The sequence below is a fragment of the Peromyscus leucopus genome, chromosome 1, assembly GCF_004664715.2.
Source record: "Peromyscus leucopus breed LL Stock chromosome 1, UCI_PerLeu_2.1, whole genome shotgun sequence".
Lineage (NCBI taxonomy): Eukaryota > Metazoa > Chordata > Mammalia > Rodentia > Cricetidae > Peromyscus > Peromyscus leucopus.
In genome coordinates, this window is record NC_051063.1 from 182,355,420 (window position 1) to 182,417,134 (window position 61,715).

The following is a 61,715-nucleotide window of genomic DNA, read 5'->3' on the forward strand; positions in this document are numbered from 1 at the left end:
AAGGTGAGGTCACTTGTTAGACCTACAACATTCAGTGCTCTTAGAATAACAAATTTATTCTATCATTCCCACATGATTTGACATGATGCCCAAGACTGTTGAAGGGAACCTTTCCACTCAGTTTCATAGAACCAAGTCCATGACTCCAAATGTCATTTATCACTTAAGAAATTAGGTGAGCCAAATAGGAACAATAACTGATCTATCACCATGGGCTTTGATTAGTTGAGAGGTGGGGTTTTATGTGAGAACAAAGACAGAGACCATAGGTGTTGTATTCTGGAAAGTAATTCGCCGTATCTTGTGTCCTGAAATTTTAACTGAGTCTGAATTCAGGCTGTTACATAATTATTTCTGGTTGCTTATAGCAGGATTGACTATGAGAAACATCAACAAAAAAAACAGAGCATGAAGATTCAAAAGCGTACAGTTTTGCCAGGACCAGAATGTGTTGGAGTTGCAGATAGAGCAGCCATAGTTGCTAATGGAAACTATAAAAGAAGCCAAGTGGGCTGGAGAGATGTCTCAGTGGTTAAGAACACTGGTTGCTCTTCCAGAGGTCCTGAGTTCAATTCCCAACACCCGCATGGTGGCTCACAACCATCTGTAATGAGATCTGGCTCCCTCTTCTGGCCTGCGGGGATACATGAAAACAACATTGTATACATAATAAATAAATTAATCTTTAAAAGAAGAAGCCAAGCACTTCATTGCTAGAGTATAGGAAAAAATATATATCTTGAAGGCTCCAGGCTGTTAAACTACAAACTCATGGAAAAGACTTTCCCTTTTAAAGGGTGCTGCTAAGATTTTGTAAAGAATTCCTTAGGCAGATGCTGCACTGGGTCCAACTCCCCTGTGCAGGCCACCGAAGGTGTGGACCAAGGAGACTGTGGTTCTGCTTGAGCTGGCAGTATTAATACCGTTGCCATGGTGCTGCTTTCACAGGCGGGCAGAACGGAAGTCATGATGTCATAGAAGCTTCCGCCAATGCCAGAGAATAGCCTGTGACGGCAACTAGGGTGTGACAGGGTCAGTTTCCTCAGACGCCTCTGATGGAGATTCATGAAGCTCGAGAAATTAATACTGAAGTGCATGTTGTATGTCAGGAACATGGGATGTCAGCCAAGGAAAACTGCCAGCACCAAGTAGAACCAGTCCCATAGAGACTGTATGGGCTACAAATAACAAGGCCTTAGGGGTAGGCACACTCAAACCTGTTGGATCTCAGGTGATGGCAGCATGTGACCCTGATCCCAGAGATGGGGCTACAGAATTCAGTTTTCCATTCAGTTTTTTGTTCGTTTTTTGCTCTCCTTCATTCCTATTCCTCCCTTCTATGGTCCAAATACTTTGCTTTTGAAACAGGAATGTGTACTCTGTGCCATTGTAATTTGGACTTACGTAACATTCTTTTGGGTTTTATTTGGCTCAGTTAAGAATTTGTTTACCTTTGATCTCAGAAGAAACTTTGAGCTTCTGAATGTCATTGGAACTGTTAAGAGTGAAGACTCTTGAAGTGGAGCTAAATGCATTTTGCATCCTGAGGTGGCTATGAGCCTTTGGGAGCCAGGAATGGAATTTTATGGTTTGGCTCTGAAAGGCCTCTCATGTTTTAAAAGCTTGCTTTCCAGACAGAAGTGCTGTTTTGACAGATGGTGGAATCCGTAGGAGATGAGGAACAGACGGCAGGAGCCGGTCACTAGGAGCAGGTCTTTTGACGGTTACACCCAGCCCTAGTTAGTTGCTTCTCAACCCCTTTGGGTTGCATATCGGATATTTACATTATGATTTATAACTATCAAAATTACAGGTATGAAGTAGCAACAAAACAATCTTATGGTTGGGGGTCCCCACAGAATGAGGAACTGTATTCAAAGGCATCGGCATTAGGAAGGTTGAGAAGCATGGTCCTAGTTGTTTTGGCTGCCTCTCTGCTTATTACAGTGTGTGAGCAGCCTTTGCCCCACGCTTCTGTTGCCCTCAACTGAGCTGTACACCACCCCACCCCTAGCTTCCTCAGTCGGACAGGCTGAAACCTTTTGAAACTGAACCAGCGTAAATCATTACTTCAGTTATGCAAAATTAACACACTGATGTATAACGTGTGTTTATGTGTACGTTTTACGGTATATGCATTGACCAGGTTATAAATCCATAAGGCTGTCATGCTCTCAATGTTTCCATGCAGAATTTCTCTTCTCTTGTATAATCTGTTTTCCACTGAGTTTTAGGTATCTGGTGACTTGCTTACACTCATAATGGTTTAATTTTACTTGTAGCTTTTAGGATTTTATTTGAAAGGAATCAAAGTATTTACTCTTTTTCTAATTATTTCCATATTGAGTAATTGGTTTTAAATCATTGTTGTTGCCTATATGAACACATCATTGTTTTTATTGTTAAGCAGAATTCTATTCTGTGGACAAGTCACTATTTGGTATCTGTTAGTGATCAAATGGCTTGTTGCCAATTGAAGACAATTAATAAAGCTAAAAGAACATAGGTGTACTTTTCTTTTTTGGAAAGTGTATTTTACCTATACTAATGATTTCAGTTAAGATACCTTTTACATTAAAAAAAAAAAAAACTTAAAAACATGTTTAACCTGATTGAGTACATGGTGACTGACATTAAGAAACGCTCTCAGAATGTTCAGGCAGTCTGTCTACCACATCTGTAACCCCTCTGATCGCCAGGGTTGATTTGATTGATGTGGCTGGCTAGGCAAGCGTTCTCTTCCTCCCTCGCTGCTCCATACATGTCCCTGCTGAAGCTGTGATCTTGGTCCAAGAGGAAAATGTTCCCTGGTAGAGAAGAAGTCTTTGATCAAGAATATATGAGCCGCAGCTCTCTCCTGCCACAACCTCCAAAGAAAATCTTACAGACTGAAGAGACGGCTCAGTAGTTAAGAGCTTATGCTGACTTTCCAGTGGAGCCGGTTCAATTCCCAGCATCTTTGTCAGATTGGTAGTGGCTGACGTTGACAGCTCCGGGGTGGGAGTGGGGGTGGGGGTGGTATCTGACACCCTCTTCTGGCCTCCGTGGGCACAGAGGGAGAGGGAGAAATAAAAATAAATATTAAAAAGAAAGACTTTGATGGTTGAGTGTTCAGCCCGAAATAAGACATTTATGCTATCCCCTCCAATGCTCAGGAAACGCATTGAAGAGGACCCAGAAAGAATGCGAGGGTTCGAAGATGAGAGGAGGCTTTAAAATGCCATATTCTGGGTAATACGCAGCCATATTAATCACAAACTGAACAACTACACATGACTCCAAATCCAGCTTCTCCCTTTAGAGACCCAGTCCTCATCCAGCTCTACTTTGCCAGTCTACTTTTGTCCATAGGAAGAGACTGTAAAAGACTCCAAAACTTCAGATTTTTGTTGCCGTTTGATTTGGTTGGTCTCATTAATGCCGTGTGCATCAAATAGTTCTAGGTCACTATATTTTGCTACTCTCAGCACTTTCTACGGCTGTTCCTCAACCAAAGAGATTCTAAAAGCGCGGGGCCGACCCCAGGTTCAGGAATTTAAGGACTATTTGAGTTGACGCCTCGGGTCTCTTTATCACAAAGGACCCGAACTCGATCCGCAAAGTTGGTTATTGCGACCCCGCGCTGCTGCGTGGAGGGACTGTTAGGCTTAAACTTCTAGCAGCTTCAAGAACTGGCGTTTAAATCCTTGAACCTGCCACTGAAACCAAAGGAGGAGGCTGCATAGCCAAGGAAACTACATTGCCCACAATTCTTTGAGCCGAGTAGCAAAAGACTGGACCAATAGATCCTGAGAAAGGCCTTTTCAGTGCTTGGACCGCAAGCTTTGGGCAAGACTTCCTACATCTCTGCCAAGCGGTCCTTGTAGCTGCTTTGGGGTTATTTCTGGCTATCATTAATATAAGAATGTGCAGTGGGGACCAAGGCAGGCGGAGAGGACAGACAGGGCTGCAGATCTGCGTCGCTACCACTGGCGGCCGTGAGGGATGCTCGAATGTTTGCAGAGTACCATGGCTGCTGCCGCCTCAGTGGCACAACCTGCTCAAGTAAGTGTCGCGTTCCCCTGGCCTCACCACAGTCCTACTAGACCCCCAGTACAGTTCTGTTCTCGTCCCTATGGTAGAAATCCCTGTGTCCCCAACAGGACTGGGCTTGTGAGTGGAACCCCTGTTACTGATTTCGGATGTGACTGGATGAGAGTGGGATCCACAAAGGACAAATTGACAGATGTGTGTCCTGTCTTGTTCTCGAGATTAAACAGAACCATTTACGCCTTACAATGGGAAGGTGAGGAATTTTACTTGTGTCCTTACGGACCTGGGGCTTAGTGAGGCTCGGAATGAAAGAACACGGTTTAAAAACACCTTTCAAAGTAGCCTTGGAGGGGTTAACACTGAGACCCAGGAAGGCTGAGTCTGCTAGGAGTCAGCTATGAGTGCTGAAGCCTAGAGATAAATAATTCAGATCTAATAAGGTCTCATAGCTCTAGGATTGGACACGGAGGCCTGAGCTGGTGAAACCCCTACCATGATCTTGGCAACTTTCTTCCCACAGATTCTCATGACTACTAAAGCACTTACGGATTGTTCACAGGTGAGTAAAGAGTGTATTCCAGGAGATTCACTGATGACCTCACTCCTTGTCTCTAGAATAGTGTGCTAAACTGACTGTTTCGCCAGAGTTCCACTGCATGGACCTGGAGAACTCCCAAACCAGGAGTGGAAACCCAGGCTGGGGGTTATATAGAAAGGTTTCTCACGAAACTCTTAGCAACCAGGGGGGGGGGGGGGGGGGGGGCGAGAAAAGAAAGGCTGCCCCAGGCATGGGTTCCAAAATATGGAACTGAAATATGGGGCTGAGCTTGCTTAGTGACACAGGTTGCCTGTCCTTCTGCTGACAAAGCAGCAGGGCAGAAGCCTGGGATGTCCCATGTCTATTCTGGAGATGATGGGAGCAGAGATGATTTGGTGAGATTTTTACCAGGTTCCCCATGGCCACAGCAAGAACACACGGTAAGCGTTACAGCTCAGACGAGAAGGTATCCTGGCAGTTGGGAACCAAGGAATACCGCAAAGTCATACCGCACAACAAACTTCACACAAGAGAGATATTGGGAGGGAAAAAAAAAAACCAAGAAGGTGAAAACCGGCCTCTGCTCAGGGGAGAAACATCCGAGAACTGAACAGGATACAGGGCTTATATAGTTCCTTGGGGGTGTGTGGGAGGGGGGACTTTTGAGGGTGAAGCTTTCCAGGGTGGAGATTGGTGGGATTTCAAATCCGGAGATTGGACTTTTTACTGTGTAGAGCAAGGGGTAAGGTCCAGCATTAGGGCAGTCAGAATGCTCTGTGGGTGGAACCTGGGAGTTCGAGCTTCTCAGGGGAGGGACCTGGGAACTAGTGTGGCTTGAGGGACTTACACACTATGGGGCTAACAGGAGGTGACAGACACCCCAGAGTCACAGCTACTGCCCTAGTCCAGGGAATGGTTGGGATGGCTTCATCAGTGTGGTGACCGGAGGGCCCAAAGCTGTGGTTGGGCTCTGGATTGCTTTTTCATTTAAGAAATCCGGGTTTTTCTTGGGGGGGAATGAGAGAAGGGTAAAATAACTCAAGGGACTTCAGATTTTTAGATTTTTATTGGATGGAAGCTTAACTAACTGCATTTTAATGTTGACTGTAGAATTCGATTTGGGGATATACTAGGATATCTGAAATCTTGTTTTGGCCATCCTAAAAACGAGGTGCAAATCCTATGTGAATATAAACCCAAGTAATCCCAGCACTTGGGGGGTTGAGAAGGGCAATCAGGAGTTCAATATAAGAATGAACTATATTTTTATTTTTGTAAAAATATTTTAACCTCTTTTGTCTATTATTGTATATATATCCATGCATGCCACAGCATATGTATACAGGTCAGAGGAAAATTCTGTGCAGTTATCTCCTTTTACAAGTGTGTACAAAAGAGAGGAATGAGAGCTGCAAACCTGTGGGTGCTGGCATTCAAGACATAACAGTGACGAGTCAGCTCACCTTTAGATGTGTGTGAAGGACTCATCTAGGGAATCCCTGGAAAAATGGTCTAATACAGTGAGTTACAGCCCTGTGTTTGCCAAGCTCAGAATGACATGGCTTCCTCCAGCAGGCCTGTGGGTACTGTAGGAGAACACAGTGATACTGAGCCTGCAGTGAAAGGTATGTGTCAATGGCCTTGGAGTCTAGTATCTCCCTAAGAGGTACAAAATACAAAGCATAGTGTATGAAGGAAGGGTGTACAGGTGGGTGAGCTTGGAATCTTAGGAGAGAAGTAGATCGTTTTGTGATCTTAGGAGAGAAGTAGATCATTTTGTGGTTTGTCTCCATCCTGACAGGGCTGTGTGACCTTTGAAGACATGGCTGTGTACTTCTGCCAGGGAGAGTGGGAGCTCCTGGATGAAGCTCAGAGGCTACTGTATCTCACTGTGATGCTGGAGAACTTTGCACTTCTAACCTCACGGGGTAAGGCCTGTATATCTCCCCGTGGTCTCATTGCCTTCTGTTCTCTGTATCTCTGTATTTTCCTCTGCTATCAGACTACAGGCCCTGCTGATATCCCACTTCCTTGATAGGTGCATTGTGGGTGCCCATATCTGAGCTGTGTGCATTACCCTCAGCAACCCAAAGACTCGATCCTTCCAAAAGATTCACTGAAAGTTCTGAGTGGCAAGAGTCCTGGAATCTAATCTATAGTTCCCACTTGGCTTGCTCTCTTTTTAGCTGGGTGACTCTTCACATCCATAGTACCATTGCTCTATTTTCTTCATCCTCCTACCTGACACCTCTTTATAGCCACCTTCTTCAGGAACTGGCAAGCATTGTCATGATTGGTACTTGTGTTGGGCTATGAATTCCTATCAGACCTTCTACTAGGCTTTTTTGTTGTTTGTTTTTTGAGACAGGATTTCTCTGCGTAGTTTTGGTGTGTGTGTCCTGGATCTTACTCTGTAGACCAGGCTGGCCTTGAACTCACAGAGATCCATTTGGCTCTGCCTCCAGAGTGCTGGGATTAAACGTGTGTGCCACTGCTGCCTGGCATCTAGGCTTTTTTTTTTTTAAATACTTACCTTTCTTTCTAATGGTCTTCTGTGTACTGGATTGTTCTAAACCACTGCTGATCACTTACTTGTCCTTCTCTTCCTTAAGACTTACATCACAGGGAGCTGGAGAGATGACTCAGAGGTTGAGAGCACTGGCTGCTCTTCCAGAGGTCCTGAGTTCAATTCCCAGCACCCACAAGGTGGCTCACAACCACCTGTAGTGAGATCTCGTGCCTTCTTCTGGCCTGAAGTCATACATGCTGTATACATAATAAATAAATAAATCTTTAAAAAAAAAAAAAAAGGCTTGCATCATGGAGTTCACACGTTCTTAGACAAGTAGGACTGTGGGGGAAATTCCTGGTTTCTCAAAGGATAAAAAGCAAAAGGAGTCTCATGGGGAAGCTTGGCCCTCATGAGTGGCAAGTGAGGCAGGAAATGACATCAGAGTTGTGTCCAAATCACACCAGAAACCTGTTACACAGCAGTGTTTTGATGTGCCATTAGCCATATCCCATTTCTGTGTTTTCTTCGTCACATTCAGTAGTTGCTCATCTCCTGCTCCAGCTGTCCCAACCTTTCTTCCTGCCCCTCAAGCATCACTTACCCCTCATCAGTGTCTTCCAACACTGACCCATACTTACTATGCCCTGTGAACATTGATCTTTAAACAGCACTGCAGACTTGTACAGTTAGAATTCTCTGAACCTAGACATGTCAAGTGTGTTCCACATCTACCCTTGTCAAAGGAGCATGTCAAACAGTTATATTGTTGGATTGTATGATGAGATAGGCTTTTAAAATATTTGTAAAAATGTGTTGTGTTGTGTCTGACCAACAAGGAAGGATATTCAAGGGGTCTGTGTGTTTTTACAATACTAACAACCAATTCTACAGTGTGGCAGGCACTGCCGGTCTGCACTTTGACTCAGATTTGATTCTATCAGGAGTATGAAGTATGTCTCATATATTAAAATCTCCTCAAACTCCAGTTGCAAATGAGATGTCCAGAGCAGTCCATTTTTGTCTGTGCAACTACAAATTTGAGGGTTCTCTCAACATGTCCCTGGTTTAGTAATGTTCTAGAAAAATGCTGTTATGGAGGTTGCAGTTCAGGAATATCAAATGGAAGAGCTGCATAAGCAAAGCTCTGGTCAGATGGCCAGCAAGATGGTTCAGCAGATGAAGGCATCTGTGACCAAGTAGGTGGCCCCAAGTTTGATCCCCAGGCCTCACACTGTGGAGCTATGTAGTTTTCTTCTGGTTTCCATGCAAGAAAGAAGAGTAGAGGGAGAGAGAAGAGGAGGGAGGGAGGTGAGAAGAAGGAGGGAGAGAAGAAAGAAGAAAGGAAAGATTATTTGGGCAGAAGGTTTGGCAGCCTTCTGTCCTCTCTGGGCACTCCACTCTCCCAACTCTTCTCTGTAGTGATCAACCCAGATGTTTCCTAAACCATGTCATGTGGTGGTTCTGATGAAGGTCTCATTGATTTAATCATTGCACACAACTGATTAACTGATTGTACCCCTCTCCCCTCCCAGTGATCAGTATGGGGCTGAAATTAAAATCTTTGCATCAGATCTTGGTCTCTTCTAGAACTTGTCCACAATGGGACTTATGATTGCCTCCAGGAACTAGTTAGCACACTAGTATGCAGAGGCATTTTAGGATTAAAAAGGACACAATTGGGCTATCCAATAGAAAAACAATGGAGATAATTCACCCTTTATAAGACATATTTCATATGTTTTATCTCTTGAAAGCCCTGTTTTAACTTACTATAGGCTATCATTTTAGGAATAGTAGTAATAGAGGTAGCTGTTTTTTGTTTTGTTTTGTTTTGTTTGTTTGTTTTTTGTTTTTGTGCTGAATGTTGAACCCAGGACTTTGAACTTGCTTAAGAACCACTCTATACCTGAACTACATACCTAACTCAATGTGAACTTTTAAACAGGGGCTCCACTGGGTTCATTTGGTTGAATCATGTCTTGTGTCTAAGACAATCTAAATTTGTTATTTCTTAAATGAGAGTTTGACTATCTCATGGATAGAATAACTTTGATGGACTTTATAAAGGAATATGACCTTGTGGTTCAGTATCTGGCCCTAAGACAGACAGAGCAGAGGAGTATGTTCTTGGCTATACATGAAAACATGATTTTTTTTTTAATGTCATTTCTGGATTGCTTTTTTTTTTCCATATTAACTCCATGCTACTCATTGACCCCTTTGTCACCTGTTAACAATTGCTCACCCTTCTGCTGGGCAGGGTGGCACATGCCTTTAATCCCAGTACTTGATAGGTAGAAGCAGATGGATCTTTGTGAGTTCAAAGCCAGTCTGATCTACAGAGTGAGTTCTAGGACAGCCAGGGCTATGTAAAGAGATCTTGTCTCAAAACAATCAAACAATTGGCTTGACTTAAAGATTGAATGAGAAGAAGCATTCCTTAAGAAGTTAAAACATGGGCAGGAGAGATGGCTCAGCGGTTAAGAGCACTGGCTGTTCTTCCAGAGGTCCTGAGTTCAATTCCCAGCAACCACATGGTGGCTCACAACCATCTGTAGTGAGATCTGGTGCCCTCTTCTGGTATGCAGGGATATGTGCAGACAGAACACTGTGTATATAATAAATAAATAAATCTTTTTAAAAAAAGAAGTTAAAACATCAAATATAGAGAAAAACAATAATAAAGCATCATTGATATACTCCATCCACAGTTAACATGACTTTCAACAGCATTTTTCTTCTTTCAGATTGTTGGTATGCATCAGAGTATGAAAAAATCCTTCTGTACTGAGTGTTTGTGTAGAAATGCCACAAGCCAGGACTTCAGAGGAAACTCTACTCACTGGGAAGACTCACCCCTGTGACATCTGTGTTCCTGTCTTGACAGACATTTTGCATCTGGATGACCTACCTGGACAAAAACTGTTCTTTGTAGAGGCATGTTCAATCCTCTAGGGTCAAAAGAACCATAGTGCCAAGAATCCATTAAAGGGAGATGTAGACAGTGACTCTCTTATGAAAAACTGCATGCTCCATGTGTCAGGGAATCCCTTCATCTACTGGAAAATTAGAAAGGACTTCTCAGCTAAATGGGACCTTCTCCAGTCCCTGAACAGTCCCAAAGGTGGGAAGCTAAGTGAAATCACCAAGTCTGTGGAGGCTAATAGTAGAAAAAGTCACTTTAAGTCACAAGAATTCAGAAAACCTTCCAGCTACAAACTCAAGTTTGTTCAGCACCCAAGGGGATGCACTGGAAAAATAGATTTTGAGCCTAGCAAATACAGACAAGCCTTACAAGATAAATACTCACTTGTGCCATCCCAGAGAGTTCCCACTGAAGAAAGGCCTTATGAGTGTAGGGAATGTGGAAAATCTTTTAGCCAAAAAGCTACACTTACTATATACCAGAGACTTCATACTGGAGAAAAACCATATAAATGTGGTGAATGTGGGAAGTCGTTCAGTCAGAGCTCCAACCTCATTGAACACTGTAGAATTCACAGTGGAAAAGGCCATATGAGTGTGGAGAGTGTAGGAAGAAAGCCTTTGGATGCAAATCCAATCTTGTCCGACATCAGAGAACTCACACAGGGGAGAAGCCATATGAATGTGACAAATGTGGGAAATGGTTTAGGCAAAGCTTCGGCCTCGTTGAACACCAGCGAATTCACACCACAGTGAGGCCATATGAGTGCAACCAGTGTAAGAAGTCCTTTAGTCAGCAAGCCACTCTCATTATACATCAGAGAGTTCACACTGGAGAAAGGCCATACAAGTGTGGAGAATGTGGAAAATCCTTCAGCCGGGGTTCGAACCTTATCGAACACTGCCAAATTCATACTGGAGAAAAGCCTTCTGAGTGTGGGGAGTGTGGGAAATCCTTTAGCCAAAGAGCTACCCTCATTAGACACCAGAGAATTCACACTGGAGAAAGGCCTTATGAGTGTAGGGAATGTGGTAAGTTCTTTAGGCAAAACTTCATGCTACAACATGAAGAATTCATGCTACAACAAAAACTTATGAGTGTGGCCAGTGTGGGAAATCTTTTAGCCAAAGAACTACCCTTATCAGACATCAGCGAGTTCACACTGGAGAAAGGCCTTATGACTGTGAGGAATGTGGGAAAACCTTTGGGTACAAAGCCAAACTTGATCGACATCAGAGAACTCACACTGGGGAAAGGCCCTATAAGTGTGCTGAATGTGGGAAATTCTTCAGGCAAAGCTACAGTCTTGTTGAACACCAGAGAATACATACCAGAGCTAGGCCTTATGAGTGTGGCCAGTGTGGAAAGTCCTTTAGCTGCAGGGCTGCCTTTATTAAACATCAGAGAGTTCACACTGGGGAAAGGCCTTATACATGTGGTGAATGTGGGAAATCCTTCAGTCGAAGCACCAGCCTTATTCGACATTGCAGAATTCACACTGGGGAAAAGCCCTATGAGTGTGACCAGTGTGGAAAATCATTTAGGCAAGTCTGTCCTCATTCAACACCAAATAGTCCACACTGGAGAAAGGCCTTATGAATGCACCAAGTGTGGTAAATCTTTTAGCCAGTGCTCAAGTTTCTTCCAACACCAAAAAGGTCATGGCATGGGGAATACTCAGGAAGGCAGCAAATATAGCAAACTCCTTAACCCTGTGTCTAAAATAGCTCCTAAAAGTCCACATTTTAGAAAGACCTTGGAGCAACAGGTAATGTAATCTTTTGCTCTTAACAGATGAGCTGAATATTTTGGGGTTTTGTTGTTTGTTTGCTTGTTTGAGACAGGATCTCCCTAAGTAGCTCTGGCTGTCTTAGAAATTACTATGTAGAGCAGGTTGGCCTCAGACTCACAATGACCCATCTGCCTCTGCCTCCCAAGTGCTGGGTTAGAGGCATGTGCCACCACACCCAGCTAAGATGGTTTGAACTTTTTTGAGCATGCCATCTGCCAACATGTAAACCCCACCATAAACATGTGGGTCTAAAGGGTCCCATGCCTTCCAGGTAGTGTGATGCATATGGAAGCTGCCCTTCAGCAGTCCTTGATAGTTCTCCTTGCCCAAATTAAATCACTGCCACATTGTTTCATTGAAAGAGCGCCCCCTCTTAGCACCTTTACTATATGTGTACATGTACCTCCAACATGCCTGGGCTTCCCTAGAGGAAATTATCAGTGCCCTGCACCTTAGGGGTGACATATTTCCTTTTCTGACTGACTGACTGTATGTTAGCCTGTAATTTGGTTACTAAGAAGACTTCTGGGCAAAGGCTTGCCTTCCTTTAAATTCTTTGCCTAACGTTACCCTTTGCAGTTGAGATGGATTTTATTCCTCATTCTGACTGAATATGCATGTCTAACTGATACTTACACACTTCAACTCACTAAGTAGTCACATCCTCGTTGGTATTGCTCTGCTTTGTGCAATAGAACAGGCCATGTTCTCTTGTGTACTTTTAATCAAGGGGTATGGTTTGTCTCCCTTGATGAGCAGAATTCTAACATAGGCCCAGTCTGTGCGAAAAGCAGGACAGTTCTTTATGAAGCCCCCACTGTGTGTGCCACAGTAGACACACTGAGAGCAGTTCTCTCTCTGGTGTTTAGTTTGCATTGCTAGCCCAGTAACTACTAGCATTGCTCCCACTGTAGGGAAGCAAGGCTTCCTGGACCTTGGCTTTTGTGGCCTAGGTGTCTTTAATGCTGCTTTTTCCCCCCGGAGCTGAGGATCAAACCCAGGGCCTTGTGCTTACCAAGCAAGTGCTCTACCACTGAGCTAAATCCCTAACCCCGTGCTTTTTTCTTTTTAAGATTAATGATCGTGGGGCTGGAGAGATGGCTCAAGGGTTAAGAGGCACTGACTGCTCTTCCAGAGGACCCAAGTTCAATTCCCAGCACCCACATAGCAGCTCACACCTATCTGTAACTCCAGTTTCAGGGGACCCGATACCCAAGGCAAAAGCACCAAAGAACTTGAAAGTAAAATAAAATATATCTAAAAAGAATAAAAGTAAGGCATTAAAAAAAAGGTTAGTGATCACTCCCATGGAAAGATTAGTTGTTTTAACTACCTTTGGTGCTCCTTGATACAGCTTGGACTGATTACAATATTCCCACATAAATTTACATTTAGTGTGCAGTGCTGTTGAACAGATGCATTTCATATGGGTGCTGTGAAGACATGTGTAATCTTATGGTTCCACAAGTTTTTGTCACTGGGATCCAGGAAAGAACAATAATTAGTACCAAAACATAGGGTGTGGTCCATGTATTGTGGAAGAGCCGGCAGAAAGCCGTATGCATTGTGCTGCTTATGAAAACTGTCCTAAATTCTAGTGACTGTGTATTGGGCAAATCACACAACCAAATCTGTATGTCTTATACTTGAAGTCATTGAGAAGATAATCTTAAACGTTTACAATTCTCCACCACATTTCTTGAAATTCCCCACAAGTTTGAATGTTATGGAGGCAAAAATACAAGGAAATTTAATTGAGATTCCCATAAAGGAACAACTGATGATGTTTTGGGTTTTGGTTGGTGGTCTGGCTTTGGTTTTGTCTAGCAAGGATTGTTCTTGTCTCAATTTGAATCGGCCTCCATTGTTCACCTCCCCCTCTCCAGCTGCTGTAAAACTACCTTCACCTAGTATCAGTGAAGAATGGAAAACCAGTGGGGTTGTGCTCGCTTCGGCAGCACATATACTAAAATTGGAACGATACAGAGAAGATTAGCATGGCCCCTGCGCAAGGATGACACGCAAATTCGTGAAGTGTTCCATATTTAAAAAAAAAAAAAAAAAAAACAGTGGGGTTGCCAAACATAGTTTCTAGAAAAAATGGAGATTTATCTTTTTCACTTTTAGCCATTTTTTTAAGAATTTACTTATGTAAAATTGAAATACCACTACGTCTAAATATTTAAAGTGTATACATTTTAAAAGTTTATCATCCATGTATGCCCATGAAGACACTGTGATCTCTGTAGTCGACATATTCAAAAGTTGTTATGTTTCTATATAATTCCCCTGTGGTCCCAGGCTTTGAGGTATCCAAAGATTTCCTTGCTTTTTTATTTTATTATTTTATGAGAGTAAGTATTTTGACTGTGCACCACATGCGTGCCTGAAAGAGGGCATCAGATCCCCTGGGATTGGAGTTATGAATGGTTGTGAGCCACCATGTGGGTGCTAGGAATTGAACTTGAATCCTCTACAAGAGCACCAAGTGCTCTTAACCCCTGAGCCAGCTCTCCAGCCCAATTTGCATTGTTAAATTGAATTAATTTGCAGTTTTTATAATTATTATGGATAGGATCATAATGTGCTAACTTTTTAAAAATCAGTTTTTAAATTTTATTTTTATATGTATAAGCATTTTGCTTGCATCGATGTGTGTGAACCAAATGCATGCCTGGTACCTGAAGAGGTCAGAAGAGGGCTTTGGATCCCCTGGAACTATTGTTAAATATGTATGTGATGCTGAGCACCAAACCTATGCACTCCAAGATCAGCAAGTATCGTTAACTGCTGAGATATCTCTTCAGCCGCCATAATGTACTAACATTTTCCTGCGTTTTTCACAATAAGCAATCACTTTTAGATTCCTTAATGTTACTGATACAAACATTTTTCTCTGAGAAGTATCCTCTTATAGTTGTGTCACTCCTCATTCATATTAATAAGCAGGTGAGTCATTTCCAGTTTAGTACTGATGACAACAAAAAGGCCACAAAGATTATGTACGTACAATTTTTAAATGTACAAGCTTTATCCTCTCTTTGCTGTGACTTAAACTAATTGTATCCTTATAATCTCAATGTCAGTATGTATACACTCATACTACTTCATAAAAGTCTGGCCATTCTTTTTTCTCCAAGACATGGTTTCTCTGTGTAGTCCTGGCTGTCCTGGAACTCACAAAGATCCATCTGCCTCTGCCTCCCAAATATTGGGATTAAAGGTGTGGGCCACCACCATCCAGCAAGTTTGCCCGTTCTTGAGAAAGGCAATCTCTTTGGAATGGTGAGCTGTATGTAATGTCAGCTCATTGTGGTTTTAATGGCATTTCTATGATGTTGATAGTTCTACCTGCTGTTCCATCGGTAGACCTTTCCTCATAAAATGTTAATACCATTTGTCTATGTAATGGCTGACAATCCCATTTTTTTCTCGAAAGTACAAAACATTTATAACTAAGAAATGTAGTGGAACTTTACTTAGTTTTGGGTCAAATAACTTTGATAAATGAAATAATTGTTTTTGAATACGAAAAATATTTTCTCAACATTTTGTAATATTCATAGTATTAATAGTATGGACATAGTAATTTTTATCTTGAAATGCATTCTTAACATTTTCAGCACATTCTTGAATCTAGAAATTCAGAAAAAAAAAAAAAAAAACAAATAAACCTGTTGCACGGCTTATCAGTTTTCCTGATACAAATCATCGTAGTCAGACTGGCATGTGATGTCACTACATGTGAACTTAGAGATGTGACATCATATTCTGTCTCTGTCATACTGATAGGCATGTCAAGAATATATGATCAAATAAGGGCATTCCTACCTTTCTCTTTATGAGGTAGCTTTATTTCCAAACATGGTGACACACAACTGTACTCCCAGCACTCAGAAGACTAAGGCAAGATAAGTATTTAAGCCCAGGAGTTTAAGGCCAGCTCAAGAAACTTAGTGAGACCATCTCTAAAAAAGTAAAATAGATCAACTGAAGTTTGTTTTACAACAAATTCTACCTATGTAGTGTATAATATTGGTGTCTTGATACAAGCTTAATTTTTTTGTCATTACTGTGATAACATACTTGACAGAACCTATAGGAAGAAAGATTTATTTTTGATCTACAAGATTCAGGAGGTTTTGGTTCATTATGATAAGGCATGGCTGAGTGGTTCTGCCACCATAGGAGCATGTTGGGGACCACTGGGAAGAACAGTGTCATATGGACATGACAGGACCACTTACTCATGAGCCCACAGCAGCTGTGACTGCCTGCTTGAGGTCAGTAAGCCTCGAAGTGGGATGCTTATTAGCCCCCTACTGAGGAGTTATTGACTGTTGATGACTGTTAAGAAGAGAGAGTCAATTTTCTTTAGAATTTCTTTGGCCTCTGGTAAGTCAACCATGCTTCCATGGATGGCCCCACACCCAAAGTATATGAAGAGGACAAATTGGACTCTGTGGGAAAACTCGAAAGTGGTTTGCTAACTCACATGCATGCTATGCGTGTGCGTGTGCGTGCGTGTGTGCGCGCACGCACACACGCACACACACACACACACACACACACACACACACCAATAAATAAAAATTTACAATACAGTACTGCCTACAGGGTCCCAGGAGGTCTGCAAGTGGTCAGTGACTCTGCTTCCTCCAACCTTGGGGCTGGGGACCACTCTTGGGCCTCGACCTGCTTCTGGGCCACTCACTGTCTTACACTCATTTCCATCACCTAGTGGGATGTGCTGTGGAAAGGTGCAATGTGTTGATTGACCCAACACCTTGTGCATAGAATGACTCTCACCTCAACCCTGACTGCTCAGCGTGGATTCCTGCTATTCCTCCTCATGGGACATAACCTTAAACAGGTCCCTATGCTGCCTTGACCAGAAGATGTATTCACGTTTTCCTCTATGGGTTGACAGGAGGAGTATTGTGTGCCTCTCAAGTGCCCAGCTTGGTCCTCGGGTGCCCAGTTTGGAGCTCAAATCTGACACTTGGATCTCACATCCTGTCTGTACAAAGCTCAGTGACAGAGATGAAGTACAGGTTGTTGCTATGCTATGCTGGAAAGGTACCACAGCAAGCTCAGAATAGAGAGGTGCCAGGTGGCAACTGACTACAGGGAATTTGTCTGTCTGCCTTTCAGGCCTGTGAGATGGTTCTATGGGGGTAGACATCCACCTCCAAGCCTAACAACCTGAGTTCAATCCCTGGAACCCACAGAATGGAAGGTGAACCAACTCCCCCAAGTTGTGCTGTGGGCTACCACATGTGTGTCATGGCGCACTTGTGCACACACACACATATATATACACACATGCCAAATAGACATTGGGCCTAGAGAGATGACTCAGCAGGTGAGAGCACTCTCTGCCTTTGCAGAGGACCTGTGCTTAGTTCCATCACTCTTTAGGGTGGACATACAAGACTCACAACTATCAGTCATTCAGGCTCCAAGAAATCAGGCACCTCTAGCCTCTGTGGGCACCTACATTCACATCCACAAACCTACACACACAACACACAAATGAACAAAGAAACAAAAACAATTGTTTTTTAAAGACGTAGTGATGGGTAGGAAGTGAGCTTATGAACATTCAGTAGTGAGCATTCAGGACTACAGTGTCACCTTGGCCTAGAACACAGGAAGCCCTGGGTAATTTACTGACAGTCGCTCAGATTATTCATGATGGATCCCAGCTCACTCATTGTCAGGACCTGTCTTGTTTATTAATTGATCATCCCTCATATTTGTCCCTCTTCAGTGTCTCTCTTCAAATCCTATATACTGGACCAGCAGTTCTGCCTAGGTATACAATGGGTTTACACTGGGATTCTGAGGGAAAGGACTGGGATGAGAAAGGAAAGAGTCAAAAGCTAAGGTCAGGAGGGCTGCTGGGGCTGATGACCAAAACTAGAAAGTTCATCAGTATCCCAGATCCTTGTATATATACTTCTCAAGTGGGGAGTATCACCACTCCTTGTATACCTCAAGTGAGGATCATCACACTCCTTATATCACACACCTCTCAAGTGAGGGAGCAGAAAACAAGTCAGTAAAGTAAAGCAGAAAACAGTTGGCAGAATTATGGGGAACACAGAGCACCCCCTACTTCCTGTTTTGCAAGATACATACTTGTACAGTAAGCAAGGCATTTCATTTCTCCATGTCTGGAACATTTGATCACAGTTTTACAGGCTCCAGGCCCCTTGGAGCCCTGGCACAGTCCATTCCTGGCCTTGCCAAGTGTGACCCTGACAGAGAACAAATGCCCAGGGCTTCTTGTTCCATCCCCAGGATGCCAAAAGGCATAGCAAATTCCAGGCTACCCATGGCTACACAGTGAGAGCCCTTCAAAAATAAAGTTGAAGAAACTGCCCCGAGAAACATCTTGGTCCACCAGAGGGTTCATCTACTCAGACTTGGGGGGATTGGACCCCAGTTTTTCACAAAGTAGGAATGATGTGTTCTCCACTGGATATAAGACAACCTTAGGTTTGTTCTCTCAACTACCAGCTCTTTATGTACTCTTGTCTATGTGTCCAATGAAGACCTGCAACAGACTTGTGGTAACCCACAAGAAGCTAATGAGATCCCCCCCCAATTTTTCATTTCTGTGAGCACTTACTCTGCTGTGCTCATATTAGTGAGCAGAACCCATGAGTGACTGAGATGAAGCATACGTCCTGTCCTTGAGTAGGACAACTTACTGTCTAGTGTAAAAACAACACATGAAAACACTTATAAAATTAAACTTGTCTCATGCCCCTTTTAAATTTCTTCTAGGAATTTCATACTTCAATATATGCATTTTGCTGGGCTGCAGTCTCTGGCATGTCGCTGCTGTGGGATATCATTCTGTATGCTGTGAATATGTGTTTCTCTGATTGGATGATAAATAAAATGCTGATTGGCCAGTAGCCAGGTAGGAAGGATAGGCGGATAGCAGATAAGGAGAATTCTGGAAAGAGGAAGGATGAGTCAGGAGTCACCAGCCAGACACAGAGAAGGCAAGATGTAAAGGCAGAACTGAGAAAAGTTACCAAGCCATGTGGCTAAACATAAATAAGAATTATGGATTAATTTAAGTATAAGAGCTAGTCAGTAATAAGTCTGAGCTAATGGCTTATTTAATTAATATAAGCCTCTGTGTGTTTACTTGGGGGATGCAAGTGGGAGAGTTTGTTCTGACTGCTGGCCGGCCAGGACACAGGAAAACTTCCAACTACATTCTGGTACCCAATGTGGGGCCAAATAAAGTTTGCCTGGACATCAGAGGAAACAGCAAGCCATTTTAACTAAACACAAAAATCAGGCAGTGGTAGCACATGCCCTTAATCTGATCACTTGGCATTCAGGGTCTGTGTGTGTTCAAGACCATATTAGGGAACAGAGCCAAGCTTGGTGTCACATACCTTTAATCCCAGTACTAACCATAGAGACCTGAAGGTCCATACAGACAGGCAGTGACAGGGAAGTGAGGTAACTGGGCTAAGAGCCAATGGCAGCCAGAACAGCAAGGCAATAAAAATGTGGGTAGACAGGAAGTAGCTCACTTTGGAAGCTGTGATGAGGTAAGGTAAGTTTAGCTGATGGCTATTCCTAATTCCCTGATCTCTAAGGCTTTTACCCCTATATTTGCCTCCGTGTTTTTTACTTAGTAAGACTGCTAAGAAATTCCACTACATGTCCTGTTGCTGTCTTAGGCCTTTCCACCTGCCAGGGCTACACCATGTACCACAGCAACAGCCAGAAGCAGCACTGGACCTTTGTGGGCGAGGAGCAACTGGTGCGCCTGTGGGCTAACACCAATCGCAAAGTCAAGTACAAAGGGGTAGCTAACAGTAAGGTTCTTCCAAACGATCCAGTGTTTGTTGAGCCTTATGAAGAAATGACACTTTGCAAATACTATGAGAAAAGATTATTGGAATTCTGTTTGGTATTTAAGGCAGCATTGCCACTCTCTGTTGTGGTTACAGCTTGTGTGTATTTTAAGCGTTTTTATCTTAATAATTCAGTAATAGAATATCACCCCCAGATAAAAATGCTCACTTGTGCATTTCTGGCCTGCAAAGTAGATTAATTCAACATGTCTAGTCCCCAGTTTGTTGGCAATCTTCAAGAGAGTCCCCTTGGACAGGAGAAAGCACTGGAACAGATTTTGGAATATGAATTACTACTTATACAGCAGCTTAATTTTTACCTTATTGTCCACAATCCTTATCGACCATTTGATACCCCATGTTAGAGAATCCAGAGGTTTTGAGGAAAACAGCTGATGATTTTCTTAGAAGAATTGCGTTGGCAGATGCTTATCTTTTATACACACCTTCACAAATTGCCCTGACTGCTATTTTATCAAGTGCCTCTAGAGCTGCAATTACTATGGAAAGTTATCAGAGAGTCTAATGCTGAGAGAAAACAGAACTTGCCTGTCACAGTTACTGGATATAAGGAATTGCATGAGAAACCTAGTAAAAAAGTATGAGCCACCCAGGTCTGAAAAAGTTGCTGTTCTGAAACAGAAACTGGAGTGATGTCATTCTGCTGACCTTGCCCTTAATGTGGTTATGAAGAAGAGGAAAGTCTATGAAGGTCATGACTATGTATCACAGAAACCCAAACAAGAAGGGGAGGAATGGACTGATGATGACCTGGTAGATCAATCTCTCTAACCATTTGAAATGGCAGTGCTAACTAAGCAACAGAATTAGGAAACATGTCTGACATTTAACTTTCTTTTAAGTAGTGCAATGTGAAACATCAAAATATACTAAACTTTTCTAATTATACAAATACATGCATTTTTATTACACCTGCTCTTCCCTCCGCATCACCCATTTTTAATTCAGTAAAAATTGCAAGATCTAGTTCTGTATACTTTCCGGGATATTTAATTGGACATTACCGAGCAAAAATTAAACTTTTTCATACCTACTTCCATTTTAATTGTGTTATACTTAATGAATAAAAATTTTAAAACATGCTGTTGGGACTTTATCTGCAGGAACCAAATTGTGGAAGTGAGACCAACAATGACTATCCATATTTGACAAGCTTCAACCAGAGATTCCACAGAAAGATGATAGCAAAAAAGGATTAACTCAACAAATTAGATACTAAGGACCTTAGAGCTTATAAACAAAGAGAAACTGGAAGGACCTTGAGAGTTCATCAATGCCCATCCCTTAGGTGGGGAGCTGGGGAAGGTGAACTGGGCAATGTTAGCATTCACTTTATCTTTATTGGAGGCTACTGAAAAGACCACTTGTCTTAGACTACTAGCAACAGTGGAGAAGGTGCCTGAACTAATTTACCCCAGTAATCAGATTGGTGAATACCCTAACTGTGATCATAGAAACTTTCTCCAGTAACTGATGGAAGCAGATGAAGAGATCCACAGCCAAACAACAGGCCAAGCTCCAAGAGTCTAACCAAAGAGAGAGAAAAAGAATTATATAAGCAAGAGGCATCAAAATCATGATGGAGAAACCTACAGAGACAGCCAGACCAAACTAATGGGAACTCATGAAATTTAGACCAACACCTGTGGAACCTCCATAGGTCTAGACTAGGACCTCTGCATAAGCAGACAGTTGTGTAGCTTGATCTGCTTAAGGGGCACCCTGGCAGTGGTATCAGGATCCATCCCTGATGCATGAACAGACTTTTTGGAGCCCACTACCTGTAGTGGGACACCTGGCACAGCCTTGAGGCAGGGGGAGGGGCTTGGACCTGCCTCTACTGATGTACTAGGCTCTGCTGACTCCTCATGGGAGGTCTTACCTTCTTGTGGGAGGGAATGAGGATGGGTTAGGGGAGGGGTACCTGGAGGGGTGAGAGGAGGGAAGAAGGGGTGATCTGTGAATGGTATGTAAAATGAATTTAAAAAATTTATTGGGGGTTGGAGAGATGGCTCAGCGGTTAAGAGCACTAACTGCTCTTCTAGAGGTCCTACGTTCAATTCCCAGCAACCACCATGGTGGCTCCCAACCATCTGTAATGAGATCTGGTGCCCTCTTCTGGCCTGCAGACATATATGCAGGCAGAACATTGTATACATAATAAATAAATAAATATTTTAAATTTTTTTTCTTAATATAAAAAAGACCACTTGTGATTCCAAAGAGACATTTTAAGAAATCACTGATACAATCAAATATGATAGACCTAAAAGAATGAAAAAAGCTAACATTGGAAGAAAGGAGAAAGAGCTGGGAAGATAAGCCAGTGGCTGCATGATGACATCATCCTTGACACTGGCAATACATCTGTATGGGGTGCTTCCATTCCATTCCCTTTGTGTTCACACATACTTGACCTTTTCATAGCAGCTTTCAAAACCATTGCCTTCCAGTCTCAAGAAGATTTTGGTTCTTATCTTCTTTTACAGAGAGAATTTTAGTCTTCTCTGTCATAGTGTGGCCAAATTGAACTCCAATGGAAACTCAATAGAAGTACGAAGAAAGCAATCATTTCCATTGGGGTTTTTGTTCTTATATGAAATTTCATGTATCTCAGAGAAGCCTCAATTCTGCACAGCATAGTGAAGGGAGATCTTTCTTGTGGGCTGCAAGAAAATATCATAGCGATTCAGCTGTGTATTAAAGCTATACTTTGACTAGCCAAGGGTCTGTCAAGAGCCAAGCCATTTATTATGAATATTTGGTGCTATCTAGCCTTTAATATTTCAGCTGTCTTCTACTATGAGATTCTTGCATCCCCAAATATTTTCAGACCTGCTGAACCTCTAGGTTACTAACTACCCCGCTGAGCTTAGGAGATAAGCTGGCTGTAGATACATAGCTTTGCTTCTTGTGCAAATGAAGCTCAGACCATCTCCTTGCCTTGAGACCTAGTGACTCTCCAGAGCATTGACTGAGAACAAAAGAGGTTTTTACATATCAAGGTGTTAGATGGAACAACATTCCTGAGGAGGCAGAGAACCACATGCCCAGGGAAAGAATGAGCATTTTCTGTAGAAAGGGACAGAAAGTCATGGGGAGAGAGAAGAGAGGAAGACAGAGGTTCCATAGAGGGTAAGCAGATCTTAGGTAGAGTTTTCTGAGTTCCAGGAGTAGAGAGTAGTGGAAAAGGAAAATGAGGAAATGGAGGATGAAGATGAGGCTGGAAGCATAGGAGTTTAGTCATTAGCAGGACTATGAGCTAGGGAACTGGAGAGAACTGAAGCTATGTAGACAGGATTTTATCCCAGAGAAATAAAATAGACAGATAAAGAGCTTGGTATGTCTAGAGTTATTCCTGCCTTGAATGCCTGACAGACCTATAGCTGTATTGATAAAATTTTGTCTTAGAGGAATAAAGTTAACAGACATAAGAGCATAGTGTAAGTAGATTTTTTTTTTTTTTTTTTTTTTTTTTTGACGTAACTAAACCCTGGGTATTTAATAGATCTTGAGCTTCTGATGCTCCGGCCTCCACTTCCCAAGTGCTGGGATTGCAGATGTAAATCACCATGCCCAGTTTTATGTGCTTCTGGGGACTGAACCCAGGAATCCTTCATTTTATGGAAGTACTCTACCAACTCGGCTACATCTCTGCCCTCACTAACAGTTGTGTGCATTTGATTCAGAACCATCTTTTATTGGCTTCTACCTGGAAATGGTTGTCTTATCATTTTTATTACAGTTATGGTGTGTGTGTGTGTGTGTGTGTGTGTGTGTGTGTGTGTGTTTGTGTATGTGTGTGTATCCATATAGATGCATGTGCAGGGTTCAGATGACAGCTGTGAAAGTTGGATCTCTCTCATCATGTGAGTCTCAGGGATGGAACTCAAGATGTTAAGTTTGGCAGCAGACACCTTAACCCATCTTGATGGGCACGCCTTTGTGTTTTGTTTCTATTGCTATGTGTTTACAAATGGTATGTCTAACCATGTACTTAACACTATTGCCAAAATTATTTACTAAATATTATCAGTCAAGGTGCATCATAAAACATAATAGAAGGGATAGCTGCGTGGTGGTAGCACACTACTTTAATGCCAACACTCTGGAGGTAGAGGCAGATGGATCTCTGTGAGTTTGAGGCCAGCCTGGTCTACAGAGTGAGTTCCAGGACAGCCAGGACTACAACAGAGAAACCCTTCTGTGAATTAAAAAATATAAGAGAAATGGATGGAAATAAATTATCAGCTTATTTCCCAAGTCTTAGGAGCTATTATGGAATGGCTCAGGGCTAAATAAACTTCCAAGTCAAGAGATTCATTGACACTTTTTCTAAAATATTCCATATTCTAATTATCATAGATTAGCTGGGTTTTTTCATGTGTTATGAGTGTTTTGCCAGCATATATATATTTGCATGGCATATGTGCCTGGTACACACAGAGACCAGAAGAAGATGTCAAATTCCTTGGAACTAGAGTTATAGACATCTGTAAGCTACCATGTAAGTGCTGGAAACCAAACCTGCATCTTCTGAAAGAACAGGAAGTGCCCTTAAACACTGAGCCATCTCTCAGGACCCTTATCACAGGTTTTTTTTCTTTTTCTTTTTCTTTTTCTTTTTTCTTTTTTTTTTTTGTTTTTGTTTTTGTTTTTTGTTTTTTTACTGCTGAACTTTCTGGAGCAAATTCTGACTACATCTTCATCACACAATGATGTTCTTATAAAATATTTACCTAAACACACACACACACACACACACACACACACACACACACACACATATGCAATGATATATGTTGTTGCAAAACATTCAACATTTTATGTTCATCCTGAAAGATAAGACACAATAGAGAGGGCTAGAAGTTTCAATGGTTAAGAGCATTTGCTGTTCTTTTTTTTTTTTTTTTTTTTTTTTTTTTTTTTTTTTGTTTTTCGAGACAGGGTTTCTCTGTGTAGCTTTGTGCCTTTCCTGGAACTCACTTGGTAGCCCAGACTGGCCTTGAACTCACGAGATCCGCCTGACTCTGCCTCCCGAGCCAGGGATTAAAGGCGTGCGCCACCATCACCCGGCTCATTTGCTGTTCTTGCAGAGACCAAAGTTTGGTACCCAGCACTCATGTCAAGTGGGTCACCACCACACATAACTCCAGCTCCTCGGGAATTCAACTCTGTCTTCTGGTCTCTGTGGGCACAGGAACACATGTGATGTGTTAGAACAGGCATATACACACAGAGTGAGAGAAAGAAGGTAGACAGAGAAATAAAAATGAATCTTAAAAATGATATAATAGATTGATGAGGTAGCAGAGCAAGATCAGCCCCCTTGAACAATAGGTCCCAAGGTAAGCTGAGAATGAGATACTGGAAGGACATTATCCGGCTCCTTCTTATCCCAAAGTCCCAGTGTGCAACCTATAATAGCCTCTCCACTGATACTTGGGTGTAAGCATGTATCCCATGTCAAACCCACTGTGATTTCCCTAGGCTTTTTGATGACTGTATATACACATGCAAAGGAGACACACTTGTGGTACTGTGGGTGTTATGGAATCCTTGAGGTAGACTTTCAGATAGAAAAAAAGATACTGCTGCAAGCCAAGTGGTGAAGAGAGGTGGGACTAATACTAGAATATCAATATAATCTGCAAGAAACTTGTAGTCAAAATTATAAGAAAGTCCTAAGTCAATATCCCATCAAAATAATATCTAAGACATTTTAGTGCTTTTGCAATTAAGGGACTTGGAAGATAGCTCAGTGGGTAAGAACACTTGCTGTGCCAGTATGCGGAAATGGGTTCAAATCCCCAACACCAATTTAAATGATACAAGAGTAGTTGTGTACATCTCTAACCCTAGGACTGTGAGTGGGTGGAGATAGATTTGCTAAGGCTTGCCAGCTGCTATCTTGGCTCCAAGTTCAGTGACAGAGAGATTCCATCTCAAGGGCATAAGGCAGAGAGTGATCAAACAGGGCATCCGATGTCCTCCTCGTAAGTGTGCACAGCTGACAAACTTGTGCATTCAGAACACACACACACACACACACACACACACACACACACACACACACACCCTGTACACCAAGTGTGGTCACAAAATGAAAGCTAAGTGTGGTGGTACATTCGTGTACTCCCAGCACTGAAGAGGATAAATGGGGAGATACTGATTTCATGCCTTCTAGGACTACACAGAGATCTTCTCTCAGTCAAAACAAGTAAAGTGCAGAGTACTCACCTGGCTGCTGATTTAATATTACTGAAAATGAAGACAACATGAAAGAAGAACTAGAACAAATGTTGTTGGTTTAAAAATAAATGTAGGAAATGTTTATGAAGTGTGAGAAAGTATTTGTAAAAAAGGAAAACCTGAGCCGGGCGGTGGTGATGCATGCCTTTAATCCCAGCACTTGGGAGGCAGAGGCAGGTGGATCTTTGTGAGTTCGAGGCCAGCCTGGTCTACAGAGTGAGAGCCAGGAAAGGTACAAAGCTACACAGAGAAACCCTGTCTCAAAAAACCCCTCCAAAAAAAAAAAAAAAATGCAAGTAAAACCAACATAGTTGGAATTAAACCACACCAAAAGGCTTAAAATTCTATTAATAAACACTACTGATATTTTAAGACAAAGAATATATTTGCAATTATACAGATGAATAAATTAATATACAGTAGAAGCATCCTAATACACACACACACACACACACACACACACACACACACACAATGCCCCTACTAGACACCATAGTCAAACAATTAAAAATCCCAGTAACATAAACAGATTACTTATTTTGGAAGTGTTGGCCAGTGAGGTCTCATAAACCCCAAACATTACAGACCATTGTCAATGTTCTTGGTTATCCTCTAGAACCTGAAACTTGACAGTAAGACTCGATTGCTGAAGACACTTGACTCATAGAACATGAAGAAATCAAGGTAGTACTCACCTGGATGCTTCATCCCTACTGGCTAGATTTCAGTGCTAGAAAGGGTTATAAATACTACCAGAGGACCAAAGTAGTCATTAATTACCCTGTTGAAAACCCTATAAGCTACGATAAAGATTGGCCTGTAAAGGTGTGCCCACTGGTGCAATAGTGGCATGAACATCATGGAAGTAATCAACTACTTTGATCAGATTTAAGTTCCACTCCACAAGGTGAAACCCATGCCTGTCATAATTGTGAGGTCAAGAGCCTATGGCAACACAAGTCCTAGGCCCTAGAGAAAAACCTTGTGCTATTATTCTGCTAAATGGGCATAACATTAAACTAACTTCCATTGTTACACCCATAGATTAATATATCTCTCAACCCTCATGAGATGCTTCTGTACGCAGGAGATGTGAATTACGGAGACCCACAGCTCATCCAAGATGCAGAGAACAAAAGACTGCAGAATGTTTATTCCTCAGTGGAACATCTATACCAGAGTCCCTCCTCACAAGGGGTCACTGTGGAGGAGGGGGCAGAAAGGTGAATGGCAATAAGGAAAGTGTCTTCTGGACACAGCAGGGAAGCTGCATAAAATGAACTTATAACAGTTGTGGCATCATTCACAAGCCCTGTGCAAGCTCAAGCCAGACCAAATCCCAACAAGGACAGGGAAGGTGGATACAAAATCTCACCCCTAGCTAAGGAGCAACCAAAGAATGATAGCTTCTGGGATATGGAGAGTAACTTTTTTTTTCTTTAGAGCATAGCGCCTAGTTAGTCAATCAAGTCAATGGAAGGCCACATATCCAAGAATATACAAGTAGCAAAAAGGGAACTTGATGGATTTTTTTTAAGGTGTGGTATCTGGGAGGAGTTGGGGTAAAAGTGAATATGATGCAAACACATTGCATGAAATTCTCCAAGAACTAATTTACAAAAGAATATGTGTAAGGTATTTGAAATTTTCAAATATCAAGATTAAGGAAGAGTATGAACATCAAATCAGTGTACTAAAAGGAAAGAACTCAGTCTTTCAATATCCATCTTTTCTCTTTTGAAATTTGTTATCCAGATGAAAATAGCCAAAAAATTTGTAAGCATTTAAAACTTTATACTAGATGCTACAAATTAAGACTAATTGAAATCAATTTACAAAACAAACCATAAAAGGATAAGAGAGATGGTTCAGCAGTTGAAAGCTATTTATGTTCACAGGACACAAACTTGACTCCCAGCACCAGCACAGGGTAGCTTACAACCTCTCATGTCTCCAACTCTAGGGGATCTGAGGCCCTCTTCTGGACTCTACAGACACTGCACTCACTTGCATATATCCACATACAGACACATATATACTCATAATAAAAAATTAAAAATCGGGAATGAAAATGAGTATATTTTTAAAGTAAATATTCTGTAAGGCATTTAAAACAAAAACAACTGCTCATGTCACCCACAATTTGAACCCATTCACTGTCCTTGCAATTCCATTAAATAGTCAGACTTTTTTTTTCATTTGTCCTAATTGCTTAACCCAGCACTTTTCAACACCTTCCTTTATAGACTCAAAGATTCTTTCCAGAATTCTTTCTTATGCACTCTAAACACCTAAGCACAACAAAATCTGGAAGCTTCACATGTCTTCCTAAACATGGTATCTTTCAGGTGCTTTTCCCACAGCCAGAAAGAGGTTAACACAATTATATGTAAACAATATATAACTTGTATGTATCTTCATCAAATCCAAAATAATAGATGTCTCCTAATTACCCAAACTTATAATTTTCCTTCCACGACAATATTTAAAATTTCCCTGATTTGCTCCACTACGACTACCCAGCAGATGATAATTAATTACTTTAGATGTAAGTTAATAATGTAAATGTATAGCTTTATGAGAAGATCCATGTGGGCAGAGACATTACTGGTCCTATTTGCCCTGGTTGACTTCACCAAATTCTACTATGTAATAGCTAACTAAATGTTAGCAATGATTGAAGTGACTTCACAAAAGAAAGTAAAGAGAGCCAGAACACTTGAACTAATCAGAAAGACACTTGGTCTTCAGGCAACAGCCAAAGCATAACCTAGAGATTCTGGTGTCACTGATGATGATCACAAAGGGGCTTAATGCTGGGAAACATGTACTCAAAAACACAGAGCTGTTCATCATCCAGTAACTGGTTTTTACAGTTAAGGTTGTCCAGATGGTCAAAGCATTATAGATTGAATAAAAGGCAAAGAAGGAGGTCACCAAAATCAGGATGGTGCGTGTGGCTCTGGCTTCATGGTTTTGTCTAGACTTGGAGAGGGCTTGGTTGTGAATATATTGTACTTGCTTCTTGTGTCTGTGTAGTAAAATGACCATGGAGATGCTGGCCCACATTATGAAAGCCAGACCCAAAAAGTCAGGGGAATAATATAGGAGGACTGTATACAATGGGTTATAGTGATCTGGCATTTCCCAGAAACAATACCTATAATTACTTTCTAAACTGAGATTCTGCCTACCCCGTGGGCTACTCACTAGAACAGGAATGAATGAATTTAATACAATATGTAAGATCCAGCACAAAAAGCAGCAGAAGACAATGAACTTTAGAGATCTAATCTTGACTTCCATCCAACTCCAAATACCAGGGTTGAGCTTAATGAGCTGGAATCCATTCAGGAGGCAGATGGTGTTCAAGGAAACAGCCATGCCCACTCTGCACCAGTAAATGGCTAGTTTACATCCGACATCATCCAGGAAATCTTTCCATCCAAAGGCCACTATTGTTTGAGGTATCCCTTTGAAGAAAAGGACCAAGGAGTTGGCAAATGCTAATTGGTTCAGAATTAGATCTGTGGATCTCAATTTATGTCCAATGAAGAAAGAGATGTTGTAAAAGCAAAGGAGGGAGGAATTTCCAAGGATCCCAACTCCAGTCTGAAGGAGGAAGATAATTCCCGTCTCCAATTTTCCAGCACCCATTGCAATGACATTGAGAGGGTTGTTGATTTCAACTGTAGTCAGAGGACTTGGTGGGGGAAAGAACAAAAATAAATATTTTATATCACAATAAAGAAACTTTCACTCTGTTTATCCCAGATTATATATCCTCATTTTAGGTAAGTGTTAATAGTATTCTATGCTTACTTATGCAAAAGCAATCAACAGAAGAACAGCACTGGAAATATCACAGCATCTAAATACCAATATTGGATAAATAGATGAATGCACAACTATCCAGCAGACCAATACAGCAGTGGAGATGAGGAAAGACCTCTGGGTATTGATCCAGTCAGTGATATTCCAAAGTTTTTCCAACAGGACTGTGGAATTCAGAAATATCTTAGCCAATGAAGAACTTTGATTACTTATGGATTTATGGGAGTTTAGCTTGCAAGAAAGGCTGGATGGATGCACAGAGGTGCCTTCTCCTGAAATGAGTCATGCTGGAATATAAAGATGCATACAACTGAAACATCAGTCCACTGCTCCAGGTCACTGTGGGCTAAACCCATTACTGTTTGGTGTCCAGGCCACCTCTTCTTTTAGATTACCACACAAGCTGTAAGATCTCCAACTCCAGCAGCTTCAGACTTTCAAAATACCATATTTGTTATAGTCTTAGATGGTCTTTAACTTTCACCATGTGTTAAGATAATTTACTAAACTTAGCAGATTTTGTCTACTTCTTAATAGACTTCACTCATGATACTTTTCAATGCTCCAACAATTTCCATGTTTGAGTTGTTTGTTAGTTTTCATTAATGCACACACTACACTATTGAAGAATATACTTTGTGGAGTTTTCTCCAATCTATATTTTAAGTGAAAATCCATTTTCCACAGAATCAAAATATGTTAATTTTTAGGAAAATAGAAGAATATGCACTTAGCATCAGAAACTTGACTATTTAGAAGGACCATGGTGAAAATGCAGGAAATTTCCTTATATCACAGCTTTGGCTTGATGCAGGTTTAAGCATTATAGATTACTTAAATCATGTTAAAATTAAATTGAAAATTTTAAAGCTATAAGGCCAAAAGTAAAATAAAACAAAATAAGGTCATGTTTTGGCCTGAAAACCTATTCAGAAAAAGATAAATAATTAATTCAAGGAGGACAGTAAAACTACAGATATGCACTGGTATTCTTGTATAATCAATCAATCAATCAATCAAGCTCTGTGTGTGTGCTGCTCTCGCTCTCTCCCTCTATCTATCTATCTGTCTATCTATCTATCTATCTATCTATATATATATATATATATATATCTTTATCTGAAGGAGAATTTGAATAATATCAGGAGATAGCATCAACATGAGCATCTCTCATCTGCTATTATATTATACTCTTATAAACATTAGTATTCAGAAAACTAGCTAATGTTTTCCTGGGATATGTCTGTGTGTCTGTAGTATTTATTACAACTGGTTGTATTCCATCCATATAAATATATGGATATATTTATAAATAATAAACATTTCAATCAAAGGGCTAAGGAATATATGCAAAGCAAAAATTTCTGCAAAGGCATCTTAGTATTTTTCTTGTGATCTTATTTTTGCCAAATCTACCATTACTGATTAATTTGAAAAGATTACTGAAATCTGACAAAGTAACACCAACATAAAGCTATCTTGATGGAAATAAAAGCAAGATTCTAAACTATTAACAAATGGACATCAAAAATAGAGACTAACAAAGACAAACTATAGACAAACATATATTTTCAATATAAATATGAATTTAACATAATTATCATTTAAATAGTAGCATTTCTAAAATTTCTCAAATAATTATAAAACAAACAATACATGAAAATTACAAGAATAAAATTAAGACATAAGTAGAGTTATTTATATTAACAGAAAAAATAGAGAAGTTATAGAAATATCTATAGCAAATCACATGCATATATATAGGGATATGTTTATTATTATAATTCTTAAGTTTATTTGGATATTATTTATTCAGTATATGGTATTAGGACCATTATTTTAATAAAACAGAGGTAAGTTTTGCCCACACAATTAGAACCAAATAACACTAAATATACAATGTAAAAGATAAGCTGAGCGGTGGTGGCGCATGCCTTTAATCCAGCACTCGGGAGGCAGAGCCAGGTGGATCTCTGTGAGTTCGAGGCCAGCTTGGTCTACAGAACAAGATTCAGGACAGGTACCTACTCAAAAAACAAAACAAAAAACAAATACAATGTAAAACATGTCAAATATCCTAAGTGAAAAACATGGAAATCTCAGCACTCAGGAGACAGAGGCAGGAGGATCTCTGTGAGTTTGAGACCAGCTTGGTCTACAGAGAGAGTTGCAGCACAGTCAGAGCTACATAAAGAGAGAGACCCGGTCTCAAAAAAAAAAAAAAAAGAATTATTTTCATTTTAAATTGAGAGAAAGCATTACTATACAGAGTCCAAATCAGAGTTCTTGTTATGTGATAATGAAAGAGTTCTATATGGAGAAGCTGTACAGATTAAAATTGAACCTCTACTTTTAGCCTAGATAAACAATTTAAGAGGGAGCATTCTATCATATCATTAGCAATAGTATTCATTATGGCAATGTAGGCAGCCCCAAAACACATCCATAAGAGTTTACACGGTATACCTGTTGAGTGTCTTTCTCTCCTACTTACTACCTATCCAACTAGCTGTGTCTCAGAAGTTAATGGCTTTTGTTTCTAGTTTCAGAGAACAAAGTTTAATAATACCCAAATTAGCTTTCCTGAGACGAACAGCTCCTAAATATATGTCATTCCCCTGGTGTGAGGAGCTACTTACCAGATTTCGGTTTGCACTCGGGACTGAGGAAAGCCTGTGTGGAGTGTGTGGAAAGAGGCACACAGCCTCAGATAAAGGTTTAGAATCAGTGATCTCAGGTCCCTTCTGATGAGTAATTATCATGTCACCTGTAAGCACTGTGACAGTGTCTGCAAGGGGAGAGAAAATGATCTCAAAAACCACTTGGGGTTGCACAAAGCACTGAACACTATTAAAAGTTCTTAATACAATATCCATCAAGAGTGGCAGAAACTTACTGGGGAGAACTGACTTGGAGATAAACAGTTAGAATCCCAATGGAGTGGGAAAAAGAGCCTGAAATCTAATGAGTAAGAGAAAGACCCTAATCAGATCCCAAAGGCAGCTTCTCACTTGATGTGAAGGCATCCTTTTCCAACACGTGTTTGAGGAAATGGCAGTAGCCTTCCTGATGCAGCTTTCTTACAAGACAGAGTGGATTTTACTCAGCCTCCTTGGGCACCAAGCCCATATGCTGTGCACAGGCATACATTCATAAAACCCCCATACACATAAAATGAAAAGAAAAGAAGAAGAAAGCAGGCTGAGCAAGCCATGAGGAAGAAACCAGTCAACAGCATTCCCCCATGGCTTCTGCTTCAGTTCCTTCTGCCTTTACTTCCTGCCCTGGCATCATTTCTTACTGGACTACAACTGTAATCTGAAATAAACCCTTTTCTCAAGTTGCTTTTGGTCATTCATGGTGTTTTATCACAGCAATGAAAACCCTAACTTAGGTAAGGGCCAACATCAGTGTGAGTTCGATAACCCTGACTTGCAGATACGAGAGTTTGGGTGGTCCTTTGGGATGCCAGCATCATTGCTTGTTACACTCTTTTCCAGAGGTTCACGTTAATGCAAAGACATCCACCAACCATGAAGAGGTAAGTGAAGGGTGCTTCAGGAGCCAAACTTTTTCATTCTTAGTGTGCCCCAACTCCTTGTTGGATTTCCATAGAAGGTGATCATGGGATATAAGTAAGGTCCCTGAGTCCACAGCAGGGATGATATGGAAAGATTTTCACTGATGGCACTGGTATAAGATTTGAAGGTATTAAGGTTCCAATGATTAACATTGGGGAATGCCTGTAAGTGAGATTGATTGGGAATGCTTATGAGCATTATGAGCCTTAGCTATCTACTATGTCTGGAAGTTCTGGAAAGCAAGGGTTAGGATTTGAACAGTAACCTGAGCAGCTGGACCTTGTATACTGAGGTGGAAATAGAACTAGAGATGCAGCCGGGCTGTGGTGGCGCACGCCTTTAATCCCAGCACTCGGGAGGCAGAGCCAGGCGGATCTCTGTGAGTTCGAGGCCAGCCTGGGCTACCACGTGTGTTCCAGGAAAGGCGCAAAGCTACACAGAGAAACCCTGTCTCGAAAAACAAAAAAACAAAAAACAAAAAACAAAAAAAAAGAACTAGAGATGCAATACAATGCAATGCACGAGAGAGAGAGAGAGAGAGAAGAGAGAGAGAGAGAGAGAGAGAGAGAGTACATGGCCTCCACAGCCAGAATACATAGCTGTAACCCAACACAGTCATATTTGGAAAGCATGATCTAGAGGACCCCATGTGATTTTTCTAATTGAGAGAATGTTCTTTGTCAAATGTCAAGCTTGGATGGACTCCATCTATCTATGTGACCTCTGTTGCTGAGTGCTGAAAACAGGGATCCAAAGGACCTTAAGGAGAGACTGGGTGTCAGTGGTCCCAGGACCTGGTACCCTCTGAGGTAGGGAGCTAAATTGTAGTGGCTATCTTGGGAATGGCCAGAATCCCAGGGGAAAGGGCATTTTACAAACTCAACACTTCCTGTTACTGCAGGGTTATATGGCTTTTGAGGATATGGCTGTTTACTTCTTGAGAGAAGAATGGACAGTTTCATTCCAAGAGGCAATTTCTGAACTACATTGTGATGCTAGAGAACTTCGTACTCTCAAGCTTTTTGGGTAAAAGATTCCCACCCTGGTAGAGAATCCATGACTACTTATCTTTTCAGTGGAAGCAACTAGTATGGGCCTCTCTTTCCATTTGGTTTTGTATTACATGGAACCTATGAAATTACTCAAGTAGGATTGTGGGACAACTCCTTCATGCCTGAACTGAGAATCATGGCTCACGCATTGCGGACTGGTAGTTGAATGGTGGAACTGGGTGATGTGTGAATTGTGGGATAGGTTGAAATGAAGATTATCTATTGAATACAATGTTTTGGTACCAAGACAAAGGCTCTTGACAGATGTCTGTCTTCTCTGTTGCCTATTTGTTCTCTCCAATTTTTTTTTTGTCTCTGCTAGAGTTATCCATATGTGTTTGGCCTAGACCCATAGAGCGCTGTGGGCAGTGGCTTACCTGCATTGTGTTATTAGCTGTGTATCAGTTCCCTCATTCATCTTAGCATGAAGTTTGCTCTGTTTTTGTATATTTCTGGGACTGAGTCTCACTCTGTAGCTCTGACAGTCATCCTAGGCATCTCCATATTGGCCAGGCTGACCTCCAACTCACAGAAATCTGCCCACTTCTGCCTTCAAAGTATGCCATCATGGAAGGCTGGATGTAGGTTTTGTTTGTTTGTTTGTTTGTTTGTTTGTTTGGGGGGGGTTGTTTCTCTGTGTAGCCCTGCCTGTCCTGGAACTCACTCTGTAGACCAGGCTGTCCTCAAACTCAGCAAACTCAGAGATCCGCCTTCCTCTGACTCTCACCTGTTGGGACTAAAGGCATGCACCACCATGCCCAGTTGAATGTAGGTTTTTAAGTCAGCAAGGTTTGTGGGCCTAGATATACCACTGTATACTGTGTTCTGTGTCTCCAGCAGCTGATCTCTACAGAAAGTTTTCACTGAGGAGTGTGTTTGAGTCCCTGAGAGCCCTCCTTGTGTTGCACGCCATGCTTGTATTGTTGGTACCCATGTCATCCCTGGACCAATGATCTTGACAATCTCAGCACTGGAGTTGGCCCTTCCCACCTTTAATAGCCCCTGTGTGCTGCCAGCACTTTCGTTCTCATTATTCTCCTTATTGTCTGCTGTCTGTCTCTCCATGGTCTACGTGCACTCATCAGATGTCTCTATGTCTAGGTTGCTGGACTGGAGCCATGGCTGAAAAAAACTCATTTTAAGCAGAGTATTTCTACAGAAAGAGAACTCAGTGCAACATGCATGGGCAGCTGAGATGTGGCTGGGACCCCCTATGTAATGAGGAGAGCAAGATCTTCCAAGTGCTCTTAACTGTAAGTATATGCTTTATGATCATTTTCAAAGGTTTCTGTTATGGTTTTTTGTTTTGTCTGGTTGGTTTTGGTTTTTTGTTTCTCTGTGTAGTTTTGTGCCTTTCCTGGAACTCACTTGGTAGCCCAGGCTGGCCTCGAACTCACAGAGATCCGCCTGGCTCTGCCTTCCGATGGCTGGGAATAAAGGCGTGCGCCACCACCGCCCGGCCTGTTATGTTCTTATATTTGACTTGTGATGCTGGAGCCAGCTCCATGAAGCTCCTAGTGCCGTGTATTTAGTGCAAAGCCAATGTTTAGCATACGTTGAGCAGGTTTCAGATCCTATTCTATGTGTTTCACATTGACTCCCAGAAGGTATCAGATTACCAATTCCTCACATCCACTGTACTCAATAGTATGGTTGCCATGTATTGTGACTTTATTATGCCTTCTCCTCGTGGATTCAGGTGCCACTTTAACATAAAGCTTCCAGTTTCAATCATATTTTTCAGAGTCATGTCTTAAATTTGTGCTAATTTTAAAAACTGGTCTAGGCCATCTCTCCAGCCCCTCATAGATTTTGGGTTTTTGTTTTGTTTTGTTTTGTTAATTTATTTATTTACTTTGTGACCTTGGCTGTCCTGGAACTAGCTTTGCAGAACAAGCTGGCCTTGAACTCAAAGATCCACCTGCCTCTGCCTCCCAAGTGCTGGGATTAAGGGCATGTGCCACTGCCCAGCTTTTAATTTGTTTTGTTACCCACTGGGTTAAGCCAGGGCCATGTGTTGACCATCTACTTGAAGTTATTCACTGGAGCTTCTTGGGCTCAACACCTGGTAGACAACCAATAACTCCCCTTCTCTCAAAATCTACCCACAGCCTATGGTTCTCCAGGGGAAAGTAGGTACCCTGAAAAACTCCCCAGCTCATCCCTATCGATGGTTCCATTCTTGTGCGAACCCTGGGCAGACAACAGGAGATGCTCTGGCTCTGTTACTGGGATCATTCTGTCTTGCCCAGAAGATGACATTTCACAGCCTTCCAGTCTTCTAGCTCTTCCATTCTGTCTCCTCTTCCTCAGTGTCCTTTAGCCTTCCAGGGACTAAGATAAATGCCTTGTCCAGGGCTGAGTATTCACCTGTAGCTTATCATCAGCTCCTTAAACAAACAAGAGCCTCTTCATCTACTTAAATCCACTCCATAGAAGGGCTTCTCTGACTAATGCTGAGAATATGAATTTGTCTATGAATATAGACAGTATTTAGTAGCCAGTTCTATGCTCTGTCTATTAGCTGAACAACAGTCTTAAGTTCTGGTCTGGGACCTGTGACCTCCCCAACCATGGGTTTTGACTGGGTTAACAGTGCCAGGCATGGCTTCCCTCCTTGGGAATGGGCCTAAATACCATCAAAGAGTGATTGCTTACCTCCAAGCCATGCCAGTATTTTGCAGTCATGAATATCTTGCCTACTTGAAGCAGCAGGCAATTAAACAAAAGCCTCAATACTGAGTGGGAGATACCTCCTCATGAGTTGTTTACCAGGGAAGCCCCAGAGGCATCCAAAATTACGTTTCTGACATCCTTCTTGGTTGACTATCAAAGCTAGAGAATAAGACTCTAATGATGAAAACGCCACACACTTTTGATTCCAAGATTACCTACAGACTATATTTTTCATATTATTTATTTATGTATATGGGTGTTTTCTATGCATGTGTGTCTGCACACCAGGGGAGGGCACCAGATCTCATTACAGATGGTTGTGAACCACCATGTGGGTGCTGGAAATTGAACCCAGGACCTCTGGAGTATATCACACCCCCTCTACCATCTGGCTTTAAGAGTAGCAGAAGGTGAGGGCCTGGAGAGATTGCTCAGTGGTTAAGAACACTGGCTGCTATTCCAGAGAACCCAGGTTCAATTCCCAGAACTCAAATGGCAGCTTACAACTATCTGTAAGTCCAGTTCCAGGGGATCTGACACCCTCATGCAGATAAAACACCAATCAACACTCATAAAAGATAGATAGATAGATAGATAGATAGATAGATAGATAGATAGATAGATACATACATACATACATACATACATACATACATACATACATAGACAGATAAGGTTGGTAGGTAGGTAGATTAAAAAAGAGTAGCAGGAGGCACAGTGTAGGCTGCTGGGAGAGAAACAGCATCAGTGGCCTTACCTATCTGTGAATAGCAGTAATTCCTGGTCTCCCAGACCAATCTAGGTCTCTGATCTCATACTTTGATGAAGTGCTTATCATATCTAGGAGTTTTCTGCTGGGACATTTTTACTGTGGAGTTGTGTTTTTGTGTCATTTGTTTTGTTTTTGAGACAGGCTCTCTCTGTGTAGCCCTGGCTGGCTTTGAACTCATGATATAGACCAGGCTGGCCACAAGCTCAGAGATCCACCTGCTTTTGCTGGAATTAAAGGCATGTACCACCACCCCCAGATTAATCTGTGTGTGTATGTGCATCTGGGTGTGTGGACTTGGTCCAGCTGCAGTACCTTCTTCACCATCATGGACTCCCTGCCCTGAAACATAGACCAGACAATACGAATCTCAAGTTCCTGTGTTGTATATATTAAATATTCTGTCATATCAGTGAGAAAGGTAACAGAGCTATCAGCCTTCCTTTAGAACTGTGTTTATTATATCCCAAGTGTCTTAGTATTCCATTTTTTTTTTTAAGCAGGGTTTCTCTGTGTGCCCCTAGCTGTCCTAGAATTTTGTATAGATCTGCAGGCTGGCCCTAAATTCTCAGAGATCTGCCTGCCTCTGTCTCCCAAGTGCAGGGGATAAATATTGAGCCCAAGTCATCATTTAGTAAGTAGTATTTTCATTTGCATTTGATTTTAAGAATTTTTAAATTTTTCTCCTGATTCTTCATTGATCCACTGGCCACTCAAGAGCAGTGTCCAATTGCCATTTCTTTGCATAGTTTCTAGATTTTCTCTTACTATTGATGTTTAGTTTTATTTCACTGAGATATGAGTAGACAGAAGAAATAATTTTGATCCTTTTGTATTTATTAAGACATCGCTTATAGTTTACAATGTGATCTATTTTGTAAAGCACTCCATGGACTAATGAGAATATGTCTTCAATAGTTACTGCTTGCAAAATTCTTTGGGTTTGGGTTTTTTTTTTTTGTTTTTTTTTTTGTTATGTTTTGTTTTTTAATGTATATGGGTGTTTTGCATACATGTCAGTCTGTGCACCACCGCATGTAGTACCAACAGAGGCCAAAAGAGGGCATAGGATTCCCTAGGAATTTGAAATTTGAATTCTAGACAATTGGTAGTTGCTACCTGGGTGTTGGGAAATGAACCCAGGTCCTCTGGAAGACTCTTAACCACATAGCTGTCTCTCGAGCCCATTTGCAATAATCTGAAGTTCTCTTGCAATTTAACTCTTCACTTTTGTTTTTTAATTTTTTTAAATCTATGTGACAGCTCTTTTGATAACAATGCGGTATTGATGTCACCCACTATGAATGTTTCTGTATTATCTGTTCATGTCTAGCAATGTTTATTTTAGAAAATCATATACCTTAATCAGTACATATACATTTATTACTCCAAATTCTTAGCAAATTGCTCCTCATATTAATAGGTTGTAGCATGTTTTATCTACTCCAATCTTAGGTAAGGTGAAAGTTAACAGATGTAAGTTTAGCTGCTCATGGTCAGTCTTTTGCCTTCCATGTACTTTGTATGTTATTTTACATCTTATATTATCAATCTCTTTGCCAATGATTTATTTATTATAGATAAAAATAGTAAGATCTTGCTTTTAACACACACACAGTTGGTCTTTGTCTTATAACTAGAGAACTCAGACTATTAAGAGATAGGTTATTTACCAGGGACTATTTGTTGATTCTGGTAATTTGTTGATTTGTTTGTTTGGTTGGGTTGTTTGTTCCTTTTTTTTCTCCTCTATTTCTTTTTGGAATTTGCTGGGTTTGTGAGTTGGACATGACTGACTCGTTCCCGGTTCTCCTTTATTTATATCTTTATCCCTTTCTTGTACACTCACGACTAAGAATGCCTTTCTTGTTGGACAGTGGTGGCACACGCCTTTAATCCCAACACTGGGGAGGCAGAGGCAGGTAGATCTCTGAGTTTAAGGCCAGCCTGGTCTACAGAGCAAGTTCTAGAACAGCCAAGGCTACACAGAGAAACCCTGTCTCAAAAAAAAAAAAAAAAAAAAAAAAAAATCTTTTAATGCTTTTCTTTAAGCAGAGCATATTGATGCATGGCTATAACCCCAGAATTTGAGATTTGAAGGAAGGAGGATTATGTGTTCAAGACCATCCTCAGCCTGAACTTCATTAGATGAGATCTTAAAATATCAAAAGTTGTGGGCAGTTGAGATGGCTCAGCAGGGAAAGGTACTTGCTGCCAAGCCTGTCAAGCTGAGTTCAATTCTCAAGACCCAAAAGGTAGAAGGAGCTGACTCATAAGAGTTCTCCTCTGACAACCCCATACACACTATGGTTTGCATGTGTCAAGTGTGTGTGTGCGCGCACACGCGCGCGCGCACGCGTGTGCACACACACACACAAACTTGGTAAATAAAATTTAAAAATTAAGTGTGTGTAGGGTTAAGTATCTTCTATGTGCTGGATTGATGGTCATGAGTTGCCTTAGTTTGTGTCTATGTTGAAATGTCTTTCGTTCCCTGTGAAGTTCAAAAGGTGAAACTGCTCAACTTGTAGTCTTGGTTAGCAGTTATGTTCATTCAATGCCAGAAACAGATCATCTCATGCTTTCCTGAATTTTTATGGTTTTTATGAGAGCTGTGATAAAGTTCTGAGCTGCTCCCTGGTTTGGTGAATTGGCATTTTCCACCAGTGGCTTTTAACACTGATTTGTTTGTTCATTTGTTTGTTTGCTTTGAGTTTTACAAGACAGAGTTTCTCTGCGAAGCAGTCCTGGCTTTCCTGGAACTCGCTCTGCAGACCAAGCTGGCCTCAAACTCAGAGATCCACCTGCCTCTGCCTCCCAAGTGCTGGGATTAAAGGCGTGTGCCATCACTGCCTAGTAACACTGATTTTCCACTTCCTAATTTTTACATTTAGAGGATGACATATCACAGTGAGATTTTTCTCTTGTCACTTAAGGTTCTTAACACCTTCTGTGCCTGAGTGTCCATTTCTTTCCTTGGATTTGTGAAATTATGTGCTACCATTTCACTAAATGACCTTTCTATTGCTTTAGATTTTTCTTTTAGTTAATTTGTTGGGGGTTTATTTATTTTAGGTGCATGAATTTTTTTGCCTGCCTTTGTGTATGTGCCCCATGTGCATGCCTGTTGGAGTTGGATGGTGGTTAGCCACAGTGTGGTGGGTACTGGAAACCAAACCTCTGCAAGAAAAGCACGTCCTCTTTAACTGTTGAGCAATCTCTCCACCCTCCCTTAGACCTTAGTTCGTGTCTTCCTCTGTTCTCTGGATTCATAGGTTTGGCCTCTTGATCATGTCCCATAGTTCTTGAAGGTTCTAATACTTGTTTTCCTTTAGGTGTTTTGTTTTGTTGTGTAGCTTTGTGCCTTTCCTGGAACTCGCTTTGGAGACCAGGCTGGCCTCGAATTCACAGAGATCCACCTGCCTCTGCCTCCCAGGGTTTTTCTTTTTGAGACAGGGTCTCACTGCAGTGCTAACCAGCCTGGAATTCACTATGTAAGCCAGGTTAATAACTCATAGAGATCTACTTGCCTGTCTCCCAAGTGCTGAGATTAATCGCTTGCACAACCACACATGGACCCCGCCATATTTAACTTTTTTGAGACAGGTTTCTGTGGATGAGGCTGGCCTCCCACTTTGTACATCAGGATTATTTTGAAATTCTGACGAATCTGCCTCCGTCTCCTGAATGTATGGTCCATCACCTCTGGATTATATGCTGCTGTGATCTAAATCCAGGACCATGTGCATGCTGCACAAGCCCTCTACCAACTGAGCCACACCTTAGCTACCCTCACATTTTGACCTCACCTTTATGTTAGACCGTTTAAAACAAAAAGTGTCAGAATTGGAAAGATGACTCAGCAACAAAGAGCACATTTTGCTCTTACAGAGGACGAGTTGGAGTCTCAGGCCCCATCAGGAGTCTTACAACTGCTTGTACTTGGATGTTTGTCTGTCTGTCTATGCACATGCCTGTTATATCACTGACTGATACACCTGCCATCAATCTTATGCAGGCTTTGGCAATATAATGGAAATATTCAAGTGTAATATTTTGCAGATGTACTCTGGCGATGAAGTCAAACAAATTCCTCTTCAAATCTCCATCTCTCTGACTGTCATAGGAAAGCTTCAGCTACTTGTGATTTGTGTGATGCATTTCCCGTAAATAGGAGGTTCTTAATGTCTGGTAAAAAGGTCAGTGATGGACTTACACACCTTAGTATATGTTTAGTTTCTGTTCTATGTTTTCTTTTTTTTTCTTCCTTCCTTTCTTTTGTTCTCTTTCTTTTTTCCCTCTTCTTTCTTTCTTTCTTTCCTTCTTTCTTTCTTTCTTTCTTTCTTTCTTTCTTCCTTCCTTCTTTCTTTCTTTCTTTCTTTCTTTCTTTCTTTCTTTCTTTCTTTCTTTCTTCTTTCTTTCTTTCACGCATCATGAGGCCTGCTTGTTGCTAGGCTTTACCCACACATGTCTCATTTTCATTTGTTATTTCAGAATCTACTTGCTGTCCCTGGAAACCACTCAACTGTGGATCAAGTCCAGTGCATACCAGGCACAAATCCAAGGCCACCACTGTCTCACATCACAGGCCTCTGCAGGAGGTCCTGCCCTTCAGTCTGGGAAGGCATGAATGGGCAGAAGTCTGTGCAGACATTACAAAATCCTGTGTCACATGTCTCTGTTCATAGGCATAATTATATTCTTTATATTAGGAATGAATGTGGCTATAACCTTCATGGTTAGAGAATTCTCACTTCTTCAGAGAAAAATGCCTTTTCAAGTTGACTAAATTCCTAAAGCCCCAAGAGATCAAAGGGAAAAACTGGGTATGTTGGCACCCAGGCAATCTAAGTTCTCAGGAGACCGGGGAAGGAGAAGAAAGAGTTTGAGGACATCCTGAGATCAACAGTGAGACCCTATCAGAAAATAAAAAAGGAAAAACAAAACCCACAGACTTTGATATTTTTCTCAGAAACATCAACTTTCAAAACAACAAGAGAAAACAAGCTTTTCTCTTTTTTTTTCTTTTCTTTTTCTTTTCTTTTTTTTTGTGGGGAGCGGAAGACAGGTTCATACTATGTAGCATTGGAATTCACTATGTACACCAGGCTTGCCTTGAACTCACAGATCCAAAAAGGAAGAAAAAAAAAGCAAACAATGAAAGAAAATAAGCAGAAAAACATGAGTACCAGGTGTGGCTGTATGAAGTGAGAACATGACCACTCCAAAGTATGGTTGAGGGAAAGGGTTTTTTTTGTTTTGGTTTGGTTTGATTTTTGGTTTTTCAAGACAGGGTTTCTCTGTGTAGCGTTGGAGTCTGTCCTGGAACTCACTCTGTAGACCAGGCTCGCCTCGAACTCACAAAGATCACCTGCCTTAGCCTCCCGAGTGCTGGGATTAAAGGCGTGCGCCACCACCGCCCAGCTGAGGGGAAGGGTTGTATTGTAGATATGAGGGAAAGTACAGCCAGAAGCTTGAGGGAAAGTCCGGTGCAGAGAGAGAAGGTAGTAGACTAAACCTGACCAGTAGATTAGTCTGGGCCATGAGAGAAGAGAATGGGAGATCAAGAGAAGAAGTGAGGAGAGAGGGGGACAAGAGAGAGGTCCAAGAGGACCAAGAGAGCCAAAAATGAAGAGAGCATATGGCTGAATGGCAGAGTTATATAGGAATCAGGAGTAGAGCATGAGCTAGAGAAGTTCAAGATAGGGCACAGGGTGAGAAGAGCTGAGAGCAGCCAGGATGCCAGCCTGGCCTCTGAAGCAGGTATTTACAATGCTGAGAGTGCCTGGAAGCCAGCATGTGCTCTGGTATGCTAACAGGCACCAGAGGCAGCCTTCTTTCCCTGTTTCTTTGGGACCTGACAGTGGCACATGCCTTTAACACCAGCACTCAGAACACAGAAGATGGTAGACCTTGTGTGTTCTAGGGTACCCTGGTCTACAAAAAGAGTCCCAGGCTAGCCAGGCCTACACAGTAAGACTATATCTAAACAAGCAAACAAACAAACAAAACATGGGTGGTAAGGCCAGAGAAATGGCTCATTGGCTAGCAGCACTTACTGTTCTTTCAGAGAAACTTGGTTCCATTCCCAGCATCCACAACCCCAGTTCCAGTGACTCTGATGCCCGCTCTGCCCTCCAAGGGACCACACATACATGTGGTGCACACAATACAAACCCACAAATGTAAATAAATCTTTAAAACAAAAACTCACTATGTAGACCAGGCTGAACCTGAACTCACAGAGATCTGGCTGTCTCTGCCTCCTGAGTGCTGGGATGAAAGGTCTGTGCCATCACATCCCGGCCAAAATACTCACACATGTAAAGACAGCAAACACCTAAAACATATGAACTGGACTCCTACATGACAGCATAAAGTGCTACATGGACCTGGTCCCCTACAAAACTGGGAACAGTTAGAAACACAACAATCATGAAGACTATACAGCAAACAATCATGTATTCCAGGAACTACAACGTTCATTAAAAAAAAAAAAACAATAAAATCATGTCTTATTAATGGAGGCCACTCTTTCCCCCATTCAAACTCAGTACCATGGAAACTCCACTCCTCAGTGGTACAGTCAGGAAAACAGGCTGCCTAAGTTCCCCAGAAAGTATTAATTTGGAGGGAATAGGAAGATGGCAATAATCTTCATCTAGTCCCAATGTTCTTGATGAGTAACTTTCAATGAAAGGCCACTCTCAGGACTTCTGTTCAAAATCTGGTTCACTCCCAATCCTGAACAAGGTTGCCAATGGATGGAGCTTTTCTCTACATTTTCTGCATTCACAAACCCATCTGGGTTGTGCAGATATTAGGATATTACTATTATAGGCAGACATTTGCTCAAAGGCTTTCCCAGAGTCAGTGGGTTCATGATGCATTCCAGCACCGTGGCCTCTCTGGTTCAACAGGATGGAGGTGCTGGTGAAGGCTCCTCACATCTGAAACATTCTTGACTTTTGTCCAGTGAACGTTCTCTTGAGTGCATACAGTAGCCCATGAAAATGATTTTCCCCATTCACTGCACTCAATACATATATTCTACCCAGTGTGAATCTTCTAGAGTCTAGAAAGTCAGGTTCTGTAGCAAAACACTTACCCACATTCCTTGCGCTCACAATGCTTTGCTGCAGTGTGAAATCTCTGATGTTTAATGAGGCCACACCTCACAGTAAAGAATCTCCTACACTCATTACACTTCAAAATCATTTCCTCTGTTGTGAACTTATTGATCTTTCATGAGGTGAGAAGTGTTTTTTGTTTTTTTTTTTTTTTTTAAACACTTCCCAGATTCATGACATTCAGAAGGCCTTTTCCCCAGTGTGCACTCTAGACATGATAAACAAGGCTGGGTTGTTTTTTTTTTGTTTGTTTTGTTTGTTTGTTTTTTCTTAAATGGTTTTCCTCATCCACTGCACCTCTAAGGCTTTTCTCCAGTATGAATTCGATAATGATGCAAAAGGCTTGACCTGTTCATGTAGGATTTCCCACATTCACTGCAGGTAAATGGTGTTTCTCCTGTGTGCACTCGCCGATGAGCAACAAGAAAGCAGTTATGCTTGAAGGCTTTGCCGCATTCACTGCACCTGAAAGGCTTTTCTCCGGTGTGCATTCTGAAATGCTTAATGAGAAAGGCTTTTTGGCTGAAGGATTTCCCACATTCGCTGCACTGAAAAGGCCTTTCTCGAGTGTGCACTCGGGCGTGATACACAAGGCTGGATTTTTCCTTAAAGGCTTTTCCACACTCGCTGCAATTGTAAGGCTTTTCATCGGTATGAACTTGATAATGACGTGTAAGGTTCGATCTGGTCATATACGATTTCCCACATTCACTGCACGTAAAGGGTGTTTCTCCTGTGTGAACTCGCAGATGAGAAACGAGGGAGATATTATGCTTGAAGGCTTTGCCGCATTCCCTGCACCTGAAAGGTTTTTCTCCAGTGTGAATTCTGAAATGCTTAATGAGAAAGGCTTTTTGGCTGAAGGACATCCCACATTCGCTGCACTGAAAAGGCTTTTCTCCGGTGTGTATCATCCGGTGCCGATTAAGGTGAGATGTGCTAGTAAAGACTTTGCCACAGTCACTGCATATGCAGGTCTTCTTCTCAGTGTGAATGGTCTCTCCACTCTCAGTGTTCTTGGGTGCCTCGCCAACAGCATAAGTCACCTGATCCCCGAGAAGACCTGAGGAAGTCTGGATGATCCCCACATTGTCTGCACTTGGCAAGGGTGTCTCAGCACAGCTCAGCATTTGCTGTTGGAGCATGGATGAACTAAGATCTCCTTCCGTGGAAAGACTCTGCTCAAAGCGGGGCGTTTCACTCTCCACTTTGATCCAACAACCTGACCAGAGACAAATACTGATGAATGGCATGGAGACTGTCAAGTGACAGACAGACAGCACACATTACTAACAGTGTTCTGAGACTTCTTACAGAACAAGGGAACTAGTTCAGGGTGGTAAGGACACATTATCATGCTGAATTTGTCAATATCATAGGATCTAAGGACCCTAGAGACAGTAAGAACACAGCATGGAGTGAATCACTGGGAGAAGCACTGTGAACCATAACACTGTCCTCAGCAATAGCTTTCTACAAGCCTCAGCTGCTGGAGATGCAGGACACAGTGCAGAAGGCTGTCTAGGCCCATAGGACATGGTGACTGAGGAACCTGCATTCAAGGACTGCCCCAGGTATAAAGCACACTAACACCACCAAGGAAAGCCTGAGTTTCCCAGTACGGCAAAGCAACGGGCCAAACATTCGAGAATGATACATGGGGGACAGTCCTGGTTCGGATATAATAGCTACACACACATCAGATACCACCACCTTCCGAGTACCTATCTCATACCTGGAGTCAGGAATCTCAATGCAGGCACAGAGGGCTCTCCCCAAGACTCCAGCTGAGTGACGCCATGGATCCCGGAAGGCATAAGTCCTAAAGTAAAATGATACAAGAAGTGAGAGTTCTGTATTAGGACTGAGTGATGAACCCACACATTCGATGGGAAAGAAGCCTAATGAGAATAATCCTGGCAAGAGTGTCTTACATAATAAAAAACCAATAATGAGCTCACGAGTGCCACAGTTCCTGCCACATGCAGACATAAGGCATGTTACCAAGAAATACCCAAGTACCAAAGATGCCAAGCTTTTACAGTGTCACCAGGTCACAGAGGAGCCATCAGTGTCAATACTGGTAACCCCAGGCAGCGCATGGTTGTGCAAGCCATTAATCACAACACTCGGGAACCAGAGCAAGATCTTGGTGAGTTAGAGGACAGCCAGGTCTCCATAGTGAGACCAGCACAGCCAGGACTCTACAGGCAGAGCATGACTCAAATCATCCCCAACCCCCAAAAAATATCCTAACCCTAGACTGATTCCTGTGAACTTTTGCTGCAACTGTGAGAAACAAGGCTGTTGTGAAACAAGGTCTGTTTTTAACCTGTACTTTATACTCCAGGACAGTGGAAGAAAGATTCAGTGTACACAGGTCAAATTTGAGAAGGATAAACTGCTCCTTAGGAAAAAGACAAGCCAGCCAGGTGGTGGTGGCTCTCGCCTTTAATCCCAGCACTCAGGAGGCAGAGGCAGGCAGATCTCTGTGAGTTCGAGGCCAGCCTGGTCTACAAAGTGAGTTCCAGAACAGCCAGGGCTACACAGAGAAACCTTTGGAAAAAAAGAAAAAAAGTAAGAAAGAAGGGAGGGAAGGAGGAAAGGAAGGAAGGAGGGAGGGAGGAAAGGAAGGAAGGAGGGAGGGAAGAAAGGAAGGAAGGAGGGAGGGAGGAAAGAAAGGAAGAAAGAAAGGAAGGAAGGAAAGAAAGAAAGAAAGAAAGAAAGAAAGAAAGAAAGAAAGAAAGAAAGAAAGAAAGAAAGACAGAAAGAAAGACAGAAAGAAAGACAGAAAGAAAAAGAATACAAGACTACACAGACATCACAGACATGCTCTGACTGGATGGGAGCAGTCCTTACCCAGCGAGGACATGAGTGCGAAGATCTCGGTCATCACAGTCTGGTACAGGAGCCTTTGCGAGTCATCAAGCAGTTTCCATTCCTCCCAGGAGAAGTACACAGCCACATCCTCAAAGGACACACAACCCTGCCACAAAGGGGAAAGTGGAGTTTATGTGAAGTCTCCTTGTCAGGGACTCTTTCCATCCTCAAGACAGCCATTCTCACTTAGCTTCCTACCTCAGAGGGTACCAGGCTCTGAAGCTAGGACATCCAGTCTGGCCTCAAGGGCCCACCCAGTGCTCTGGTCAGCACTCAGCAAGAACGGGCAGGTGGACAGGGGGTGTCTTAGTCAACAAGCAGGTGGACAGGGGGTGTCTTAGTCACTTTTCTATTACTGGGAAGAGACACCATGACCAAGGCAACTTATAGAACAAAGAGTTCATTGGGGGCTCACACTCAGAGAGTGAGTCCGTGACCCTCATGGCAGCAGGCATCATGGCACTGGAGCAGCAGCTGAGAGCTTACATCCTGAACCAGGCACCAGAGAGAGTTAACTGGGAATGGCATGGACTTTTGAAACCTATAAGCCCACCCCAGTGACACACCTCCTCCAGCAAGGCCACACCTTAGTCCTCCCCAGACTCTTCCACCAACGGGGAACAAGTGTTCAAGTCTATGAGCCTATGGGGGGCATGGTCATTGAAACCACCACAGCTGGAGTCGATCCAAGCTTGAAGGATGCCATGGAAAGGCCCTCCTTTCTATCAGAGAATTCACATGGGCTCCTCCCAATCACCTGCCTCACACAGACCATATTTGGGTCACTGGTATCCACTGTGTCCAGGCAGGAAGGTCAGGAAGCCATCCATACATACTCTCACTGCGCACACATCAGTCTCCCCACTGAACTTCCATTTCCAACTCAGTATGCAAGCCCAGCCCTCAGCTACTGCCTTCCACTAAATCCAGCGGACCTCAGCACACCTAAGGATTCCTCTGCATTCCCAACCATCTCACTTCCAGGCATCCTCTAATGCTCATCACTGGAACTTTAAGACCTTGGAAACTTAAGCCAATGGTTGCCATAAATGGAAACCTGGCCATGTATTCTCTGCTGTGGACATGGGGACCTTACATTTTGAGCACCTGTCAGGAAATCCAACGGAAGGAGAGAATCCCAAGCAAAGAGTCCCAGGACACCGCAATCACAGAGGTCTCTTATGTGAAAACTGAGGAGTGTGTTTCCTGAGCACCCTCCACTTACCTCTTCCTGGTTGGCCGGTTTCACTGAATAATGGGAAACCTGTAGAAAAACAATGCTGTGAGTAACAAATGAGGTGTTGGTATCCCAAAGGTCCATCCAAGTCTCCTCACATACCTGTAGTCAGGTACACCCAACTGCCCCCATGGGCTCCAGCTCTTAATAGTGTCTCTTACTGCGTGACCTCGGACAAGGAATCAATCTCCTCAATGTGTTCTCTGAGGATGACAGCCTAAGGCTGGTGAGATGGCTCAGAGGTTGAGAGCACTGGCTAATCTTCCAGAGGACCCAGGTTCAATTCCCAGCACCCACAAGGCAGCTCACAACTGTCTCTGACTCCAAGATCTGACACCCTCACACAGATGTACACGAAGGCAAAGCACCAATGGACACAAAATAAAAATAAATAAATACTTAAAAAAAAAAAGGCAGTCTGTCTTATTTACTGTTCTATTGCTGTGACAAGACACCATGACCCAGGCAACTCTTACAAAAGAAGTCATTTAACTGGGGCTGGCTTACAGTTTCACATTGTTAGTGTGTGACCATCACGGTGGGAAGCCGAAAGCCGTGACACTGGCAGCAGTCTCCGAGAACTTTAGATCCCCCAGAACTTTACATCCTGACCCACTTGCAGCAGGCAGAGACAGAGACACCCTGGTCCTGTGTGGGCTTCTGAAACCTCAGAGTCTGCTCCCAGTCACAGACTTCCTCCCACAGTACCACACTCCCCAATCCTTCATCTTTCTCAAACAGTTCCATTCCCTGGTGACCAGCATTCAAATATTGAGTCTAGGGGAGTCATTCTCATTCCAACCAACACAAAATTCTACTCTACAAAGAGAATCATAGTATCAAACCTGTATCAAGTACTTGGTACAGGCTATTCCTGTGCACATGACTAAAGCCTTCTGTGAAGAGTTTCACAAACTCATGTTTTCAAAATGTATGGTTTTATCTACACACATTCAATTGAGACTTTGGTATTAGCCAGGTGTGATGGTGCAGACCTTTATGCAACACTTGGAAAGCAGAAACAGGCAGACTTCTGTGTGTGAGGAGGCCACCATAGACCACAAAGGTCAGTTAGCGTCACATGATGAGTCTCAATGGGGCTGTGTGTGTGGGGGGGGGGTGATAACTAACAGACTTTACTCAAATACTGAATGTCTTCAACTAACTGTAAAGTGCTTTCAGTTATATTTTACTCTTGCCTGTCACAAACACTCCCCAACGGGGCCAATTTTTTTTTTTTACTTTATCCAATTTTGCTTCACAACTACACTCAGCTCAGCAGCAAGTCCTGATGGCTGAGTTTTTAATATTCGTTGGAAGGTCAGGAGAGATGGCTCCGCTGTTTAGGGCACTATCTCCTTTTACAGGCTACCAGAGTTCAGTTGGCAGCCCTACCCCAAAGGAGAACACAGAAGAAGGCAGATCTCTGTGAACTCAAGTTCCAGCCAAGATAAAAATAAAATAAAACAAAAATTAAAAGGAAAAGAAAGAAAGTACATCTTTAAAAACTATGAAAGAGAACCTGAGTAGGGGGCCACTCCTTTAATCCTATCACTCAGGAGATAAAGGTATATATTTTGAGGGTTGCCTGGTATGTAGAGAGAGTTCTAGGACAGCCATGACTACATAGAAATAGATAGATAGATAGATAGATAGATAGATAGATAGATAGATAGATAGATAGAAGAAAATATCAGAAATCTATCAAAGATCTGAGGAGTCTCACCACCTCCATGACCCACACTCCAACCCGTGCATAAGTCCACAGGATTTACTCATGGATTCATAGGTCTCTGTCTCCATCCACATTATCCGACCTCAGCCCGATATTCCCCAGGGACGCTTGGAAAACGGAATAGATCGAATCTCTCCGATGTTCAAATCTTCCCTGGAGTCTCCACAAACAAGAGTCAGTTCCCTAGACGCACTGAGTCCGCCCCACCTAATGCCAGCAGGGGGCACTCCAGGGCTACTACTGTCATTGAGTTCAGGCCCGCCCACAAGCCTTGGGAAGTACAGTCTACCAGACGCTGTGAGTCAGAGGGGGTCGTTTTCTAGCACACAGATGTCAGAAATAAGAACCACCACGTCCACCAGTATCCTATAGTCAGGGACACAGGACCTGCCCCTTTGGCTCCTGACCCAAGATCTCCAAGCTCTAGAACTCAGGGGTAGGCGGGCGATCACCAGGCACTCACCTGGAACAAGGCTCCACCCGCAGCCTCCACCATCACCATCGGGCTCCACTGGCCGGCGGGGCCCTGGGACATGGCCATTCCTACTCAAAGCCTGGATCAGGTCATACAGGCCGGCACAAACCTCAGATCCGTCTCCGTGACAGAGGACAAACGCTCCTAACTCTCCCGTTTTCCTGTCATGACCAATGCAGAAGAAACCAGTTTTCTGTGAATCAGACTGACAGATCCAGAAAGTTTCAAAGAAATCTCCTGCACGCAAAGCCAAAAGTCCCGCCCAACGTCGTTTTGTCGTCACCGAAACGCTCATTTTCATTGGCTGAGCTCGGAGCAATGTCTTCTGGACAATGTAGTTCAGATAGGATCAAACGCCAGGAAGTGGACACACCTGCCCAGATGGAGCAAGATACTCAGTCTAGTTGGGAGACTGTTTTAAATTACAGATGTGCCAATATTTCCTTGAGCCACAAGGTCGGACTTGCTGACCCACTTAAGTTACAGAACTGCAGGCAGAGGCAGGTGGATCCCTGGGGTTAGAAACCAACCAGTCACAGTTCCAGACCAGGCAGGGAGCATTGAGACACCCCGATGTTTTGTTTTATTTAATGTTTATGTAAGATGCCTGAGAAGGGGCAGTGTTGGCTTATGGATTTTAAATGAAAAATAAAAAAATAAAAATGAAGGATATGACTGCTCCTAGGTATGGTAGAGGAGAAGGTTTACTGTAGATAAAAGGGAGAGAATAGCCAGAAGCGGAGACATCTGGGAGAGTCCAGAGAGAACACGACCCTTACCCATGTGAGGAGAGGGGAGAGTAGCCGTTGACCAAGAGGAGCAGCCTGGCCAAAAGACTGGCATAACCAAAATGGCTGAGTTACACAGAGGAGTTGGGAGGAAGAAAGCCCAGCCCAATACCTGAGCTAGGGAGCTCAGGGTCGGGGGCTGAGTATGCCAGCCAGGAGGGTCCTGTAGCAGGTTGAGATCAAGGGATGCTGAGAGAAGCTGGCGGCCAGTGTCAGCTTTGATATGCTAATGGACACTTCAGTTAGCCATCTGTCTTGGGTTTGAGACCTAACATATTTTTAAGCCTTTGCCTGTATATGAATGGTATTTGCCAGATCATTTTGCAAATAAAATGAAGGAATTATCGTGGAGAGACAAAGAAAAGACCTATTTGGAATATTTCACCACTGATCTCCAGAATTCAGACTCTTCTCATTTTGACACATCAGATATGATGTTCTCAAGAATAACTTTCCTATTGTGTATCCCCGTGCTAAGGGAAATTTGGGGATGCCTAACAGGATTCAGCCCTGCAAATCACCATATTGTGGGCACTGAGGATGCGCTTCAGAGGGACTCGGGCAGCAGCTTCCCAGGTAACCACCACAGTGTCTGCAAGGAGTCCCATTAACTCCTTACAGGGGACCTCTCCAACTTCCATCTCTGTAACTGCCCTGTTCTTCACGGTGCAGCTGTCTGAACTACGTTATCCAGAAGAGCCTGTGCAGGAAGGCAGGAAGGCTGGGTGGAGGTGTTGGTGCTTGCTTGTAATCCCTGTGGATCTCTGAGTTTGAGGGTAGCCTGGTCTAAGGAGTGAATTAAAAAACAGTCAAGGCTACATAGAGAAATCCTGTCTGGGGGGGGGGGTGCGGGTGGATAGGGGGCGTGAGGGGGGTGCTTTTCCCTGAGTCTGAAATCTGCACCGCCATGGTGTGGCTGGTTCTAAACCTTGGGTAGGACCATCCCTTGTTCATGTGCCTCTTTGGGTAGCCCAGTCAGCTGGTCTGTGAACTCTGGATGAAGTGATACATGATCCCTGGCGTACCTGATGTTACAGCATGCCGGAGTCAGGGGCGTGAGCCTGGGCATTGGGCTGATGTCCCCTGATTGTGATCCAGTCTTACACGGTTCCTGTTTTGTTTATTAATTTTAGTCCTTTAAAGATTGTACTTGCTCTCTGTACCAATATCGCTCCCGTAAACATGTGAACATTCCTAAGACCCGCGGGACTTTCTGCAAGCAGTGTGGCAAGCACCAGGACAAAATGACCCAGTTCTAAGCGGGTTTTGTTATGAAGACAATAAAATCATGAACATTTACTTACTTCAAAAAAATTTTTTTTTCATTTGTGTATCTGTATCCATGCACTTGTGCAAGTCAGAATACCTTTTGCAAATGTCAGTTTTCTCCTTCTACCATGTGGATTCAGCTGTTTAAATTTAGATAGTTGCTTTCCCCCGTTAGCCATGTCTCCTTCCCCCCATTTTTGACATGTGTGTGCTAGACCAATGGTTCTCAACCTTCGTAATGTTGTGACCCTTTGTAAAATATCTGTGTTGCCCGGAGGTCTTAGGCAACCCCTGTGAAAGGGTCATTCCACCCTCAAAAGGGGTACAAACACACAGGTTGAGAACTAATGGGCTAGAGTGTTGCACCTTCTGCAAGTAATTTTATTTTTGTTGTTGTTGTTGTTGTTGTGTAAGACAGGGTCTCCCTGACTGTCCTGGAACTTGCTCTGTAGACCAGATTAGCCTTGAACTCAGAGATAATGCTAAAGGTAAGCCCCACCATGTGGAGCTTAATTTTTGTTTGGTGTGTGTGTGTGTGTGTGTGTATGTGTGTGTGTGTGTGTGTGTGTGTGTGTGTGTGTGTGTGTGTGTGTAACTCTAGGGTGCTGGTATTAAAAAGGTCAGCCGCCACACCCAGCTTAGTCATTTTTTTCCCTGTGCCTCTGGAATACTGGGATTAAAGGTGTGCACCACCACACCCAAACCCAGCTGCACTTGTTCTTTCCAAGGATCCAGGTTCAGTCAGTTGCTAAGTCCACTAGAGTCTCACAGCATTGATCACTCCAGTTTCATGACATCTGATGCCTTTTTCTGGCCTCCACAAAGCCTCCAGGCATGTGCCACAAATACATACACGCAAGCAGACACTCATACATATAAAATAAAAAAATAATTTTTAGCCGGGTGGTGGTGGCCCACGCCTTTAATCCTAGCATTCAGGAGGCAGAGGCAGCCAGATATCTGTGAGTTCGAGGCCAGCCTGGGCTACAGAGTGAGTTCCAGGACAGGCTCTAAAGCTACACAGAGAAACCCTGTCTCAAAAAACCAAAATAAATAAATAAGTTTTAAAACATGATTTTGTTGTGGTTGTTGTCGTCGTCGTTTTAAGTGGGCTTGATTGAAATGAGAGGAGAGAAAGAACTGGAGAGTAAGACTTCCTCCACTGTGAAGGGAGCAGGCAAAAAACACCTTTGTGTTGCTTACAATGCACTTCCTGTTTACTCGGGTAACATTATATCCTTCTGGGGTCTTTGATGAAGTTGAAGACTAGGTAGTTATAATTATAGTTTTCCTTAGTTATGATAAAAGATCAATTAGATATGAAACTTTAGACTCACAAAGATAGGATAGATGATAGAGTATTTTCTTTAATTTTGACAAATACAAATAGACTAAATATTGTAACTGTAATTCTTGCTTGATAACTCTTGTTATATGCAATTTACTATGTTAAAATGAAAACACTCCTTTTTGATTGGACAGAAAAGGGGAAGTGCTGTGGGATGGTCTTTCTGTATGCTATGAATATGTGTAGCTCTCATTGGTTAATAAAGAAGCTGCTATGGCCAAAAAAAAAAAAAAACAAACAAACAAACAAAAAACACTTTCGCCTAAGTACTGCCCTTTTGACTTCAGACTCCATTTTACCTTTAGAGTAAAACAAAGTTCAGGTTCCCAAGCCTTAGGGGAGCTGAGAAATAGTCATTATGCATCTTTAGTTCTCTAGAAACATTATGGCCCTTCCTAACCACAGAAAGAACAAATGAATCTGATTGGTTGAAGTGAAAGGCTTGCATTGTATATCTATCAGTTGACAATGATGGGACATTCAAGGAAGCCCCTGATCTCTAAATCCTGATTGGTCAAAAACTTAGCAACAAATGTTTGTGAATTCTGTGCTTATAAAACCCCACCCCCTTTGCCTCTGCTCAGGGCTGTCAGGAGAAATAAAACCCGAGTCCTTGTTCTGCCGCACTGATTGATCAGTGACTGGTTGTGTGATGAAATATTGAAATCTTTGGAACCCATAAGTATTGCCTCTCTTCTTAGGTGCAACAACTGATGTAGGTACCTTCTGACTGGTGGCTGCAGGACTGGACATTCCTAGACTGTGAGGATTCTGGATTGTGATTGACACGTGGCTATTGGTGGGATAGATTCAGCTCAGCAGGCCTTCATGGACACTCCCTGTGGAGCAAAGGAAGGTCAGTCATGCACTTGGCACGAGTAGCCCATCTGTGCCTCACCTCCTCAGCCTTATGCAGAGGAATGATCCCCTGTCCATATGAAAGGACCCTAGCAGAATTTCCTCCTTGGTGTACACACCAGCCAGTTAGCTGAAGTCTAGAGCCTGATTTCTCAGGCTCTGTGCTTATTCACTCTGATCTGATGATGAGTACCTGTTGAAACAGTATTTGGTCAAGATTCACACATAAATGGGTGATTAAAACAGCATGGAAATAACATTATTATGAGCACTTAACAATTGCTTGAAAATATTCAGCACTTAAAGATTTTTTTTAATTTATTTTACAACACATTAGCTAATAATAGCACAGATTCCCTGTTCTCCCCCTCACCCCCTTCCCCCCCTCCCCTCCCCCCCCCCCCATTCCCACCTCCTCAAATCAAGCCCCCGACTGGGTCACCTGTAGACTCAGTCCAGCAGCCAGTCCCCCCCCCAGACCGACCAACTCCCTGCATAAGTCCCACACCCCTCATGCAACGACCCAGACCCACACCACCCGCTGCCTCCCAACAGATCAGCAATGCTGTCTCCATTTTTTTTTTTTTTTTTTTAATGAAATGTTTGATTCTGAAGCCCTCCCTGGCTGTCTTGGAGTTTGCAAGAGCCCTTGTAGACCAAGTTGGCCTTCAACTCACAGACACCTACCTGATTCTGTCTCCAAGGGTGCTGAGATTAAAGGTATGTGCCACCACACCCGACCTTGAGGAAAATCTAATTGCTAGATATCACATTCTAAATTAAATGTATGTAAAATAAAACCATACATTTCCCAAACCTGCCTGATTATTTGTATTGAAATTCTTTTTTTTTTTTTTCAGACAGGTTTCTCTTCACTTTGTGCCTTTCTGATCTTGTAGCCACTTCGAACTACAATACTGCTCTGCTCCTGATGTGATTAGCGTCACCACCACCCGCCCTGAAATTCTTGATAGAAATCCAATTATGTGTACAGGTAGCGAGACCTTACTGTTAGGTCTCTAACCTGGGACAAATAGCTGAGGTGTCCATTAACATATCAAAGCGGAAGCTGGCCTCCTGGTTCTCTCAGCTTCCCTCAGTCTCTAACTCTCAGAGGACCCTCCTGGCTGACATACCCCGCCCCCTACCCTGAACTCTCCAGCCCAGATATTGGGCTGGGCTTCCCTCCTCCTACCCCCAGCTCCTCTAGCCCCTATATAAGTAGCCAATTTGGCCATGCCATGATCGTGGCAAGTCTCTTGACCCAGGACACTCCTTTTGGTGGGCAGCTTCTCTCCCCTCTACCTCTCCCCTCCCCCTTCTCTTCACATGGCCAGGCTCAGGCTTGTGTTCACTCTTGTCTCTGCCTCTGGCTATGCTCTCCCTCACATCTACAGTAACACTTCTTCTCCAGCATACCTAGGAGCTGTCATGTCGTTACCTTTTTATTTTATTTTTTTTCATTCACTAACCAAGTACATAACACACAGGACTGAGTTTGACACAGTAATACTCCTTTTAATGTAAGGGTGCCATTTTTATCACTGTATTCCAGAGGATAACCTGTAGGAGCTTGTTGCCTTGTTCAAGAGCACACAGTAGGAGACCTCACTGAGAAGTGAGAGGGTTAGTTATATCAGCCTGCACATAAGAGGGAGGGCTTGGATGGTCTTTGGTAATGCCAGCATCATTGTTATCCTTGTTTTATCATAGATTCTTTTTAATGCAAAGATGCCTACCAGCCATGAAGAGATAAGTGGAGGATGCCTCAGGAACTCACACTCCTCAGTTCCCACTTAACAAATTAGCTCTGGTCCTGTAGTGTCCTGGGACTCTCTCCTTGCTATTCTCTCTGTCCTTCCATCTGATTTCCATGGAAGGGCAATCACAGAATGTAAAGCCAGTGAGTCAACAGCAGGAATTATACAGAGAGTTTCCCATCTACACAACTCCTGTCCTGAGATTTAGAGGTATTAAAGTTCCCATGATGAACTTTAAAAAATGCCTGGATATGGGGTGGGGGGGGGGGGGGAGGAGGTTGGAGAGATGGATCAGCTGTTAAGAGCACTGGCTGCTTTTCCAGATGTCCTGAGTTCAATTCCCAGCAACCACATGGCAGCTCACCACCATCTATAATGGAGTCTGATGCCCTCTTCTAGCATGCAGGCATACATGCAGATAGAGCACTCATACATAAATTCAAGGTTTTTTTTAAATGCCTGGATGTGACGAATTGGGAATGCTCAGACCACGTTAAGTGTCCATTGCATTGGAAAAATTGGCAAGTATAGATTAACACTTGAACAGTAGCCTGAGCTGACCTTGTATACCAAGACGGAAGTAGAGGTGCAGTACAAGAGAGACATGCATGTTGCGAGGGAGTACGCGTACATGGCCTCCTCCGGGATGATGGAGAGCGGTAACTGAAACCTGATTATACTTGGGAGGCAGGATGTGGAGGGCCTCGTGTGATTTAGCTGGTTGAGAGGAGTGACTCTATGTCAAACACCGAGCTTTGATGGAGTCCATTTGTCCATTTCCCTTTTGTTGCTCCATGTTGAACCCAACCTTCAGTGGGATCAGAAGCAGAAGCTGTGTGTATCAATGGCCCCAGGGCCTGGTACCCTCAGAGGTAGGAAAATAAACTTCCATGTCTGTTTAGCAACCGTGATGACTGGTGTTCTAGTCCCAACACCCACACATAACAAACTCGGCTTCGTGTAAACCTCTGCTGCTCCAGTGCTGTGGGATCTGAGACCTTGCTCTGTCCCCCATTATTCAGCTGGAAATTCAGAGATGCAAACACGTGGACACCCGCTCACACATCAACTCACTGATAAATCAATAAACCAAATACTTCAAGAATATTGCAATACCTTGCACGCTTTTCAGCACTCGAGCTCGTCTCTGTGAGTTCGATGGACACCAAGTGAGTCCCAGGAAAGGCGCAAAGCTACACAGAGAAACCCTGTCTCGAAAAACCAAAAAAATAAATAAATAAATAAAATAAAATAAAAAATTAAAAAAAAAAAAGAATATGGCAACATGATGTTGATGTCAAAACCCACTGGGAATGGCTGGACGTAGAACTCCGCTGGTAGAAATCTTGCCTAGTATGTGCACACCTTGGAGTTTGAGCTCTATCAACACCACCCCAAAGAGATGGACCACACACTCAAGAAACCGAAGAGGTGCACCAGGAGTTCAGGGTCATCCTTAGCTACTTTGCAAGTTTGGTTGACCCAAGGCTACATATGACCTTGTCCAAAAACAACAACGGTTAAACACACACGCAAGGAAAGTAAAGGGGTAGATTAAGAGTTCCAGGGTGTTGGGAGTACAAAGGTCTTTGTGCCCACAGATCTCCAGGGAACCCAAAAATATAAAGCACCCAGGATTGTTCTTTCAAAGGGAAGGACATAAAACCTGTTTTTCCAGAAAGCTAGGAATTGGGAGAAACTAATAGCCTGGTGATCTGCATTATCTGTTGGGTCAGGCCATATCAAGCTCCTACAAGCAGGATTAGAGATACCTAGTAGTCTAAATGACCCTAATGTTATCTATATAGAAAGAGGCTCCACCAAGCTCCCACAACCAGGACCAGAGGTGGCTAATAGCCAAAAATGACCTCTATGCTATCTGTATGACCGAGACCCAGGCCAGACCTTTCCTTAGGGCCTTAAACTAGAACAGGTAGCCTATCATAGAATCCATCTTTTTGGAAGAAATGACATGTACCGTGAGTCAAGTTCAAATGTAAATACGATTTCTTGTGCACCAGGGAAAACTTTTTTTTTTTCCAAATTAAAGTGTTTAAATTTGTTGGGAATACACAGCCTGAGATCAGACTCCTTGAGTCTTGACCCAGGTGGACAGTCAATCTAATTGAGTTTTCATTAGCACCTTTTCGTGGTTCACTTCCATGCTGTGACCACCTGTGGGGTCCCCCTCACAAAAGCAGGACACTGAAGCTTATGGAGAAAACTCACTGAATGTATTCAACCCAACTTGTTTTTAAGGCTGTGTCCTGGAATTTATTGCACAAATTCAAGGAGATATGTAAATATAGCAAGGAGACAATTTTATATGAAGAAAATGACAATGAAAAGTAAGTAGTGTGTTATTTCTACTGACGGTGTTCTTACAATTCTACACTACACATACATACCTGTTTATATAGCCCATTTGTTTAATCCTGTAGCAACATTAAACCCCCTTCAAAATCTATTCCTGTATTTTAATGTGCTGGCACATTCAATGAAATGTTCCTGAGAAGTTTTTACATTGTATTAAAAAATTATTTTAGATTCATTTATTTTATCATTTCATGTGTCTGAGTGTTTTACCTGAATATATGTATTGTATATGAGCCATGTACATGTCTGGTTCCTTGGTGCCCTCAGAGGTCAGAAGAGGGCATTGGATCCCCTGGAACTGGAGTAATAGACAGTTAGGGGCTACCAAGTGGGTGCTGGGAATCAAACCGGGGTCCTCTGCAAGATCAGCAAGTGCTCTTGACCTGTGCACCAACTCTCCAGTTTCCTGCAACTGATTTTGTTGTTGTTGTTGTTGTTAGCAGACAGTCTTCAGGTTCAGCCAGTTGGACTGGAGCAGCTCCCAAGGCTTGTTGGTGCTCCCCCACATACCTGAAAAACTCCCGAGAGAGATGGACTCACTGGATATTTTATAGTCAATCTGTTGGTGTCTTTATCATTTTCCCTACTGTCTGTGTTAATCTCTCTAGGTGATATCCTCTTATCTCTGGATTCTGAATTTCCTGCAGATTTTACTATGAATTTTGCTATGACCATATTTTATAACATTCATATCAGATTCATCTGTGAAAGTCCATGCCATGGTGGCCAGCTCCACTTTATGGCTCAGATGAGAAGAGTAGTCTAGAATCTACTTTTCTAATGTGTTTCAAGACAATGATTTATCTATTATTATTAATATTATTGTTTTTGAGACAAGGTCTTCCTATATAGCCCTAGCTGGCCTGGGGCTCACTATGTAAACCAGGCTATCCTCACAGAGATCTCGGGCTTCTGCCTCTCCTGAGTACTGAGATAAAAGATCTATTGCTAACACACTCAACTTAATGATTTATCTCCTGTTTGATTTAAGAAGGGGAGGCTTCCCACTCACTGTCCCAATGCTTTACTATGCCAATCACACCTCATTATCAGCTCTTCCTCATAGCACACGGTGGTCTAACAGAAAGGAGGCTGGATATGACAAGCATTGCAGGAAGAACAAAAATGTTAGACCTTTCTCTACCATATCACATAGTAGCAATGTTGATTCCCACTCTTTCCAGAATCAACACTCACCATCCAGTTCCAGGATGTTGCAGAATGACAGGAATATTTCATTAGCTCTTGTCTTCTGGAGTCTCCTTAAATCTGTAGAGGTTGATCATTACTTCATACAGAGATGAGAGTCAGGAGAATTGAAGAAATCATAGTGGAGTCCAAGGCAACAGAATAATATAAAATGAAGTTTTAGCATTTCTTCTATCCACAGCAGCGGCAGCATCCTGCCCATCTGTGGAGAGATGGTTCTGAATTCAGAAACAGTGGGATGGTGGTAATGTGGAAGAGGAAAAGATGCAGGGGACCGTGTATGAGTGTGTGTGTGTGTGTGTGTGTGTGTGTGTGTGTGTGTGTGTGTGTGTGTGTGCTGGCTTATGGATCTGTCTTTTTTGCTCTGCCATAATGGACAGCTCCTAGGCCCATGAGAAAAGACAGGAATACGGGTGCAGGAGAAAAGGAAAGTGCATCTTGGTTCCTACCTCAAACCTCTGGACTAGAAGTAGATTCACTGAGAGAGCCAAGCAGACACTCAGTCTTCTGTCAGAGATCAGGCCTCAGTTTCAGTTTCCTGAGACTGAGCAAGCAGTATCTGAAAGAGTCACAAACAATGAACAATCAATCTTCAATGCCCCTGACAGCAGGGACAGAGGAGATAGCACATACCAAGCCTGGACCATCCCCTACAGTATCTCAAGGCAATGACCAAAATGACCGAATGTCCAAAGGGACAAATCTTCTACCTCTGCCCCCTTGGAACTTGACCAAACTTGCCCAAAGATGGTAAAGCTATAGCCCTAGCCAAT

The 61,715-nt window shown here is 42.6% G+C and overlaps 2 protein-coding genes, 1 non-coding gene and 2 pseudogenes across 4 annotated transcripts; 3 read left to right on the plus strand and 2 right to left on the minus strand.

The window, feature by feature from the left end:
* The first annotated feature begins 3,028 nt into the window (after positions 1–3,028).
* LOC114684492 lies at positions 3,029–11,875 on the plus strand (annotated as a pseudogene).
* Positions 11,876–13,742: 1,867 nt separating this feature from the next.
* On the plus strand, positions 13,743–13,849 carry LOC114684502. Its single transcript, XR_003733297.1, has one exon. It is a non-coding gene; the product is annotated as a U6 spliceosomal RNA (small nuclear RNA).
* Positions 13,850–19,366: 5,517 nt separating this feature from the next.
* Positions 19,367–20,694, plus strand: LOC114684493 (annotated as a pseudogene).
* A 7,995-nt stretch (positions 20,695–28,689) lies between these two features.
* LOC114684494 (vomeronasal type-1 receptor 1) lies at positions 28,690–29,622 on the minus strand. The gene has a single exon (XM_028859087.1). The coding sequence runs from the start codon at positions 29,620–29,622 to the stop codon at positions 28,690–28,692; it is 933 nt and encodes a 310-aa protein (XP_028714920.1).
* Positions 29,623–44,317: 14,695 nt separating this feature from the next.
* On the minus strand, positions 44,318–51,604 carry LOC114684469 (zinc finger protein 419-like). Of its 2 annotated transcripts, none has more exons than XM_028859061.2 (5): positions 51,323–51,604; positions 49,113–49,151; positions 47,867–47,993; positions 46,743–46,829; positions 44,318–46,229 (listed from the first exon to the last, which is right to left on the minus strand). In XM_028859061.2, exons 1-5 carry the CDS (start codon positions 51,398–51,400, stop codon positions 45,307–45,309), a joined length of 1,254 nt encoding a protein of 417 aa, XP_028714894.1. In that variant the 5' UTR covers positions 51,401–51,604; the 3' UTR covers positions 44,318–45,306. The 2 variants fall into 2 exon arrangements, with proteins under 2 accessions (XP_028714894.1, XP_037058000.1); XM_037202105.1 differs by having other exon boundaries at positions 44,318–46,265; positions 51,323–51,591.
* Positions 51,605–61,715: the final 10,111 nt, after the last annotated feature.

What these genes read in the sequence shown, in the direction of transcription:
- LOC114684469 (XM_037202105.1), bottom strand. Translation starts at nt 51,400, where the DNA reads ATGGCCATGTCCCAGGGCCCCGCCGGCCAGTGGAGCCCGATGGTGATG. An exon ending in CGGGTGGAGCCTTGTTCCAG is followed by an intron (nt 49,152 to 51,322) that starts GTGAGTGCCTGG and finishes GTTTTTCTACAG; the next exon opens with GTTTCCCATTATTCAGTGAA. An exon ending in AACCGGCCAACCAGGAAGAG is followed by an intron (nt 47,994 to 49,112) that starts GTAAGTGGAGGG and finishes CCTTTGTGGCAG; the next exon opens with GGTTGTGTGTCCTTTGAGGA.
- LOC114684494 (XM_028859087.1), bottom strand. Translation starts at nt 29,622, where the DNA reads ATGGGTGCTGGAAAATTGGAGACGGGAATTATCTTCCTCCTTCAGACT.